This window comes from Haemorhous mexicanus, chromosome 17 (assembly GCF_027477595.1).
Source record: "Haemorhous mexicanus isolate bHaeMex1 chromosome 17, bHaeMex1.pri, whole genome shotgun sequence".
NCBI lineage: Eukaryota > Metazoa > Chordata > Aves > Passeriformes > Fringillidae > Haemorhous > Haemorhous mexicanus.
In genome coordinates, this window is record NC_082357.1 from 6324315 (window position 1) to 6382983 (window position 58669).

A 58669-nucleotide genomic window follows, 5' to 3' on the forward strand; every position below is an offset into this window, starting at 1 on the left:
CAATATTAAAAAGCCTTCATGGAAACCTAGCAGGAACCTTATGATTTGAAAAGTTACCATGTTGTCAGCCATACTAGAAGGCTGGAAAAGAGGATTTTCATTTTCTTCCTTGCAGATGGAAGTTCTCTGTCTGTTTAATTCCTGATGGTGTGTTGAGTTTTGTGGCCTTTTCCCACAAAGATAAACTGTTTTAAGTGAAAGCAAAATCCTGATGTAATCCTAGCAGCAGTTGTAGGGCTTGACTACTTTTAAGGATTTTGAAGGGAAAGTTCAAATAATGTATAGACATGAAGGTAGTAGAGCTAAATTGGAGTTGAGCTGAATCTTTGAGGCAGTGAGGGATTAAACAGGAACCTGTGAGGAGCTGGAACTTTGCCACAAGCAGTTTAAGCAGCAGTGTCTGAAAAGAGAGGTCATCCTTCCCAAGAAAGGGAATGGTTTAATTCTGACTACAAATGACGTAAAGCTGCAGGAAAATAAATTGCCTATGTCTGTTAAATCTGTACTTGAATATTTGACAAGCAGATCAGAATCTGATTTGTCATTTGTAAAAAACTTCCCCTCATTGTTGTCTGAAAATCAACACTTAGCAGAGCTGTTAATGCCCAAAAATTAAAGTGAATGGTCCTATGAGGCTTGACTCATGTATTGGTTTTATAATTTTATGAACTTACAGCTGTGCATTAATGTTATACGTGTTTCTCTTTCCCAAAAGTATATAAATAACTCTGTTCTGCTCTTGTCTGAGCCAGTTGTGTGCCTTTTGAAAATCTCACTCATAAACTCAGATATGCCAATTAAGGAATTAAAAGTTTTGACAGACTTCTCTTTGTTCCAGTTCAAATACTAAGGGAAGCAGTGAGAAAGCCAGTAGATCACACTGAGCCAGAAAGTAACTGCAATGTGTAGTCTCAGATTAATGCCCTGCTTAAAATCCTTGTGGTTTCCTGTATGAAACTGGGAAGGGGGATTTTCTGGAAGAAAAATGCTTGCTATTTAAAAATTCATTCTGCAAACAGCAGTTTTCTTTGTCTGAAAGTTCTACTGCATTTTGATGATGATAGAGGTGGTCATTGTTGTTCAGACCCTGCCATATCTTATCCTGTTGTAGTATAAAAAACTAAAGCTTCTCTAGTTGTTAATAAACTAGTATAGATACAAACCCCTTTGTATTTTATAAAGAACTTGGGGTTTCATATCAAATAAGGCTGGAAAATGTTTTAAGCTGAAAACCAGACTTTTGCTCTCCCACTTGTGAACAGCAGAAATACAATTGAAAAACTAGACTAACATGTTCAACAAAAGGCAAATCTTCCTTGCCTGTCACAGCAGAATTGGGCATAAACAAAAGGAGGCAGTGCCAGTACCTAGAATGCACCTCTTTTCTCTGACTACATTTGTTTTTTTTCCTCTGGCTGATGCTTTGATAAAAATGGTTATAATAAGACCTCATGCTGACTTCAGAGGGAGCTGCCACAATCCATGTCCTTGGCTGATCTCCTGTTGCCCCAGCTGGGCTGTGACCTGAACAGTTTGACAGTTTAATTTTTGCAAGTGAGCCCAGCTATGGTCTTGATGTTAGAACTGAACTTTTTTAGTTTTGTGTGTTGGCTCAAGCATCAGTATTGCCTCAACATCAACATAAAAGAGCAAAATGGGGTAGGGCAGTGGGTAATTCCTGCCTCTGAGTTGGCATTACTTGCTTTCTATGATATCACAGTCATCTTTACACTGCCTAACTTGGGGACAGCTGTGCTTTGATTTTTTTTCTTTATATATTTTCCTTATGGCATTACCATATCCTTAGTCACAGCATCTTAATTTGAAATGCTGCTATGCATTCCAGTTGGATGGAATTTCAACATTTAGATTTTTAGCTAAACTTATCATCCCTAGAGGCCTTAGAGTTTGAAGGCTTTTTTTTTTTTTTTTTTTTTTGTAGTTAAAGAATTGCAAAGCTAGTCAAGCAATACTTTCCCAGGCTGTCTGCTGCTGATGCAAAGTGGAATGCTCAGTTTGTTGATAGCATAGGGTACTACCTTGCTCAAGGAATTGCCCAATTCAATGGCAGAAACTGAGGAGCACCTTGATTACTAGTTAGCTATGTTATGGAAACTATTTAAAATCTTGGCTGCTGCTCCAAGGAACTACTCTATAAAAATAAGTATGAATCAAACAACAACACCCCCGTCAAACCCCCAGCACTCCCACCCAGAGAAACCCAGTTGTGATACTGAGAGTGTGGGCAGGGTGGATGTATTTTGACTGCTCTGTCCTGAATGGGTCACAGAACTGCACTTCCACTTCTTTTTAGTTAGACAAGCACAGTTGTGTTTATTATTCTGAGTGTAGAAGTCAACACACTTCAGATTTCTGGAAAACATTCAAGGATTCGTATTCCATGCAAAAGGGTTTAAAACAGAATGTGCTGCTTGTTAAAAACAGCCTATCCCAGTTCCCTCTGCAGCCAGCACTCCAGAGCAGAGAAAGCCAAGCCAGTTCTGCTGAGAGGGTAAAAAAGAGGGGCAGAAATCTAAATAACAGAAATGCATCTGCATGATTGTCCCATGATACCAGTGGGAAACATCTGTGAATAAAGCGGAGTTCAACAGAGAGTCTTAATGATTAGAAATCAATCCCTCTGCAAAGGAGGTTATTTTCCAGTGTGTCAGGCAATGATACAGAGAGTCCAGGCACTGAATAGTACAGTGGTGTACTGAATAGTACAGTGGTAACTCCCACTGTTTATTCTATTTCAGCCATAAGGCAGCCTTCTGTCAGCTGAAGTTTTTCTGAAAATGTTCAACTTTGTCCAAACAATCGTGAGTAAAAGGAGAAAAATGGCAAATAATGGGAGAAGTCATATAATCACATCATCCCATACAAGAATTTGTCTGTTTCACATGCTTTTGACAGTGTATTTATGCTACTAGAGGTGGGTAAGTGTAGCTGAATCTTATGAGACCTTCCATGGTTGGTGGGAAGCTGTGGCAGTTCTCCTTAGGTTTTACCCAGTTGCTTTCTGTTCTCTTACAAATAGAGAGTATTTTTGTGGGAAGTTAACTTGAATTTTGATAACTTTCTGCCACAGTGCCAGTGAGTCATGGAATCAATGTCATTTACAGGAAACATGAGCAAGTACAGGGGTAGAAGTATACTCGAGCATTGATGAAGGCAGCGATTTTCATATCTTTTGGGGTTTTATCTTACATTGTTAAAAACACTGGCAAGATATGTTGGGTGGGGGAGTTCTCTTTATAACATGTCAGAAATCATACAACAGGTGTCTAAGTTTGCTAAAGCAAGCAAGCCTGTGGAGAAATGTGTGTTATAAATGAGATTTCCATAAATCACAAATAAGACATGTATGTTTGTTAGCTATGAAAATTAATCAAGTAAAGGTGACTAATCTAGCAGCATGCTTTCCCAAGGTACTGAATGCTCTCATTTGCCTTTTTGAATGTCTCGTGGAGAGCAGCAGGAAGATCTTCTGAATGTTAGGTAAACATAGAATGGACTAGAGCAGAAAAGTAACTTAAGGGGGTTTTAATTTTTTTACCTTGCAATATATCTGGACAATGTGCCTAGGTAAGTTTGGGAATTTTCACAATTCTTCTGTTCTGAATTTTTAGTTAGTAAAGTTCCTATAACAAAAATTTCTTCAAGCTCTGCAGTTGAAAATGTAAGTAGCTCTTGCTTTTAAGAACACATGTGAAATGCTGTGATAAAATCTGTGTTCCTGTGTACTTAAGGAAATAAGAGCAAAGTAACTGAGGATTTGAACTTGGACTCCTGTTTCTGTTTATTGTTGTAAGTTGACCAGCCAGTGAATAGTTTAAGTTCATTATGCTGATGTATAGGATGTGTTGAGAAACTCTTGATGTTGTGTTTCAAACCAGGACCTGAGTAATTCTAAAATTTCATCATCATTTTTCAAGGGGGGATCAGTGCCAAAGAGTTATACAAAAATTATAGAACCTGTTGCAGAACCTGAATGCATTCAGGTTCCAACTGCACTGCTAGTGCTGGATCTCAATCCATATTCCTGTTTTATGACAATGCTGTAACCTGGGCTGGTTATTCAGAGTGCTCAGACTGGGCCAGTTGAGATCATTAACAGATTTCAGTAATTTAACATGAAACCAATTATCAATGTTCAGTATGGTCTAAGAAATGGAGGGAAATAAACGATAATTAGCAGTAACTAATCTCCATTGCAGAGCAGCCTTGAAAATCAAACTAGAATTTGGCTAAGGAGACTGTTTTTTTTATTGTTGTTTGGCTGTTTGTTGGGTTTTTGTGGGTTTTTTGGGGGGATGGTTTCATGGAATCCTGGAAACACAGGCAGGCATCCCCACTACAGAGGTTTCAGACAAGTCTTTCCTGCTTTCCAACCTGATGAAAGAAGTTTGTCTTTTTAGCATTATCTCCTGTTTGGACAGCCCTCGCTTTCCTGCACAAGCAGAAATATGGAAGCTTATCATACTCCCCATGGGAAATGTCTCCAGAAGTGCCATGGTAGCTACCAAAACATTTAAATTTTTTATCAGACTTAAACAGGAAATCTAAATATAAATAATTTTATATTCTTTAGTAGAAAGAGGCTGTGATGGAACTAAATGTAGTTTAAAGTGAATGCAGTTGCTCCCAAAAATTACCCAGATATTCTATTGTCTGTACAAATGCACAGTTCAGGTCCTGTGACAGCATCTTAGAATATATTACTTCTGTCACACCCACCATGCTTTCTTAAGATTTCTAAATTTCCCAAACTGCTTCCATATGTTATTGTTACTTTTAAACACTCAAATTAAAAATGTGGTCTTAACACAACACTGAAATCTAGGAACTAAGAAAGGAATGAGTGGATTTGCTTTCGTCAGTGTAGTAAATTACTTTTTCATTTCTGTATTTCTTTACTTATCTTGCAAATTTTACCATTTAAGTAGAATTTTATTATTTGATTCATGGAATCAAGTCAACGTATTTAGTATACAGTAACTTCTTCCATATGATATGTGGTTTAATGAACTACTTAACTTAGTGGTCACTCATTTCTCTGCCACATTCCTTTGCCACTGACTCTGTTGCTGTTGTTGAGCAAGAAAAAGAAGGTAGCAGTGGTTTGGATACCAAAGCCTTCAGGGAATAGCGAGTGAAGGATGTGCAAGGGTATCCAAGTAGGAACTGAGAGTGGAGGCCAGAGAAAAAGCTCCAAAAGCAACTGAACTTGTAATTGAGAACATAATAAACCCTTAAATAAATCACTGGGGGCTTGGTGCTTAAATGGGACTCTGAACTGCAATTTTGAGAAGTGTACTGCTTTAGACATAGATGTATCAATCTTTGTGACTGCATTGATAAAATAACTGAGACATTCATAAGCTGCATGTTGTAAAGGAAAAGTCAACCAGTTGCCAACGAAAATAAATTGCAGTGCAGTGAGATAAAACCCCTAAAGTCAGCACTCCCTCTCATGAAGATTAATTAGTTGCCATCAAAAACATCAGAGAACAATGTGCATGGGCTCACTTAGGTCTTCAGGGCATGTGGGAGGATGAGTGGCATACATTAAGTGTAATCATTTTCATTGAGCAAGCAAGAATGTTCTTTTCCTTATCAGAACAGTGATCCACCCTTTCTTTACACACTCTCCCCCCATGGACTCTTCAGCTGTTTCTTCCATCAGTCCTGTTCCACCTCCACTGAGGAAATGATGAGTCTTGCTGCTCTCTGTCTCCTGGCATGGAGTTGGAGCAGACAATTCTCATATTACAGCTGGTAGCTAAACTGCTTCTCAAATATAACTTTAAAATCCACCCACTAGTGTGTGCATCCAGTGCATTTGGACTATCCAAGGTGAAAACTGCTATATATCCACAAGAATCTGGTTAGATTTTTAGGTTTTTTTAATGGCTGTAAGATCAGTAGATCAAATTATTGATTAGTCTTTCTGTCTCTTGACAGGTTCATTCAGTATAAAACTGATGTATGCAGTTCAACCTGTTCATGCAGATACTTAGGTAAGGAAATTGAAAATATATGTACTTTAAAACTTCAGATTTATGTTCTCCTTCATTAATAAACTAATAAATAGCTTTAGATTTACTCTTCTGCCAAGTGATATGCCTCTTACCAAAGATTTATGGCTTTTCTGCACTCTACATCTGTATGGATACAAAACCAAGTTTTCATCATCAAATAGAAGCACTATGAAAGCTTAGGTAAAGTTTGTCTCCCATGAACTCATGATCCAAGGAACACTTGGATTCTGGTTAGTATTTTCTCTGTTGGCTCCCCTTGAATACAAATCCATCCCAGGCCAAAGACAGATGATAATCTGCTACAGGGATGGTCTGAATGCTTCAGTTTTCAAAGCTCCAGTGATGGCTGCATTCTACTGGAATTAGGGAAGTGCCAGGCATTGTGGGGAATGCTAACACAAGGAGGGAAGTGACTTTTCCAGGTACAGACTTAACCTGTGAATAAGGAAAAAGCAACTAGTTGTGTAGCTTTCAATGACAAATCAAAATTTATTTCTATCACTTTCAAATAGAAGCTTTTTTGTGCTAATTTTAAAAAGAAGATGCCATTTTGAAAAGCAGACCTATCTCCATATTCTAATAAAAGTTGATAGTGCTACTTTAGGTGACTGGAATATGCTGTCTTAAATTCCATTCATTTAATATAATATGTACCTTGAAGAATAGAATAGAATAATACACTTCAATATTATTTAGTGTTAGCAGGGAATAATAAATATTATGGCTGTGTATTGTTGAATTCTTAATGGCTTTACTTCCTTTTTAATTTTAATTTGTTCATGTTGTTCTTGACTTAGCTACTGTTATCTTTGTTCAGTAAAACAGTCCCTTATTATGAAAACATTACTAATGGCTTTTAGATGAATGGGGGGAAAAAACAGATGTACAAAATATTACCAAAGAGCTGTAAATATTTCATGAAAGGAAGACAAGGTTCAAGTGGAGTAGTTAATGAACCAAGCCATGATAGCATTAAAAATACAGATCTGTGAATGTTCCAGTGTGACAGCACCCAAAACATTCAGCTTGTGGCAGTGCCAGTAGTGGATGTAGAACTGCAAAGTGGGAGTGAAACCAGTGGCATAAGGCACTTGACAGCAGTGAGCTTTGACTTGCTGGATAGGGGGACTTTTTGATCAGGAGAAAAATAAAAATCTTTCACTGAATGAAGCACACTCATATTTATGGGATTAGAGCTATAGATGGAAAGTACTTCTGACCCAGCCTCTAATGTGAAGTAGGACTATTGCTGTTAGATCAGATCAGCCACAGCAGAGTCCTGAAAATTCCAAAGATTGAGATGTTTCTCCTTTCCCTCCAGAGAAGAGATGGCCCTGCTGGAGCAGGGGATTTGGAGCAGATAAACCAGATCTCCCTGCCAGCCGCAGCCATTCTGTGTTAGGGGAAAGTGGGACACACCTTATTTGAAGGCTCCTTCCTTAAATGTTAGGGAGGGAACACACATTCCCACCAAGTATATAATCTGTGTGACTTATGTTGTATAGTGACCTCTGAAGATAAAATGATTTATTAAAGTGTGTTCAGTTTAAAGAGCAGGAATAGAGATGTGACTTCAAGTGCAGTATGAGCCTGGAAGCATATTATCTCTCTGGAAGATTGCTTAAGCTAAAAGAATGTTCAAAAATACTCTATACAGTCAGAAAATCACCCAGGCAGAGAAAATGTTAATGTCATTCAAGATGGAACTGAAAATGAGGGGAGGAAATGGATGTTGTATGAAGTGAAGAGAGTGGCATCTTCAGCTCTGAGCCACCTCAGCCACCTCAAACTTAAGTTCCTGTCTTCACAGTAATGGCAAGTTATTTCTAAAAGTCAAAATTTGTCATGTAGTTGTACCAATTCTCATCTTCTCCCATATCTGCTCCAGGGACATTACTCAAAGAAGTCTTGAGACAGCTGGGAGAATTGAACTGTTTTAAATATGTTCTGTGTCTTACTTGTTTTGGTTTTGATAACTTTTAATTTCCTACTTTGTAATCAACAATGTAATCTTCTGCCTTGCTAGACTAAACTCAATTGCCTTTTTGGATTTGTCTAGCATTAATGATAGCCTCATGCAACAGTGCCAAGTACAAAGCATCTTGTCTTTTTCCCAAAATAGCTCTATTTGTTATCATGTCATGGAGAATTTGAAATCCAGAAAATGTTCAGGAAGGTGATTCAGGGTGACTTTCCCACCGAGCTGCAGAGGTTGATTTGGTAGCTAATAAAACCCAAGTTTGAATCTGAGGGAGAAATACCAACCAGTAATCATTCTCTGATAAGGACAGGCAGAATACAATTCCTGTGACTGCCACTTCATGGATCTTACACAACCCAGTTTATCCCACACTGTAAACTCCAGGCAAAGATGTGCAGAAGGGGAGTGGTTGTTTCTATTTCTTTTTTCCAAAGACTTTCCAATACCTTTGCCTGATCTTTTACAACAATGCAGATGGGTGAATTTTGCACATTTAAGACTAAATTAAGCAGCATACTCAGGTAAAGCCTTGTTGGGAGGTCTAGAGAAGCAAGAGGTACTGAATGATCCTATCACAGAGTGAAGCAGCCCAGGAAATAATCCTGCTCTTCCATCAGACCTGGATGTGTGTGAACAAGTGTTTATACCCTGTATGATGTTCTTCCATGTAATATCTGCAAGGAATACCTCAAGGCAAGATTGAACAGGAACAGTCTGGAGAGTGACAGAGAGGATGGTTAAAGAAAGTTGTTTTCAACTCCCTTCCTCTCTTTCCCCCTCATTAAGTATTTTGCTTACCCTTTAATTTCAAGCCATGTTTCAGTGGACAGAACCTGTGGGAAATAAGCAAGCATGCTTAGACTTTGCCTGCAGTTGTGCACTCAGTGGTGCTTATCAGATCAGTCTAAGCACCCAGGGTTTTATCACTCATTAGAATGATTGCATATGTCCAAAAATAAACATAGGCATTGAACAGGAATGCAAATATCTGCTAGGATGGGAGCTGAGGGAGGGATATATCTGTGGAGGGAACCAGCTAAATTAGACTGCACTGATTTTAAAGAATAGAGGAAGCCCATAAGAGCCAGAGATGTGTTTAGATACAATGAATCTTAATGTTTCTTTTTCTGGAACCCAACCCTTCTATAATAGAGGACTGAGTAAAATGCATCAACAGATGCAAGAATTTGTTCCTGGCTTTCTGCTAAGACTGTCTGTTGTTACTTTCTGTTGTTCCTTTAACCTGATGTTAAAGGTGACAGATTTCTTGGTTTCAAAGAAAAGCCCATGGGCTACAGATTGAAATCCTGAAAGACAGCCTGTCAAAAATGTTATGTGGAAAAACCCCAGCAGATTTTTTTCATGGTGCACTTCTGTGGGGATATTTACAACTGGAAAAGAACTCATACTTGTGATATCCTGCAGTATCACTAAATATATTGTAATATTGTTCACTGTAATATCTTGTGTGTCTTACTGCTGCTAATGCAAATTAAAGTTCCTGCTCTTTCCTTTTAAGAAGGAATGTAACCCATTGGATTGGAGAACCCTTGGATCAGGCCAGCCTTGCAGCTACAGCAATAGTGCAGATGTAGTCAGGTCAGAGGGTATTAAGGAGCTCACAATATAGGCTCCTGGGCTGCAAAACTGCCTTTCAAAACCACGAAACAAATCCTATATTAATAAAGCAAATGGCAAAACTACAGACAGCAGAAGAGGATGACATTTCCCACAAGTTCTTGAACCATTGCAATAATTGTGAAATCTGCTAAATAAAAATTTGGAATCATTCCAATTTCCTGTGCTAGAAAAGACATCTGTATGTCTGTCTCAAATCTCCTTAACTTCCAGATTTGTAACTACAGTGCAACTTCAGGGTTTTCTTGTAACTTCTGTGGCTTTTCTTTTAATTATTTCACAGGTAATTTCTTGACTTGCAAGTGACCTGCTGTATGTCAGGGGGTCTGTATAAATTTTGACTGCTTTTTCTTTTTTCAGCTGAGGAGAAAGAATTCAATCCTTAATATTTCTCTCACAGCACCTTAGTTTGTTTCCTGGAAACTTCCTGTATTTCCTGCCAATCATGCAACTATAACATCTCGGCAATCAGTAACAATACTTCTGTTGTTTGAAGCATGATGTTTTCAGACTGTTAGGAATCTGGTGGTGCTGCTTCTTTTAGTTATTTAACTTTTTCCAAAGCCAAGAAACAATTGATATCTAGAGTATACTAAAAAGGCAACTGAAACATAATCTTAGTCTCTGGTTTGAATATTGTCTTAGTCTGTGATTCTCCTATGAGTTTACAAAGACAGTAGTGCCACTCAATTTTAAATTTGCTCTTCACTGGATCACTGAGTGACACAGGTTTTTTTCTTAAGTACTGCATTTGTGATTTGTTAAATGCTTTTGGTTTGGGTGGGTGGAGCCTCTTTACTATCAGAAAGATACAGGACATAGTGGGCAGCTGGAGTCAGGCCCTGCTTCTCTGGGTGTCTCTTTAGATGTTTTCGGAGGTCCTGGCTCCGTGTTTATGTGTTTGCTCTTTTCTATTAAAACCAGTTGTCCTTGCACTTTCTCTACCAGATCCTGCCATACAGGGAGCAGCAGGCAGTAATTTAGTCGGCCCAGAGGGAGAAGTTAAGATTGTAGAAGCATTAGGTTATAGGATATGTCAATCTAAGAAGTAGGGCAGTCATCACAGCCTGTCAGTACAGACTGCTCAAGGGGTTTTATTTGATTCTCTAATGTGTGTATGCATAATTGTACCACTGACAGTGCTAATTTTGATGTAAGGTTCTTCCAGTGGAAAAATAATAGATCTAAGAGGTTGTTTTGCTTGACAGACTATGGTTAAGTGATGTGCTATTAGGATTTGCATAGGAATATATAGGTAATATGCCAATGGAGGTTGCTATGCCTGAAACCATCCAGTGGTATGTACTGACTCACTGCCTCACCATGCTGTTAGCAAGTGTGCAAGAATTGCAAGGATATGCCACGTTTCTCACCTCATTATGGCATATCTATCTCAGCTTGTAAGCAGTTTTATCAAAGGGAATATAGGTAGGAGTAAGTTTCTACTTAACAGGTAGACAGGAAGGAGAAAACCCTTGCTTAAGAAAGGATAACCAGGTATGTTGAGATCTGTGAGGAGTGAGATCTGGAAGACACAAATAGACCCCAAATAGTACAAGGAGTTGGATTCATGGTGTGGTTTGTATGTAAAAATCAGATTTGAGGCCCAATCTAGGGACTACCTCTAGTGATGCTTTGAAAACTGGACACCTCATTTTACAGTTAGCAGAAGCAAAAAGCAATTTAACTTAAAGCATATCCAAACTCAGTCTCACTGCTGTTCTGCAGGGTAATGATATCCCAGAGGCACAAATAAAAAATGAGTGAAGATTGACAGGCGTAATATTGCATTCTATGTTAGCTCTGTCTAAATCCTATAAATCCTGGTTTTGTTCTACTTAAAAAGATTTTTTTTAAAAAATGTGTCTGGCGGTTGTCTGTTCCCCTAGCCAACAGATGACAAACAGCTCTTGGAATTTCTCTGTGCAATGTTAGATATCTTTCTGTCACTAAAGTTTTTGTCCAGTTTACTTAACCTGAAAAAAGGTCCAAATCCCCCCATGCAAAAGTAATCTGGTAGCAATGCTGTTTTCCATTTGAAGCTAAACTCTAATCAGAATAGAGTGCAAATATGGGGAGATAAAATAGGTAGTGAGTAGAAGGAAATCAAAGAAAGTGAAAGAACATAGCACCCTTCTGCGTCAAGCCGTGACTGCTGGAGAGGCAGTGAGAGACTTCTGCTGTGTGAGTCACTTAGAAATTCAGAAGCACCAGCCTGGCATTACAATGGTAACTCAGTCTCACCTAATTACAGTCGCTACGAGAGATGAGTAGTCAGCCATTCAGGAAGAGGAAAACTGATTTCTGTTTGTAATTGCTTTTGTTTATAACTGATGGGAGCTGTTAACATCTGTATCCTCAGGCTCTGAGTCCATTAGAGAGCTCGCAGGAATGGCTAAAATGGAATTGCAGCAGGGAGGAGCATGTGGCAAGACAGCGAGGACTGCCAGGCATCCTGTAATGTCATCAGCACGGCAGCCTCCACGGATCTGCACTGCATTCCAAAACAGATCCTTCAAATCAAACTTTAGCTCTCGTTATAGATCAGAAATAAAAATGTGGACAAATCACCCCAGACATTCCGTGGCTCACAGTGTTTCAAGGACTGCTTTGTCTTCTCCTGTTTTCTCCAGCAGTGTGACCTTTCCTCTCAGTGAGTACACTGCTCGCTGTATTGCTGAGCCACCCAAGTTTCCAAGACATAAGGACACAGCATGACAACCTGTGAAATCCAGTTTGATAGTGCTAAAAACATGAAACTACCTGCAAAAAAGCCCCCTAATGCTTCCTCCCCCATCTCTTCTTAGTTCTGGATTGCAAGACAGCCAAGAAAGCATTCCCAAGAGCTCTGCTCAGTCTGAGTCATTTGGAAATCTGTTTCAACTTCTTTAACAGATTTAAAATAATGGTTAAGACTATGCATCTGCCAAAGAATATTGTGCAATGGTTCATATAATGTATTTTTTAAAGAAAGATTGATTTTTTTTTTTCTCATCTTGCATGTCATGTTTGAGGAAGAAGTGAGAAAGCAATACTGTGGTCACTTTGGAGGAAATGGCATTGAAGTCCTTGTATTTTTTATTGCAGGAAGCTGCAGGAAGCCAAATACTTAAAAGTCTAAAAATAGAAAATTGGGATTTTGATATATACACCATAGTAATTAGCCAGCTTATACTGGTTTAGGTTACATTTTCATTCTGAGGGGAATTTGATTCCTGAGGATACCTGTAAGCACAGAAGGGAATTAGGTCCTCAGAAGTTTGCTGAATGCTCAAATTCTGATAAACAGCCAGCTTCCAACTTTGCAATGCTCAGCTATTTGAAAATTAATTTTTTCCTAGCAAAGGACTGCCCTAAATGTTTCCCACTTAAACTGTTATATAAATATTTGCATTTCTTCGATGATGCATGTCCAAATTTGCATGCTGCTGGTTTGATTACTTGGTGTAATCATAGCATTTCCATAAATATGCATGAAAGGCACCATCATTTCCTCCCCTGTGTCTCACATGCTTTAGATTTATGTGCCAGGGGAGAGATGTACACTCTGCAATTCTGCTTCAGGAGGGTATGTTGCCTGCTCTGGCATCACTTACAGTATGGAGGCAGGAATTATATGCTGCCTTTCATCTGTGTTTGTCTGGACAACTCATTGTTAATGTAGCTGCCCCTCTCTCCTAGAAGATTTAGTAGCCTGGGTTTCATGCATCTTACCAGAGAAGGCTTTTGCTTTTGAAGTGTGTATTGTGTGCTGTACTCTCATCTTTTTAAAATTGCAATAGGATGTGCAAAGAGGATGTGCAATTAGTTCAGAATGTGTATGCTCTCCACTTTCCTTTTAAGTCTGGGAGGCAGATAAAAGACTTTTCTAAACTATCAATGGATTTTTTTTGCCAGATGCTCTCCAGATGAGTGCAGTGAGGGTGGAGAAAGCAGGACTTTTGGATCAACATAATTCCTTTGGTTCCTTTCATATTTCTTTCAAAACAAGCTTTTGTTTGTTTTTTAAGAAGCAGGAAAAAAAATCTTGGCAAGTACAAGGCATTTTAGATGGAAGATTAGTTTGTGTAGTACTGTATTGAAAAATTGGGCATCTTTAGCTCTAGAGAGATGGAGGAAATTGCTCAAGGCTTTGTCAAACTCTCTGAAGGATTTTATTTTTTCAATACATGGGTTATAGCTTTGCTACTGTTGCAGAATGTTCTGAATGTGAGAAGTCTGAAAATAACAGAATTGTCATTTTTATTGCTTGTATCACTTTTTTATCTTGTTCCCAACATGTAAGAGGGCACTTGTTCAGAGCACTCTGGTAAGCAAAACTGGAAACAAGCTACTACTTTGTTTTCTCTTTGCACCCCGACATTTCTAAACAAGAGAAGAATGCAGAACACTTGTAGAAGAGATTATTTTCTTCTAATTTTGCAAGAAATAGCAAATAAAAGTTTGATGATTTTGATTTGGTAATGATGTGTTACAGAGCAATTAGAAATGCCAAGAGAGTCAGGCATTTTAAACCTCCCTACCTGGTATAAATGCCAGACTGTGCTTCCTTCTGGAGAAAGAATTGCCACATTTTCTGTGTATGACAAACTACTTCAGCATTTGGACTGCTGATAACTATAGCACATAAATCACAAAGATTGAAGGCTCCAGTGGGTAAAGGAACAATTAAAGAAGCAATCGACTGATCATCACTGTCATTAGTGAAAGTGGAGGACAATTAAACAAACCAACCAAGCAAAAAACCCATCTCAATCCTGCATAGGCTTGTTCATATGTTTGGTGCTGAAGGCCTTTAACAAAACTAGAACAGGAATTTCCATCACAAAAATGTACCCATCATGGTACTCCAGCCTGTTGCACCCAGAATGAACATTCAGCAGCCAGAAAGAGAGGCTTGTGTGGTAGTGATTCTCACTAATGAGCCATCAGTGTCTTCTCCCTATGCCCACAAGGGAAGGATACATGTTCCTTTTTAAAATTTGTACTTTGTATGATTTACCCAGTATATTATCCAGATCTTCAGCTTGCCTTGGAAGTGCTTTAAATTCAGACAGACTGAACATAGAGGTTTGGTGCAGCCTGATTGCTTTGCTGTGAACAAGTTTGCAAAACCAAATCAAATGTTGGTTCCCCCCTCAATATATTTTTCATAAATCTTTCCAAAGGACAGATTAGCTCTTATGTAGGGCCTGGGAAAGAACTGTGAAGTACCTTAAGAGAAAGAATCATGGGCTAAGGCTGTGGTCTGCTGTTTGCTGTACAGAAACAGGCAAGTGAGGTCTCAGGGTGGACATCATAAAGCACATATGGGTTTGCAGTAAGCATGCTTAGCATATCTCTATACCACAAAGTGAACTGCAGGTCTGGAATATTTCACTGTCAGTGCCTAAGACTGAAAAATCAGTATATTTATGCTGTAACTAATGCTGTTCACTGTCATTCTTTCACCTCATTACTGAGACAATTTGAAAAGCAAAGGTCACAGTTTACTTCAGCTGCCATTGCTGAGTTCATCAGGCAGGAAGGAAATGCCTTCTGTAAGAAAGTATTTGGATGGTAACTATTGCATGACAAGGTTGGAACAGATGATCCTTGAGGTTCCCTTCCAACCTGGTATTCTATGATTCTCTGCTTCTCTCTAGTATATGATAAAATGATCCTGATTCCTGTATCTCCCCCGAGCATCTTTCCCTGTCCCTGCATTGCCACTGTGCTTCTTCCCCCCATCCTTGCAGCTTGTCCCAAATTACTCTTCCCACTTGGTAAGAATCTGTTTCTTTCCCACTACTTGTCCTTCAAAGGTAGCAGTGCACCCATTTCCTTCTCTCCTAAAAGTCTTCTCAGCACTTGCTATGCCCTGGCTGGCAGTCACTGCCAGCTTTGGCAGGTCCATATTCCAGGGTACTGCAAGGTCAATGCATGGCTGTGAGTCAGTAGTGGAAAAAAAGTGTGTTTTCATTGGGTGGTGAAACCATTTGATCCATGACTCCAAATATATTATCCCACTGTTAAATGAGTAGGTCTCAGTAGTCTGTCTTAGCACCAAAGATAAAGGGAGTGTGCAGGAAGATGCTGTGGAAAGCTTTGGGTGGACAGTGCAGAGTTTGAGTCCATTTAATGTCAGTAAGAAAACTGCAGCTACTAAAACTATGGGAGGCAGATACAAAGGCAGACTTGGCCCTCTCTCAGGCTACTCCAGGCTCCATGCTGCTCAATGAAAAACTTCCAGGTTTTGTTCTTCTAAATCAAAGACTCTGTCCCAGAAAAAGCAAAGTTGTAAGGATAATGTGTAGAGCAGTTTTAAGAAAGTTCCAGCATGTACTGGGGTGGTGCTGGTGCTGTGGGAAGAGGATAAAAAAGGGAAGTTTCCTCTAAAGCCCTGTATATTGCTCAGCTCAGAAAATCAAGTCTGCCACCATCTCATCAGTTGCTCCTTCTTCCCTTCTACCAGGGCAGAGAGAGCCCTGCCTCTGCTTTGCTCAAGAAATCAAACATCCTTGACAGCAGGCTCAGTGCCTTGTGCCAGAGGACTCTGCATGGCTGCAACAGCTCTAAATACAGGGAGGGCCTTAAGCAGGCAAATGTGGCTGCATAAACTCTCTTGTAAATGTTGTCATACTGAGAATAGTTCTTCTGCTGCTCTTGAAACATGGAAGATAAATGAACATTAACATGCTGGAGCTATCTACAACTACTAAATTGTAGTGCCTAAATGTTTATGTAGGGAACTTGTGCTGACCGATGCACAGCTCTGATTTATCTGTCCCTGGGGAAAACCAGGTAGCAGCTCTTTTGCTTAAGTGCTTCCAGTTGGGGTACAAAAAAAAAAATGTATCTGCTTAGCAAGACTATCAACTTTCCTGTACAAAATGCAGATGAGGAAAAAACTAATGTTTTCCCACCCATCTCTGGATGACCTGTTTAGCAGCAAAGCTTTGTAGCTCACTTGTAGGTTAACAAACGAGCCAAACCCACTCAGCAGTTTCCCCCTGACACAGCTTCTCTGCTAGACCCTGTTATTCCCAAGTTTTTCTTTTGTGTGCCTTTAGTAAAGTGCCATTGTTTGCTTATGCACTTCTTCTCTGTTCAGAACACAGGAAACCTCAGCTATGCCAAAAATCTTTAAGGAAGTATTCAGAGAACATTTTTAAAAGGCATTCCCCTATGTAGCTGTAAAACTGTAGTCTCTGCTCAGACTAACAGCCACGAGGACAAAAATATTTACTGATTATTTTATTCAGCAGATCAATTAATTTGTGCTCAGTCCAGGGCACAAAACTAATTCTGCAGTAATTACTTGTACAGGTGAACTCTTCCTTTTTTTCCAATTGACTCAAGGAATAAGCTCAGCTTTAAGGATCTGGAAGAGGTAATTTGGTACAGGGTATCCATTAGTCAAAAGCTCCCTTATTTTGAATGTGAGTTTTGTGTCAGTGAATTTCTGTAGCATCCCTGAGCCCACATAGCTTGGGGTGACACCTTCTAGTTACAAATTTCAGCTGGAAAGGCAAACACTCTTTGGGACTTTTCATAAAGTAGATCTGTGCAAGCCTCGAGAGGCTGTGTTGTGCAGACTGTTTGTGACACTGGCACGGGACAGCTTTATCCCCAAGTCTCTTTGGTATGTCTTTTCCTACCTGAAACTGAGGCATGATGCTGCCCTTTCTTTTGTGTCTGGGATGTCAGGAGGGAGGGGCCTGGCAAGGGCTGTGCTCACCCTTAAATGAGAAAGGTGAAGCAGGAACGCAGAGCCTGAGCAAGCAGGAAGGAGGAACTGCGGGATGAGGAGCGCTCCCCAGGAGAGGGGCCAGGGCAGGGTGCATGGAGAGTGGCACGGAGCAGAGCTTGCCAGAGGCGTGTTAGAACAAGCAATTGCCATTTCAACAGCCAGCTCAGCAACTGGCGAGGTAATGCAGCAACCACAGCAGCTTGGAGTTCAGCTCTGGCTGTAAAACGTGTACAGAATCCTTGGCTAACACTTAAGCAGCTCAGTCCACGGGCTGGAGTCGTAGCAGCATCTGCAGTGCAGGAGCATCTCCAAGTGCCGGAGGGCAGAGAGCATCACGGTCCTTTCCCCGGGACAGCGTGTTTGGATCCCTGCACCTCTGCAGTGCCCGCAGACGAGCACAGTGGATGCAAATCGTCCTCCCGAGCCCGTTTTCATGTTTACCTTGTTTTCCCGCATGGCGTGTTTGCAAATTCTTGCGAGTTAAACACGGCTCGGACTGCGTAGGAACACGAGGCATCACGTACACAGCCCTGGCAGCGTGTCAGGCTCCGGGAGAGGCAGAGCTGAGACAGTTCTAGGTGGAGCTGTCTGAGATAGTACAAGTTTCACAGACTCCGCTCAGAACATTGCCTGCAGGGCACAGATGTGATAGGAGGGGATGAACACACTCCTGTCTTTGTTGCATGTTTGTTTTTGAAGCTGAGCTTCTAAAACAATGTCACTCTTCCTCCTACGGTTCTTTAACTACACCACAGGACACCAGTGCCTGGGTGTTGAGCCTGAGCCTTGCCACATCAGCTGCCTGTTCAATCAATCTTTTCCTTCTTGCTAAAGCAAGGGACCAAGGCAGGATGCCCAGGCCACGAGGAGCACTGTGTAGGGGTGCTTGCAGGGTGCCTGTGCTCTCCTGACCATCAGTGAGGTCCTTGTGTTGGTCTGTGCTGCTCAGGGCTCCCAGCAGCACTGCAGCTCCCTGCTCCTGCCAGCCCAGCTCCTCCTTGTGACAGCTGTGATGGTCCTGTAGACCCTGCAGAGTAGGGACCCACTGGCACTCATGGTCCCACCACCTTCCTGACCACACTCTGCCTGTTGCCCTCTGTAGATTATTTTCACCACCATCTTTTGTTAGTGTAAAGCCTGGTTTTCTCAAGCTGAGTTCTCTTACGAATATTTGTTTCACAACACTAAGAAATTTCTCACAAGAAGACGGCCTCTGAATTGTTTATTTAGACATATTTCCTTTCAATCTTTTCCACTTTAAAAATTCCATTTGATACTGGAGGGTTTGGTGATAGTCCTACAGTAGAAAATGCTTTAAAAAAAATAAAAGTACCACACAACAAAAACCCTACAAACAACTGATGGGAAGTCTCTCTTGTACGCTATAGGTCTGCCTTATATTAAATACATCACATCACCATGGGTATTTTGTGTAAGTTTGAATTTCTTTGCATTGGCAGTCAATGATGGATTGCCTTGGTGTTTATAAATACTGAGAGAAAACCCAAACAAAGGTTCAGATCACTGTGCCATCTCCTTTACTTATTTGTCCAATATGGCTACAGAAATGTTATCTATGTTTTTAAAAATAGAAACTCCTAAGAGATCAGAGGACATCATAGGAAGTCTGGATAAACATTTATAGATTCCAGCTGAAAAAATCTAGAGCTATAAAGTCTAAATACTTAGGAGGGTCTTTCCTTCATCAAATAATACTTGGACCAGTCTGACCTGTATCTTATTCTCCTGACGAAGTTTTAATAGAAGGTTTGGTTTACAGCATGGTTACAGGAGCCCTCAGGCCAGGGAACAGATCTGAACTGGTAGTGCCAGCAGGTATTTTATGACTTGAGCAGGCATGTTCTTACACGATGTGGGATCATTATGCAGTGATACTGAAATTTCTCCCATTCTTTAATACTTTAGAGCAATTTGCATTGGGAAAAAGATTTTCTGTTTTATACCCTCTATAAATTCAAATTCTTTATTGCATAGTAAAGCATTGGTTATTTGTTATTGGTTATTTGGTTTTCATTGTTGGAATTGGTTGTGCCTTTAGTTTAATCCCTTCATTTAAAAAAGAAGCCTGTGATCCACTTAGGATGGGTCTCCTTCTTAAAAGAATTTGTGGCTGCAGAACTAAGCTGAAAATGTCACAGTACTTTGTAAACTACTACTTTGGTGCCAGCATCCAGGTTCAGAGTCATCTGATTTGCTGTCTTTGTCACTGGTGCATCTGCCTTTACTGTGTTGCAATTCTCCTGAGCCTCTTCTGCAGAATGGGTTGCCTGTACACTTTCCCTTGCAATGATGAGCAAAAATGTACCAAAGCACTTGTGTGCAGTGACAAGCAGTTATCAGAGCTGCTTGAGGTTAAAAACTCAACCATCAGACACACAGGTCTTCCATTAAAGAGTACAGGGATTTGAAATCTCATCTCTGCTGAATGTGGGTTAGATGCACTTTGCCATTGTTTCCAAGAGCTGCCAGGAGTTCTGTTGTATTGGGAAATGCATGATCATGAATTTAAAGCTTTAAATTCATGCCTGTGGTGTTGTGGGTGGGAGGAAAATCCCAGAAAATCCTTTTTGCTCAGTGGCTATGTTGTATTAACCATCCTATCCCCGGACTCACCCTGTCTGCAGTCATTAACTGCTCCAGGGGCTCATTGATACTTATTAAGGGGGAGAGAATCATTAGACCATGTTCTGATTAATGACAGTGACACTGTGTCCATGTAGAGTGTAGATCTCATTGGGCTTTTTGTGTGTTTCTTCTGCACAAAAATAAGTTTTGCTCATAGTCTGAGACAAAGATAGTGTCATGGACTGGGGATGTGTAAGAGTTCAGATTATCTCTAGATTCAAATTCAAATTTAAAAAGCCCAAGGACATGGGTTTGAAAAGGTTGGACTCAATGTGGTATCAGAAATTGGTCTTCTGAGAGATTATTTTCCAAGTAGCTAACACTTAGGTTTGCATACTAAGGAATGAGCAATATGTTCTGGTTAAAAACTTCCAAGCTGACACATGGGAGAAGGAAGGTCTTTGAAAAGCCCTGTCATACAAACACCCTCACATATATTGACTGACTGGCCACACCACCTGTGCAAATTCTGCTGCTTTGCTGTTAATTTAGGTTTTTTTTTTTAAATGCTGCTAGCAGAGTTGGGTAAAATAAACTGCCTTCACTTCAATCAGCAATGTTATTGCACCCAACTGCTGTTATCATTAGTGAAGATACTGAGAGCCATTGTTTTCTTACTCTATTTGGAATTTGAGTCCATAAACTTTTATGAGCTATAGTTTAGATAATGTTAGGAAATAGCTTGTCTGGAACTAAAATTATCTCATTGTATCAAACAGGCAGGGACAGGTTTTGGTCTATTCTACATTACTTTCTTTGCTATAAAACAGATCTTATCTTTCAAGAATTATGGAATTGCACATTAAATTTCTGGGTTTATACATGGAAATGCAGTAGATCTGGCTTCTTGATGTCTGTGGCTCCATATGAGTACAATAATTAATGATCTAGTTCACAAGGAGAGATATCTATGGAAAAAAATGTTCTGTTCTCTTGGGGCATTTTATAAGAGATTCTCAGGTTTATCTGCATGAGTATCTCTATGACTTTTAGAAACGTGTTTTCTTTGATTATTCCCATCACAGCTGGGATTAACTGCATTCTGGAGGCTGAGTGTAAATTTGTTTACTCAGTAAATCAGTGGCAGAACAAGATTTTTCTGCATTATCCATCTATCTTGGCTTCTAAGGAGCAAATAGCAAATTATTTGTAGTCTTTTGGGATTTATATAGCTTTATAGCCAAAGTCCCTGAAAGTCTTCTCCTTTTTGATAGCCTAAAGAAAACCATTTACTTTTTAAAAGCAGTTGTTTGCTATCAACAAACTGAGAAGTGCTGCATGTGTGGTTATGACTTAAAAAAGATAAGAGCACTTTTTCCACTCAAGGTTTGTTATCACTAGGATAATACACTTCAAATCTTTTGCTCAGTTATATTTAGGGAAGAAGATGATTTTTGTTGAGTGTTGTTTTTGCAGTGCTCAGTGAATATTTGTTCTTGCTGCTGGTAGGTGAGTCTCAAGGAATTCCTGTACTCCAAGTGGTGCTCTCCAAGAACAGCACAAGCTGTTGTGGCTCCCTGGGGTTAGGCAGCCACTCTGAGTAGGAATTCACACCATGAGCAAACACTTCAGTGTTGTTTGCACTGACAATGTACCAAGTGAGGTCCCCACCCAAAAGCAGAGTCAAGATCTTGGAGAGAACATTGCTGAACAAAGACACAATCAGGAAGGAGCTGGAATTTGCAAAGTTCAGAATTATTGTTCAGCCCTATGATCTCCATCCCAAAGTCCCCATATTTTCAAATTCAGGCTGGCTCTTCACTTATGTTGATTGTTTTCAGACAAAGATATTTTTTCCTTCTTTTTTCTTCTGTTAAGAATGGAAAAAAAAAAAAAAGTGAGGTCCCTTAGAGGTGCCTCCCTTCTGCTATATATTTCTTAATTGAGTTCTTGGCATAGGGAAGGGAGAAAATATGCCTAGCTATTAGAGTAGCTGTGTGAACTGGGAAAGCCTCCAACTTCCAGAAATATATTTAAAGGCTTCAAGAAGATCCAAATTTCCAAATAATTTTTAACTCCTTTGCTTGGTCAGCTGTCAGTATTTGATAAATAGGGTGGGACTATTGTCAATATTTAGCAGCTCAACACAAATATTATTCTTCGTACACTGTAAAAATAGTATATGAAATGCAAATAAAGTACTTTATTCCACAGTTTGGTAGTAACAGAAGCAAGTGAGAAAATCTCCCTTGCCTCCATACAAAGGCATAGAGAGGGAGAAAAATGTTACCAGTGGAAACAAAACAGTGAGATTCCTCACTCCTCCCTAAAGTCACGTCCCAAGGGGGTTCTGTGATAGAAGTTTGTTGTGAAGTGTTTCTGAGTAAGAAACAGCAAGGTAGGACTGGTGATTCAAAGCAGATCACTGTGCAGTCTGCACGAACACAGCTCCTCCTGTGTCCAGCCACACATCACCAGGACCCCTTGAATTGCTCTGCAGTCAAACACTGCAATACAAAACTCAGTAACTCAGTGTCTTCTGGAACTTTCCCTACATTCAGAAAACTTCATCCCAGAAAGCCACCCCTCAGCATTGCTGGATGGAGCAGACTGCCCTCTCCACAGCTACCTGCAACCTGACAGTGGCATCCTCCTGGGAAAAATCAAGATGCAGCATGGTTTGTGAGAGATGTGTTTAATGAGTACCAGAAGGAAGCCTGGATGTCACTTTCCAATTTTGCGTTCCAAAATGGTTTCCTATTATTTAAAATCTTTAGAAACATTGTTGCTGTGTGAATGGTTTGACCCAATAGCCAGGAGAAACTGCTTTTTTAGCTGAAGGGAGAATCTGCGTGTCAGCCATGCTGTAACAAGCTGGACTGGCTGGAGGGACATGTCACACCATGCACCCTGGCTGCCCCTGCTAGGGCTCTTGTGGTGGTAGCCTGATTAAGCCACCACCCACACAAAACAAAGGATAAGGAACAAAGCCAATTTATTCAGGATACTTTCAAATAATTGTTTTGGATTTGGCTTCTGCCCAGTGCAAAATACATTTTGTGTGTTCCTACAGCTGCCACGTAGAGTGGACACCAAGGTAGAAGGAAACTGCTCAAGTACTAGAACTGTAGTGTGCCACTTATTCTGTAAATGACTGAGTAAATCCAGGAAGAAATACAAATAATAGTAAAACTTTATTATTCTATTTTGTCCAAAACAGCCAGGATTCTTTACAGCTAGCTCTTCCTCTAATCCTTTACTATGATTACTGTTAATATGTTTCAGCTGCCATCCAGAAAAGTCACATCTCAAAGCCCATTCCATCCTTCTCCTGTCCCCCTCACAAGGTAGAGATCCACTGAAAACCAGAAAGCTGAGCAGTCTTGACTGACCGACTGAAGGACGATTTCAGGGCACTTTAGGAGCATCTGTTCCTGTATTTTGTCATGGTCTCTTTAAATAATTCTACTAATTCTTTTTTAATTAGTAGCATCTACAGCTGAGAATATGAGGTTATTTAAAGGAAAGAAACTTGATGCTAATTTTCAGTAGTTTATGGGACTTCATTATTTGAGAAAACAGAATCATTAATTATCTCCATCAGGAAATATTTGCAACTTTTGCAATTTTGTAGCATGCACTGAGGTATCAAAGTTACTGTTAAGTGTAGCTGGGTGCTACATAGGGTGCTGGGGAAGACTTGGCACACATTGACAGTTCTTGTCCATGAAGAGGGAATTTGCCTTCCCAGGAATCATCTTTCAGCGTTGATTTGGGGAAGATCAGCAGCTGCAGAGTATCAGAGCTTCTTGCAAACATCTTATTAAATGTTAATTATAGTGTCAACTTCAGTGGCCTGAGAAAAGGGGACAGGTTACTCCCATAACTTCAGCAGCCCCTCACCACATTTCTGTTTTTAAAGCAGACAGGTCACACTTTCAGGCAGGGTTTGTACAGCTGGCTTGGTCTGCATCAGTATGAAACCTCTGCCAGACTAGCAGAGCACTGTGAGAAGTGAGGACTTCTCTTCTTGTGCTGACTTCAAGAGTGGATTAAGCCACTCTGCTTTGAAAGATCTCCTTGCTGTCTCCACTTGCAGCCTCACTTGTGCAGCCTCCGTAGGAGCATCATGGCTGGTTGGAACACCTGTAGAATACATTTGGTATGGATGGCACCAGCCAGTGTTGGTGTAGTTCATGACAGCCTAAACTTGTGGGGCAGGAGGTGCTGATGGGTCCAGATTTGGCACAGAAACATGGTAACCACAATCACTTGTCAGAACCCCTCAATGTGGAGCTCTGAAATCAAGAGCAGATCTTGGCCACAATGCTTGCAGCAGTTTATCAGTGGAGATGTGGCAAATCCTCATGCATAGCTGCTGAGCTGTTAAACTCTTCATACTGACAGAACTGTGCTTCTGTTCATTTCTCTGTGCACTATGGACTGTAAGAAAGATTTATTTTTTTCCAAAAACCACTTTTAACTGATTTTGGGACAGTCACAGTTGTTTAACTACAGAAAAACTAGACTTTACTAATTTGTTTTCTGTCTAATCCCTTCAACTATAAAGCTGGCAACACACACAGGGAACAAGTGCCAACATCAGCACTTCCTTTAAAATAAACAGCAACTCAGATAACATTTACATGTTACAAAGAAGTGGTTCATTTGATATTTTCTTTCTCTATTGCAGCACAGCTAAAAGGCTGAATTCTTCTCCCTTTAAACCATGAGAGTAATAAATTATTCAAAAGAAAAAATCCCTAGAAAGTGAAGTAGCAAATGGTTTTACTTTCTCAGAATTTTATCTCTAAGAAAATACATTTTAAGCTGTGAGCTCAACCAAAAATTCTCATAGGATGAAAGTGTCCAAATTTCAAGTACCCTGTCAGGATTACAATTTCTAATTGGAGATCTGATGAACATAGCATTCAAGGATTTGGATCAGCAAAGCACCCAACAGAACCTGGTCTGGATTAGGGAGCTGTAGTACAGTAAAATTCATATGCATTTCAGAAAGGACAGGACATGCTAATTATCTGTCAAAATAACTTCTTTCTAGTAAACACTGTACTTACATAAACATTTGGGTTAAAATATTAGAAATTGTATTAGTCTGACAGAAAACTTGCACATATGTTAAGCCTAAAATACTTCTGAGTATCTGGGGAACATTTTATGAAGCTCTTACATAATCTAGGAGCTCACAGGAGTTAGACTGACTCAGAACCTCCAGGTACTTCTGAGTTTTAAGTATGTAATATTAATGTCCTTTCACACCACCTGAAGAAAAATTCAGAGATATTCTAATGTTCCAGTGACTTCAAATGAAGTTTCCTTTTTTTTATAGACAGGACCCTTTAAAATGTCAACAACATGACTGGCAGCTGTGGGAATAAAAAGGCATAAGTAACACTCTGCATTTTTGGTCCCAATTAAAACTTGTTTGGTATTTTGGATACATGAAATCCTGATGACCAGATTCATATCAATCCTAATTGAACTGATATTTTTGACAGTTTTGTGGAAGAGATTTTCAGCGAGGACATGGAAAACAAACCTCAGAGTGAGTATAAAACTGGAGTTGTGTATTAATATTTAAAGCCATCTTGTTCTGTTCTGATTGTTGGAGTTTTTTAAATAAAATGATTATACTGGCTAACTTGCCTACCTAATTGATTGTGGTGGTACCAGAAATGACAAATGATCGGCTCCCATGGTAAATGTAGCTGCTAAGTAGGGAAATGTAGCTGCTCCAGAAGGGGAAAAATGTTTATATTTCCTATTCTATTGGTAATTATATTACACTTACTGATCAGTATGCATTATAGCCAGGGTGGTAAATCCATTCAAGCTTTTCCTGTAGGTAGCTTTAGAGTGGAAGAGGTCAAATGGAACTAATGTAGTTTCCCAGCCAGTCTACTAAAATCAATGCAACTTGAATTTCAACAACCATTAAAAATGGCATAATGTGATTTAAATTATGCTGCTATTTAGATCTTGTCTACACACTAAGTTGTACCAGGTTTGCTAATGATGTGTGCGGTTTGAAAATTGAATTAGTTCCTGCTGCTGAAAGATTATTTATAGACAAAACCCAAAGAGTTAAGAATGCCAGGAGCCTGCATTCCAGTCCAAATCATTCTGGGCTTGTTGACACTGTACAGAGGAGCAGTGGGAAAGATCTCCTGGCTAGCACTGTCCAAACCACTCAGCCCTTACAGCAAAGCAGTTTTGCAGTAGGTGAATCACCTTGGGCCCTGGAGTGGCAGTCTGTGAACATGACTGAACATTTGAAGCCACATTTTCACATTGTACTGAGCCCTTTGTGTCCAGGGTAGGTTCTCACAGAGATGCTTGAGAGTGCCTTCACCCAAAAAGAAGCCTTTATAGATTATAGATTCAGGGAAAGAAATCTGGTTTGATATGGAGAGAACACAGAATGGAAGAAAGTGAAGATAATGGCAGTAAATTTCTCCTTATAATTTAATTCTGCAGTGGTTCCTTCTCAATTAGATGAACACTGTAAGCTAGCTGTGATTTAGAGGAAATATTTATGTTGGTAATTTAGTGTACTTTGGTAGCTACTTGCTTTGTAGAGGAACTGCTTATGATAAAAGAGCGTTGCAGGAAACATTGTTTTATATCTTGTCTACAATATTACTGGTTACAGGAAGAGGCTTAATGACATACTGATTATTGATATATGATAAGAGGCTCAATTATATATTGATTATATACCAAGCCCACATCCTTCCTTTTCCCTGAGAGCACCGAGGATTTGGGTCTTCTGCTGCTCAGAAGTAGAGTTTGAGTAACCTGTGCTTTGTCAGGACTTGATTATTTTATATTGTGTGTTCACCCATCCATTGCAAAGGTGAGGTGCAGCTCCCAGACAGCACTGGTGAGCAGATGTGTGTCAGGGAGAGGTTTACAAGCATGTCAATCCTAGCCATTGCTCCCACTGTCCCCCTGCATTGCTAACCAAAGCCAGCAGCCTGCAGGAATGCACCAGGGCTTTGAGGGAAAGGATACCCTGTGCTTCCAGAGGCCACCTGCTGCTCAGCAGGGTCCTCCTTTCCTGTGTTTATGTTACACCCCCTGCCAGCACAGCCCTGTTTCCCATGCTACGCCTTGATGCCTGCAAAGGAGCCAAAGCCTGCTCTGGATCTGTTGTGGGGACTGGTGAGGATGTTGGCCTCTTACATTAATGTTACTTAAAACTGGGAGCACATTGTAAGCACATTCATTTCTTTTCAATAAAAAAGTATAATTCAAAGGAAAAACAATGCAGCACGTTTCTCAGCCAAGTAGGAACTGAGCAGTTATGTTTCAGTTTCAGAAAGTATTGAGTGGGTTATCTGTTTTCTACTTCTAGAGGAACAGAAGACTTCTTGTGGTTCAGATTCTGGGTAGAACCTTTGTGGTTCAGCCTTTGGTCTGTATTGGCAGTAACACTTTCTCTCTTGGGTAACAGTTGGAAATGGTGATTCATCTTCATGGAGCAAACCTCACAATGAAGCAGTGCAATTAAAACAGTCCAGAGCACGTGGTTAGCAATGAGCCAGGACACTGAAACCAACTCCCAGAGTGATGCTGCAGATCCCACACGTGCTTGTGTTGTGGCACCATGCTGATACTGCCTGGCCCGTCATCATGGGTCCATGAATTTAATTGATTTGGTGACTAGGGATAGGTTACAGGCTCTCTTACACTGAATTGTTTCTAATGAAGTTAGAGAAGAGGATGAAATTAATGTTTTCTGCAAGAAAATGTCTGCAAGTACATTATACACAACCAAGGAAACTGGTTAGTGCTACAGAGCAAACTCTTCATTCATTCATTCACAAAAAAAAATATTGTTTAAGGCTGTGAACTCAAAATTGAAGCATGTAAAGATGCACCCACCTTTAAGCCTTGCCTGGTTGCATGTAGTGGATGTGGGTTGGGTTCATTGTGTGTTCCTGAATTTTTATTTTATTTTTTTTTAAAAGCGATGACATTTAAGACATACAAAGAAAAATGGCCTCAGGGGAACCACCTCCAATGCATCACAGGAGCTTTGTTCAAACAGTTTTTAATTACTCACTCTGACCACACATTGGCTGAAGTGGTTTAGATAATCTGCTGTACAGGAAGGGATTGGTGGTAAGGATCACCAGACAGCTTTGCACCAGCCCACGTCATTTCTGGATGGCCTCCAGAGGCAGGAAGCAAACACAACAACTGCAGAGCAGCGAGTTCCTGCGGGAGCACAGGAGGCACCGGCCCAGCAGCTGCCCAGCCAGAAACTTTCCCTTCCAGGACATGAGGAAAGTTCTGTGCTGGAACTTGGGAGCATGGAGAAAACTGCTCCTACTGCTCTCTCATTCCACCAGGCTGTGATTTTTGATGGTTGGATACAGTTAGACTGAGAGCAGTCACTCAAGTTCCATCATGAACTCAGGGTAGGCTTAGGTACAACATAAGCACTTCTAAAATGCTGCAGCCTGGCTTTGCTTGTTTGTTGGTTCTGAGGTCAGCTCACTGTTTGTTATCTGAATGCAAAAGGCAGCAACCAGGTAATGTGGTGGGAAGAGCATAATTGTGACTTCTCATTTTTAAATTCCTTTAATATCTTGCTTCTCAGTCAGTTTTGCTAAATATTTTCCACCCATGTTTCCATATTTTGCCTAAATTATTTTGTAAAATTTAACCTTTGTTGATATTATACTTGACTGAATAAATTGTGTACTCATGACTGATTTCACAATTAATTTTAGGATATATGCCACTTTATTTCAAAGTACTATGATAACTTGCAATATTTAGACTGAAAGCATAATCCAAATCTGGACTCTGAAATTAATTTTAACCTGGCCAGTTTTACTGTCATGTAATAGACACATTCTGAGGAGTAAGCTACTAAAACAAAATACTGTAGGCTCTTCTGGTAGAGAGTAAAAATATAGGCAAAAAAGAAAGTGAGAGTCAAATTGCCTCCTATATTGGTATAATAAATTGCCTTTTCACAGTGCAGGAATAATAAATTGCCTTTTCACAACACAGGAATAACAAATCCCCAGCACAATAAGCTGTTTCTAAAAGTATTCTCAGTGAGCTGAGTGAAAATACTCAGAATCCTGATTACTTGTTTGTTGGAGTGGGTGGTTATTTTTTCATTATTTTATTTAACATGTACATGTTTTTCTAGCATCTTTCTGATCCCTGTGCTCCCAGCCTTGGAACAGCAAGGCCTGCAGGAAAGGCGGTGCTGGGCATGGGGACAGCCCTGAGCACAGCACAGGTGCTGGAGCTGGAAGAATTAATCCTCTGTTTAGACATGGCACCAATACTGGACCAGGTAAACAAGGCACTTGCTGCCTGCTCTGACTGATTCCCAGAGCTCGTGTCCATAAACATCCTGGCCTATTGTTACTTCCAGGAGACTGAAGCCAAGGTAAGTATTCATGCTAATATTAACTTTGTGGAAAGCAGATGCAAACCTATCAATGAGGGCTGGCACTATGATTAAAGGCTTTCCTTCTTTTCCCAAAGATTTGTGTACTTTTACACCAACTCTGAAATACATTTACCACAACAGCTTTTGGCATAAACTGAGTGTTTTTTTGGGGCATATTGATGGCAAGCAATGTACCACCCCCCCTCTTCTACAGTGACTTGTGCACACACTGTTTTCTGTTCACCAGTCTGAGGATGTGCTCTGAGAGCAGCTCTGAGTCTGAGCAGAGTGCCAGGCTGTGCTTGAACTCCTCAGAATGTTTGCATCCGCAAATGAGCACCTGCTCTGAGCCCAGTGATGATGAAATGCAGAGGAGCTGTGATGCCTTCTTGGGTTTGTGACCTAACCCTTGCCAAATACCTCACTAGGACTTCCATGCTTCTACCTCCAGCACCTCCAGGGTTCCACTAATCCAAATTCTGGATGGATCTCACATTGCTATGACCAAGAGAATCAAGTAAGATAAATTAATCACAGACTTTTATGTGCAAGGCATATAAACAGAGGAAAATGTGCCATTTCATTTTTAGATCAGCACCACATTCAGATTGTTTACTCTCTTATGTGGTTTTTGATTCTTTCCTTTTTCAGGGTACTGATTTTAGAAGCAAATGGTTGCAGGAGGGTCCCAGTTTTGGGGTTGGTGTTTGGTTGGCTTTTTTTTGATCTGGGAAAGATTTTGCTGTTTCACAAATCAGAAAAATATTTTTCATTCCAAAATGGGCTCCAGACCTCATTAAAACAGCAGGCTTTTTCGCTTCCAAGATAGAAAATCATTACTATGTTGATTTTGCTCTCATTTTATGGAGCTAGCCTGCTTAGGTAGGAAAATTTGTCAGAAAGAAGGATGTCTCTGTGAGCGGCATTCATTGCTTGAGAACTCAGTACAAGAACAGCCTTTGAAAGATTGATATTTTTAAATACAAGTCCTGCACTTGTAGCACCCTTTGTCTAATTGCTATTGGAGGAGAAGGGAACAGGAACTGTAGTAGCTGCCTTGACTATAATCACTCCCAGTGGAAGAACAGAACTGTGATAGAATTGAAGAACTAAGCCAATGGCTGTCCTATTGAAGCAATCCTAGCAATGCGTCTTTCTCTAATTATTATGGAGTGGAGAAAGGAGAAAGAGTGCTCCAGGATGCTTGCTGATGCTTGCCTTCTGCTTCCTCTTGTTCCTCTGATGTATGGTCAGGAGCAAAAGAATTACCAGGACTTCTACCATGTAACTTCACCCAGAACTTAACCAGCACTGGTTTTGCTCAGTGAACCTATTGCATTTTCCTTTTATTTTGACAATGCTGATCAGCCTGAATTCCTCCTCACCAGCATAAGCTGTTTCCTCCCACTCTAGCCTTTTGTAATTCTGATGTAACTCCATTACTGTGGAGTTTGTGAGGAGTAAAGTGTCTCTGCTATATATGTGCTAACCAGTAACTCAGCAGAAACAGCCTCAATAGACTTCATTCTTCTCTGATGTGTTTGATCCACGTATACTATACAAACAAATTATTCTTTACACAAATACAAATACTCAAGTTTCCCCAGGTAGTTGATTATTGCTATTTAATAATGTAACAGTATAGGGATACAGCTCCTGGTTTTTCCATTATAATCCAGTTGTTAGCTGGACTCCAGGACAAAATTCCTCCTTGCAAGTCAATATCTCACAATGCACTTGTGCTCCCTCCTGCCAGAAATTATTTTATAAAGGGGCACTTAAAACAATAGACAACACCAATGGAAAATGTGATGCAAATGTTCACACATTTAAATCCATGAGAAATTTAGATGGATAGCTAATTCAGGCCTGAAGTGCTATAGCTGGCCAGATCATATAAAAGCTAAAGTACACAAAAAAACTACATATTTTTTTTTCCCTCCCCTTTGTAGACAGGGGAGGGAAAGAAAAAGAAAATGTATTTATGTGCTGTGAGCTTACACATATTTAGCTGGTTATTTGAACTTTCCTAAGAGTCCCTAAAAATAAACTGAAAACATCTTAAGCTACTTATGACAAATAGAATTGCAGGAAAACTCTATTGTTTCCAAATGTGCATTTAAAAAAATGAGTGAACGTGAGGCTGCTCTGTAAGAGAAAGAATCTTAATGGAAAAACTTATAGAACTTTAAGTGGAACTGTATGAAAGCAGCAGATGAGTCTTGCTGCTTAACAAAATTTTATCTGTCCGTACAAAGGTTAACTTCAGGTTAACTTCAGAATATATGTTTCAAACTTCAATTAATATACTTCCAACACATTACTTATTTTAGTAAAAACTTACTGCAGAGGCAATACAGACAGAGATTAATACAGGTATGACTTCTTCTGTGCCATTTCTGCTTTGTATAATAGGAAGACAAGGGCAGAACAAGTGTTTGAAAAGTTCACTGTGACCCACTTTGAAATATCAGACTGTTTCTGACCAGAACCAGACGAGCATTTGGACTAAAGATATGGAAATGTATTTATCGAAAGGCAAGGAAAACTTGGAACTTGGATGTTAAGTTCCATTAGTCATAGACTAATGACATTCTGTATGTAAATACTTCTAAATTTTAGTTGATAGAGCTCTTCCCAGGCTGCTACAAAATAAAAGTGCAAAAGCTTAGTTATCTTCTTCCTCTAAAACAGATAAATGTGCTGTTTGTGGGCCTCTTTATTTGCACACTTTCCAAAGTTTGTTCACTGTTTAAGAGAAAAAAAAATTAATGTACTATTTCTGCATCAGGAAATGGCCAGGGAGTATTGTCAATTAATGTACAATAGAAAAAAAAAAAACCTTCTAAGATGTCTTTCTCCACTTTAAACATGTAAGACATAATCAGTGTGTGATTCTGGGCAGATGCTGCAGGGTTCCTGGTAAAACCCTGACATCTGTCTGTGAGCAGGCTCCTCTCAGTCTGGCTGTGAGCCACAGGCAGTTCCAGGGAAGGGAATACAGGAGTATCTTGTGAGGAGGTGCTTTTTCAGGAAGTATGTAAGTGCTACAGAACATTCCTATGCCCTTTGGGTATTATAAGGTAATATGCAGCGGCCAACCTCAGTGAATCTTACCTCAGTTGTCTTTGGAGTTTGTTCTTTGCATCTGCTACTTCAGCAACACAATTATTAAAGCTCAAGTTAAAACAGATTAAATTATTCCACCTCTCCCCAGCTGCGCACTCCAGTCCAAGTCTGCATCCTTTCAGAGCATGTCAGAGTTGGCCCCTGCATGTTGAGAGCACCTGATACTGTCTCCATTGAATTCAGCCCATGATGCAGGAGCTGAAGCACTCAGCAGGAATTTCGAACAACTTGCAGCCTGAGCCCCTGGCTTCAAAACTGCTGGAGTGGAGTAAGCTACTGTCTTTGGACTTAAATTCACCATTTCTTTAATGCCCTGCTTTGCCTGCTAGATCACCCCTTTCTTCACCCAAGTGTTTAATGTATTCTATGAAAAGTACGTGTATTTTACTCACCAAATTGAAAGGCTGAGACAAATATCTGTCTGCATTTAGTCTTCGTTCTCCACACAAAACTTTATGCTAAGAATTAGGCCTGCACATTAAACTTTGCAGGGATAAGTCACTATTTTTTGAGTTCACATTTACTCTAGATTTTAATTGAACACTGACAGTAAGTATTAAAGAATGCAAAAAGAAAAGGTTACTTTTGGTTTTGTCAGTGGTGTTTTCTTGGTAGCCTTTTTTTCAGTAATTTATAGAGTCTCCAAACTGAAATGCTGACCTTCCTTAGTGATTTGGAATTCCTTAGTTCTGCACACTTATTTAGGCAGCTGCTCTGAAAAGCTTCAGGTAACCAGCCTGATACAATAGTAAAGTGCATAAATCAGTGTACTGAATCTGAGCTGGCACTGCTCACATCTACTGACCCAGACAATCTCAATCTATTTCCCGCAGGATATTTGGGGTTGGGCTTCTTTCCCCTTCTCTATGATCTGATGGATTATATTTATTTTTTCATCAGAAAATTAAATTTCTAAGTAGGATTCCATCTTGACTATCTGAAATACTTAGTACTTAATCTGTTCTTTAACTGTTCTTTTCAGACTGCAATTTACTGATATGGGTCTGTTGAAGCAGAAGGCACTTGCTCTGCTCCTGAGTGCTGCAGGTATGTCTCAGACTGCCAAAGGCTTTCAGGAAAACTTTAATGAATAATGTTGGGGTTTTTTGGATAATAGATGGTGAAAAAGGAAAAGGTCTGCAAAATTTATCCACATGAATCTGCTTTTTACTAGAACTGACAAGAATAATTTTATTCATGGCTAATCTTAAAAGTAGGTAGTGGTACTAGAGTCAGCAGAATGCTTGCCAAGTTTCCTTTGGATATGCCCTTGTTTCAGTAGTGAATGAAAAACAGAACACAAGTAAACAAATAATACAGATTATTTTCTCCTCCTTCCAACAAGACGGAGTCGTTATCATTTGAGATTGTGAAGTGTAGGGGGATACAGTATGGGTAAATGAAGGTGGTATAGAAGGTAATCTTATCCCCCAATGAGTTGCAGCTGGACCAATTACTAAAGATTAGAAGCAGGCCTGATCTTAACGGGCCACACCTGTAGCCAATAAGAACAAGTGGTATAAAAGAGTGGATTGAGGGGAGGGAAAGGAGTCAGATGATTGCTGCAAGGATCAGGGACAGTCCGTGCTTAGAGGAGCTGCCTGTGAGAAACATCGAGGAGGTATGGAGCTCTGGGGATATGAAATATTTGCACTATGAAGACATTATGAACTCGTGCTAGCTAAGACAACAGTGAAGTGCATTCACCGCTGGATTTCTGCTGTGTTAGTGCTAAGGGAGCTGACAAGGCATTAGCGCAGAGACACTGCCCTCTATTGCAAACTGCTCTGCTACTGCTCTTGCATTGATGAGATCAATGCGAATCAACAGTTTTAAAACCACATACAAATGGGGCATTTTAGTTCAGTAATTTTCTGTCTGTAAATTAGGGCTGTGCCAAATGCACAAAGGTCCCAACAACCCAAGCTCTTTTACAGACAGTACATGAAGTCTGTGGCAGACACTGATGTGCTGTTTGCTGCATTGCCCTTACCTGCACCTCAGCTGGATTTTGATTTGATTTGGTGCGGGTTTGTAACCTGGAAGGCACAGAACAGTGTAAATCAAAACCAGAGGGGGACACTGTGCAGTGGATCTTCGGGGTGAGGACAGCACAGCTGTCTCTGAGAAACCAGCTCAGAGCACAGCTCTGCTCAGGTGCCACTGCTGCCCTCCACCAGCGGCCACTGGCAGCAGGCAGGGAATAACTGGTGGGGGAGGCTCTCACACCGAGGCAAAGCAGGGCCTTGGGACAGAGCAGCCACTTCTTCCCACATCACTCTCAGATGTAAGGAGAGGGCCTATGCTCAGCAGGGAGGACTCAAAGGAAAGGCTACAGCACCCACTCAGTCTCAGCTCCTTTTTCCACTCCAGGGTAACAGCTGATGCTGTCCAATATGTTCCTTGGGTTAAAGCACTTCTCATTAATAAAATGGACCTGAGTTTTGTCAGAAAGGTCCTGCTCTAGGTCATCTGTGCATCTCTTTTGATGCTGAGAAGGGGGAAGACCTTAATCTAAACAGCATTTAATGCTGTTGTGTTAAATAATGAATTGTTTTCATTAGCTTTCTATAATGCCTCATGTTAGAGTTTGCTGGCATTTACAGTGACTTGAGAAAGCTCAGTGCTGTAATTTTGGCTAGAGGGAGCTGCTCTACCATCATCTCCACTGGCCTCCAGTGTGAGTTCACTGAACTCACAGCTTTTAATGTTTGTCATTTTAAGGATAAACAACCGCAAGGGTGAAAAACACCAGGTAGCTGGGTGGTGTGAGAGAGAGCCTCAATGCAAAAAGGAGGAGGTGTTCAGGGGGAGCCTTCATGCCAGCACTGTTGTAAGTGAGAAAGAAAAGGGCAGACCAGAGTTGTGGTTTCCCATCTCTTGTGTTTTGGGGGACAGATTCACTTAGCATAATTCAAATTGTACATCACTGGAAAATATGTTTAAGCATTTCTGCTCACCTTGATCACAAAGAGGGAAATCTGTTGTTCCATCTCTGCTTTCTTACTCTCAAGGAATTTTTGGTGTAACTTCGTCTCCTTTGGCTCTTCCAAAAGCAAGAAAGGCCTGGCAAGCCTTTGGCTGGAATAGAGTAGTAAGGATAAAGAAAGAAAAACCTTGCTTTCCAAAGCATCAGGACGACAGCAGACTCATCGATATTTTTGGTAAATATTGCCATATGGACTCCTCAACTGTTATTACCATCAGTCTGCCTGATGTGGAGATAGAGCTGGATCAAAGGTGAGCAGAAATGCCACCGTAAAACACTCTAAAGCCTGTTGTTCACCCAGAGAGCCCTGCACGAGGAGCCCTCGCTGGCTCAGAGAAGGAGGGGTGCTAAGGAATTCATTTTTCCTTTTGGTGCTTTTTGTAGGGAATGTTCTATATAATCTTGGGAACAGGGAATGATCTGTAAAAGAAAAGTATTTGGACATGTACCTCAGTTTAAAATGTGGAAAGTCTTGCTGACCTCAGTGAATCTAATCCATATGTTGGACAGGAAGCACGGATCTGAAGTGCTGTACTGTGCTGTGGTCTCACACCAAGCCATCATTTTCAAGGGCGAGGTAGAGTATAAACTTCTCAGATATGTCTTACTGGCCAATTCCTCCTACCACAGACATCTGAATTTGCTTAAACATTTGACTCCACTTCCAAACAGCATTTTGTTCATTAGTTTCCTATGGAAGGTAATTATAGAGCAGTAAGTGCAGGAGCTGTACAAATATCCAGTGGTCTTGAGCTTTTACCTGAGGTAACTATGCCTGAAAGCTCCTCAAAGACCTTAAATAAACATGTTTTCAGATTTTTTTCTAGGCTTTTGTTTTGTTTTGGTGGGTTTTTTTGTTTTGCTTGGTTTGGGGATTCATTTTGTTGTGTTTCTTTGGTAGTGGACAGCTACTGGTTTTGTGTTTGGCTTGTTTTTTTATTTAATTCCTAGAGTGTTCATTCTAAAAAGCTTGCAGTTGTTGAAGTGCTGAGCCCCAAAAAAGATAACTTTGCAGCATAATTCTCTCAAAAAGATTTTATACCAAGTTGTGATGGTACCTTTCCAAATATTACCAGATACTATTTTCTATTTCCAAGGTGACACCATCTCAAATAATAACTTACACACTTGTATATTAAAACAAACAAGTTTTGGGACTAATTGGTCTGAAATGGGAGTATTTGAAACTTCCAACTGTGCTTGGATCAGGAAAATATCCTTTTTACAACAGCTAGGCTGTGGTGTTAGGAGCAGAAGAGAGGACAAGGCTGTGCTCAGGTGGCTATGGGAGAAAGAGGGAGGCAGCAGTGACTGGGATAAGGTGGCCAGGAATAGGATCCAGATTGCATCACCAGCTGGTGCATGCTTCCTTGGTTTGGAAACTTTTTTATTATTTTTTACATACCAAGCACAGCGACCTTCTAAATTGCTCAGAAGTTGATTGGCCAAGACAGTGTAATATTAAATTAAATTAATGGAGATGGTCTATCAGCAAGATATTGAATTAATATACTCAGAATTACCATTTTACCGAAATGATACATAATCTGAGAATGAAGCGAATTGCTGTGTAACGCTTCCCTCGGCAGCGGGCCAGCGCCGTGCCGGGAGCGCGTCTCCTTCAGCGGCCGAGCGGGCACGGCCCCGGGAGCACCCGGCCTGCGGTACCGGCCCGGTTCCGCGCTGTTCCCCGGCCATCGCCGCTGCCTCGGGCAGCTCCAGTGCGCGGGCTGTCCGCAGCGCCGGGTGAGCCGGGCGGAGCCCGCCGCGACACAGCTCCGGGGGAGTACGGGGGCCCTGGGGTGTCACCGGGGCCCCGGGATGTCGCCGGTCCCTCACTGGTGTCACGGGGGCTCTCGTGGTGTCGCCGGTCCCTCACTGGTGCCCCGGTCACCTCAGCCCTCAGCAACAGCGCCCCCAGGCGGTTGGGCACTGCGGGCGCGAGGCCCCGCCCCCGGCGGCGGCGGCGGAAGTGATGCAGCGCTATGGCGGAGGCGCCGGGCGCGCCTGAGGGTGAGCGGCGGGGCCGGGCGGGACGGGCCCCCCGCCCGCGGCACTCCCGGCCCAGCTCTCACTGTCCTTTGCAGAGTGCCCCGGGACCGACAGCGCCCAGGCGGGCAGGGCGGCCGCCTGCCAAGGATGCCCCAACCAGGGGCTGTGCGCGGCCGGCGCGGCTGGGCCGGACCCGGGTGAGTGCAGTGGCCGTGAGGCGGCGGCTCGGGGGGGCGCGGTGTGGGCGCACTGACGGCGCGGTGCCGGCTCGGGGGGCGCGGAGTGGGCGCGCTGACGGCGCGGTGCCGGCTCGGGGGGCGCGGAGTGGGCGCGCTGACGGCGCGGTGTCTCCGCAGCGGAGGCGGCGGAACTGCGGGCGCGGCTGCGGGCCGTGCGGCACACGGTGCTGGTGCTCTCCGGGAAGGGCGGCGTGGGCAAGAGCACCTTCAGCGCCCTCCTGGCGCACGGGCTGGCGGCGGACGAGACCAAGCAGGTGGGCAGAGGGCGCGGACAGTATGGGGGGCAGGTACTGATCGGGTGTCCCTGCTCGTAAAAGTCTGACTTTCCTGGATGAGTCCTGCTGGAGGGATTTCATTGCATGAGATCACCTTTAGATACAGCCCTGTGCTACCTTGTTTCCAGTGGGGCAGGTTGGCTGGTTTGTTTTTCAGGTTGCTCTGCTCGACATAGATATCTGTGGGCCATCAATTCCTAAAATTATGGGTCTAGAAGGAGAACAGGTGAGTGAATGTTCAAACATCTTGTTCAAGGGAATTTTTTTTCTCAGTTTTTCATTAGCATATTCAGGCTTTTTCGATGTAGAGCTTGTAAAAGGAGTGTATAATGGGAGATGTGGTGCAGTGATAGGGAAATGAGGTGAGATGTAGAAGTTCAGCATAACATGTTTTGCAGAAGAGTCATCTGCTTTCAGGATGAGCAGTTCTGCAAACCAACTTTCATTGCATGTCAGCCACATAATGCTGACTACTTGAAACTTGAGTAGTATTGCATAATGCACTTTATCAGCCCTTGGATATTTCTTACAAATGCATCAAGTAATGAGTAAACTTGCATAAGGGTTGAACAGTTGTTGTTCACTTATTAATAGAAATCTGGTCCTCTTTCATTTTTACCTTAGCTACCCCACAAAAGCAGGATTGCTCCTGCAGGCAGGAGAACTCTTTGCCCAGATTTGACTTATGTTCATGTTTTCTGTAACATTTGTTGCTATTGCAACTTTTGTGTTTCACTTCAATTTTCAGGTTCATCAGAGTGGATCTGGATGGTCTCCAGTGGTGAGTTGGTGCAGCTGTTTCAGAAAGTTCATTGGGTGTGTTTAGGTTGGGTACCATCTTCTACAGTGAAAAATGAGTGAGGGAGGAGCAGGGAGTACTCTTGTGAATTCTTCTTCTAATGACTTAAGTAGCCGGATTCTGTAGAATCTACAGATATAGCACGTAGAATCTACAGAGTCTGTATGTCCAGATCTATATAACCTGTATCCATGTTCTATGGAATATCTAGAGAACACTACAGAATGTATATCCAGATTTTATAGAATATAGAATAGATCTATAAAATTGAGGTACATATCATATAGAATCAGGATATAGGCTGTAGATCAGAGTGTTAAATTTCTCAATAATAGTAGTACCGTATCTCTAGAATTGTTTTATTACCTTGTGTTTACTGACTTTGTTAATATGGGCAATAAATATAAATTACTCAGGTTTGTTATTTTGGGGTAACATGCAGCTGTTGTGTGTCATGTCCTCTGTGACAGCCAAGAAGTATCTTGCACCCAAGACAAACCTTACTAATCTCTGGAATATGCAGAAAAGGTTTTGCAGTACTGTTGGTTGTCTAAAGATGCCCTGTAGTGTGCATGCTGTTAGAAAGGCAGCTGGTGTTGAAAGGGAAGGCTGTTTTTATCCTTCTGTTGTCTCCAGTGTGTCCATAAACTGCCATAACAATTTCATTTTTTCAGTCTTAGTGTAGTTGGTGAGTGTTGCACAGGATGCAGTTTTTAATGCCCTGTGATAAAAGATAAAGTTCTCTGCCTTTATGTAATTAATGTCTTGCCCTCATTTGCTTTTTCTGTAAAATAGGGGTTCAGAATTGGTTTCTCTACTCTTTCTTCAATGTTATGTTTCTCTACTTCTCTTCCAGTATGTTGAAGAAAACTTAGGTGTCATGTCAGTGGGGTTCTTGCTTAGTAGTCCTGATGATGCTGTCATCTGGAGAGGACCAAAAAAGAATGGTATGTGTTGAGTATTTTCAACAGTAATTTACATACTTGAAAGGTGTCAAGTGTGGAAATACCATGAACTTGTTTAGTAATGTGGATAGGGTAGTTAGCTAAGACCCAGATATTTAAAATACAGGAAGATACCTTTATCTCTTCCACATTCTTATTCTTTCCTTAGGGCTGATCAAGCAGTTTCTTCGCGATGTGGACTGGGGTGAAGTGGATTACCTGATCGTGGACACGCCCCCAGGAACTTCAGATGAGCACCTGTCCATTGTGCAGTACCTCAGTGCCACCCACATCGACGGCGCTGTCATTGTCACCACCCCCCAGGTATGAGCCCAAATCCACCAGGGAAGCATCATGGCACTTAAAGGCAGTCCTTGGGTTCCAGGCTGTTGATTTCACAGAAATCTATGGGTACAGAATCTCAGGGAAATGACTTTGTTGTGTTGCCCCTGCAGCTGGCTGGTCTGTGGGTTAGGTGGATGGCTCAGGGGAGCTGGATGGGGATCCACATGGGTCACTAAACCACAGCAGCTCACAATCAAAAGCTGTTGAGACCGGTGTGGTGAAAGGAAATGCAGTGTTTCATTTCCTTCTTCAGAATCAGACTTAACATCATTCTGGAGCTGTAATTTACTCACCGATAGCTTAATGTTCAGAAGAATGTTTGTAAGAAGCTTTGTTTTTAAGTGATAAGCTGTGCACTCCTTGACACCTGTGAAGTAGCCTGTCACCTCCAGGTGACCCACCAAAGTAGGCAGCTTTGTCATGTGCATTTTTAAAAGAGAAATCAGCCCCTGGAAAGCTGAAACTAAAAACACACCCAGTTCAAACAGAGGTTTTCATGTCTGGTTTGGAACAGAACAGGAGATCAAACTAGCATGTGACATGAAGTATTTCTACAACAGCAGAAAGGATAACACATAAAGGAAGCAAAGTGTTGAGGACAATACCAGAGAGGTGGTGAAGGAGGAAGGGAACAGGAGAATGTATGAGGTGAGTCATATACATAAAAACTCTGAGGAGAGAATAAGATATTTTAAATTTAATTGGAAAAAAGGTAACTAGTGTAAGCCTGGTGGTTCTTGTCCTCACTCTGGAGAAAACCAAGGGTTCCTTCTGTAAGATGAAAATGTGAAAAAGTTGTATGAGATGAACATAGGAGATAAAAAACATAAATATGGGTGAATCTTGGCTAGAGTCAGTTTTCAAAACAGAACCACATCCAGTAGGCTTGAAGTGTTGTACCTGCTCTGTTGATAGAGCTCATAGCACAGGTTTGCGTTCCTAAAAATATTAAGGCAGCAGTAATAATTCATTATAAAGTAGCTCTAAGGAGGTAACTGAATGGATTCAGCATGAAACAGTTGAAATACAAGTGTTTGCTATTATTTGTAGGAAGTATCACTTCAGGATGTTCGGAAGGAGATCAACTTCTGCCGCAAAGTGAAGCTGCCCATCATAGGTGTTGTGGAGAACATGAGTGGCTTTGTGTGTCCCAAGTGTAAGGTAAGGCTGGCTGTGTATCACAGAGTTCTTTCCTTGGCATTGGATAGCAAACATTGCTCCAAAAATGCCTTTTTCTCAGAATTGCAGTATTTCAACTGATTTTCATGTTGTCCCAGAATGAATCTCAGATCTTTCCCCCAACTACTGGTGGTGCAGAGAAGATGTGCCAGAACCTGAGTGTTTCTTTCCTGGGTAAAGTGCCTCTGGATCCACAGATAGGTAAAGTCACTTATTACACTACACTTAAAGCAAGTTGTTCCTCCTGTACTGATGTTACTGCTGCAAAACCCTGATATGGGCACTGATGTCTCTTAGCACTTTTAGATAGAATGATTTTTTGAATCAAAAGTCACAGGAACTATGACTATAGCTTGGTGTGGAATGTGGGAAGTGCTGGGGTAATTTCCTTAACTTTTCTTTAATCAATTAAGATTACATGCTGCATCTTTTCAGCTCTGTAATCATATTTGAAATACAACATATTTTTCTCTTTGGTGTACTCACCTCGAAATGCAAACTGAATGAAATCATAATCACTTCAAAGAAGAGTATTTTGTAGATGTTAAGCATTAAAACCAGTGCTTTAACCTCACTGTTACTGGCACTGCCCAAATTCTCTTGTGGGTCATGAGGAGGTGTGGTTCTTTGCTCGCTAACTGCTGCCAATTAATACATACAATTAATGAATTAATGACATAAAGGAACAGCTCAGTACTCCCAACTGAAGGTTTCTGCTAGTACTATCCCTCTGTCAAACTGTACACTGTATTTCTAGTTACAGACTTCAGGGCTTCCTAAAAGGAATAGATGCAGGTGGCTGTTTGAAAACTATAAAGGCTAAAAAAAAAAAAAAGCTCATCATTTCCTGTTGCTTTGTTTTTTTTTTTTTTCTGTCCTTTAAGGAAAAAGTTGTGACAGAGGCCAGTCTTTCTTGGCTGAAGCACCTGAGTCTCCAGCTACATTGTCTTACAGGAATATCATTCAAAGTGAGTCTGAGAATCACTGTGCAAATGAATCCCCTCGGTTCTGAGCACCTCTGCACTACACAAAGGTGTTACACAGGCTTCTGTTACTGTACCACAAATAATAAAATCAGGAGAGGAGCACAGCAATTCTGAAAGTAGCAGGTGCAAACACCTGTGTGCTACTGGGCATCACTTCTGACTGGCTGCTAAAGTGATAATGAAATTGTATGTGATAACTGGTTTCAACATTTGACTTCAGAGAAGTCAGACTTTCATTTTCTGAGATGGGCTGTCCTTGTGCTCAAAGAAATCTTCTGAGGCTTTCAAGCAGGTGTGTGGACGGGTGCTCACCATAACCCAGTGGGAGGCAACTGACTGACCAATGCCTCCACTTCTAACTGTAATTACACAAAACCCCCTTGCAAAAACTCCCTAAACAGCTGGTGCTGTGCTGTTTAAAATAATCCTAAAACCACTGTCAGTGTAAGGAAGGCCCAGCTTCAGATACTTGTACCCTCAGGGGAGAGAAGTAGCAACAACAAACTCCTGATATACAACTGAAATAGTACTTATATTACTTTTTCTTCATCTTTGCAGGAATTCAGGAATACTGTGAACAACACCATTTGCAAGAAGAAAAGATAGTGTAATCTGTAAGTGGAACAAAAATGTAGCTCAAGTTTAATTATAGAAAAGTAACTTATGCCTTGATTTATTAAATGAATGTATTCTTTTTGTATATTGCAAATAAATTCTTAATATAAAGGCTCTTGCCTGTGTTTTTTACAAAAGTTCAAGATTCTTGTAGTTCTTCCCTCACTAGAAAGCTGTGAAAATGAGTGCATCTGGATTGTCATGTGCATTCTGCCTCCACTGTCATGGTACCAATAACCTGTGAAGGTAGCAGTTGAAGAGGTGAGAATACAACTCACATTTTACTTAGGAGACTGAATATAAAATATGCTGGGTTGACACTGGGGAATGTGCAGTGACCTTTGTTCTGCCTGCTGCACAAGGGTGAGCTGTAATGCCCCTTCCCTCTCCCTGAATAACATCATTTAAATGTCTCCTTTCAGTGGAAAAGATCTGTATGTAGTGTGAAAGCTGGGGTAGTATTATAGTACAAGTGCACTGCTTTATTTATTTTTTTACAAGTATCAAAACAAGATTAATATTTTTGCTATACATAACCGTGTAGTTATATATATCTTCACATAAGTAGTGGGTGTACATGGTTCATGACTTCTGTTTTCTTCTATTTGACCCTAAGCTTGAACATTAAGAAAATAAACATTCAGTATTTTTAATAACGAAGAGGCCCTTTGTGTTTGTAGTTTGAAAGCTCTGAAAATTCAGTATTGTGTACAAGAGGGAAAGGCAGTTTGGTTTTGTTTATTGTAGTTCCATAGTTAAACAAATCAGCATCATATTTTCATTACATGTAATTTCTGGTTAAAATAATCCAACAGTTTGAGGTTAGTTGACAACTTTTCTGAAAGCGGCGTGCTCCTTGTAAACCACGAGCACTGTCTGTGCTCACACAAACAACTTTTTGGTGAAGCTTTTAAGTAACAAAGCCTTTATACCTTCCACGATCCAAAGACTCAAACACAAATGACTTTATTTCATGCAGGCATAATTCTAGAAGAGTTTTTTCTAAATATCTTCCCATGAAGAACAACTTTCATGAATTACTTTTTTTACTGCTCATCCTTTAGCTCCTCCTTATTTGGTTACCTAGTGCCTGTCTTCCCATGTTCTTCAGGGCCATCTTCTGAAATTGTCCTGCTGTGTCCTGTTGAGGGAACAGAGCACACATGGCTGTAAGCATAACCCAGGACACAGGGATCTCTTACAAAAGCAGGGAGCTGCCAGCTGGAAGCCTGAAGGTTGAAGATGGCTCTTCCAGCTCTGCTTAAACAGAGGAATTAGAATTATAGCAACTCCAAGGATTTAACTTAAGAACATTCTTTTGGAGCTTGGAAGCAGCTCAGTTGTGGAGCTCAGCAGGCTTCCAAACATGGAGGAAAGTGACCTGGGGTAATGGCTCTTCCATGTGACACTGCCAGAGAGGCTTGGTGGAGAATCAGAATTATCCTGGACTCACTGCAGGAACTGGGACCCAGGAAAAGGCAGCACTAGCCCTGAGAGGCAGGTTGGCTGTTCTACCCCATGGGCTGAAGCTCAGTACTCTTGGGAACATCTGTGGTGCCAAACAACCTTGAGGTTACTCTGCTGATGGTTTTTTGTCCCCCTAACTTGCAGTGGATGTAGCCATATAAATTAGCAGTCTGGAGGGAGATCCCAGCAATCACGAGAGCCTGTGGACAAACAAGAGTTCAGCAGGAACAAACCCATGGCTGTGCATTGACTGTAGTATATACACGTGTGTGTGTGTGTGTGTGTGTACACCCTAGCCAGATAAGCATGCTGTAACAGGGAGGCATTACTCCCAATCATAAATGGCCTTCAAAGACATCCAATCATATCAAACACAATAGTTCCTTTCTACAAATAGTTGTTTTTATCAAAACACCAATACCAGTTGTGTCATTCTGTATCTTGAAAGGCTTCATTACTTTCCTAAAAGCATTTACTCAGAAAAGGACCTACTCAACAGATTCCAGAAACATTTCACTTTTTTAAGCCCTATTCCTAGCTAAAAGTTTTTACATCCAGATACATGGCACACCTGCAGGCCTGTTCAGCTGACAAACAACTTATTATAAACAAATAAGATCTGTAATTTATGAATTTATAAAGAGCATCCATAGATGGATTTCCTATCTAGCCTTGACGGACAGTGAAAATAATCAGTTCCTTTTGTGGTACTTTAGGTTTAGCAGAAGGTGGAACCAATCTGACTAATGCAGTAATTTATAAAAATGTTTCTCTTAGCCTTTAGAACCAGTTTCCCAGAAGTGATTTTATTTTTGTTTGAATAATTTGCCTTTTACAACCACCTGGGCAACCTGTCTCCTGTGCCAGTTAGAGTTCTGTCTCCAAGCAGCTCTTGGCTTAGCAAACAATCTCTGCTTTTCAAAAATAAAGGTGGAGCCATGAGCAAAGAGTGCTGGTTTAATTTTAACTATTGCTTGTTTAGAGACACCAGAAAGCAGTTAATGATTTGCAATTAATTCATGCCCATAGCTGAATTTCTTGTTTAATTGAATAATGAATATGCAATCTTGGCTATTACTGGTTATGTAGCTGCACATCTCTGAGGTGCTTTTTATCTTTTCAAACTGAATTAGGAAATGGTACTGAGCATGGCTGGGAACTTGACAGAATGAATAGCATGCCAATTAGCCAAGCATTTAATGTTTACAGGGGAAAATGTGAAGATTTCATAGACAAAAATATCTTAATATAATGCAATATATGGGGTAAATTTCCTCTCGTATTTAGAAAAAAAGTGTTGGGTTTTTTTAAAGTAGATTACTTAAAAGTAGAGCAATTACAAAATACTTACTTATAGCTCAGTTTATCAAGGTTTTATGAGCTAATGATGCTGGTTCTTTCAAAAGGGAATGGTACCAGAGATCTAAATTCCTTACTTTTAAAAGTAAATTTAAGCTCCCAGGAGACCTAAAAACCTGAAAACCAACATCACTGGTTCATTTTTTGTCCTCTCCTGTTAGTTTTATTTGACTGAAATAAGTTGGGGCAGAATAAGTTGCTATAGTTAAACAGAAGCTCATAATTTTGCCTACCACTTGAGGTTCTCTAGAGGAAGGAGTTGACATCTGATGACCCAGTGGAAGTGCAGCTAAAAATTACCAATCCATTTCAGAATGCAAGCCTTGACTGCAGAAAGCTCCTCAGGATTCTCTGAAACTGCTGGTGGAATTTTTCAGCTGTTGAAAGATTTGGTTCAAAACTACCAGATCTGGGTTTTCCTTCTACCAAGAATGCTTTGAGTACCCCCTAACTCACCAGCCATTTCAGCTTCAAGGAGAACAAGATGCTAAAGAAAAACATTGTCCAAATCACTGGGCAGATGATGAGACCGAGCCAGAAGATTTGGGCTTCAACTTCAGTTGAGGCAGCTATTGTAGGCACCTGGAAGAAAAAATTGAGACTATTAGTCACAAAGTCAAAACCCACAATAAATGACAAATTAACAGAGGAAGATTAACTAAGAAGAACAGTAGCTCATGCCCAGTTTCCTTCCTGATGCCCTACTATATTTTCCATGTATTCTGTCCTGCAGGGTTTCCTCTATTCTGTCTTCAGGCCTCCCTCAGACCCACAGGAAGCACATTAATTAATTTGTGTTCCGTGCTTGGGGCACCCCGGAGCCGCAGCCGAGGCTGCAGAGGGCACTGCAGAGGGCACTGCGGTCCCGCACACCGGGACAGCACCGGCACAGCCGGCCGGGCTGGGGACACAGTTGGATGGCTCCAGCACCGGGGTACTGCTCTGCCAGGCCCAGTGGGGCTGCACAGAGAATGTCAGCAAGTGAAAGCAAAACCCTGAGTGTGGACTCTGGCAGTGATGCCAAATGCCATTCTATTGTGCTTCTTTCCCCCTCCTCGGTGTGTTTGGGGGACACTGGCAGAATCAGAATGCTCTGTGATCCAGGTTCTCTTTCCCACTATATTCCATGAAGGTAAATAAAATATTAACTTCAAAATACTGAATCTGAACTATTCAGCATTGCTTTTCACGTAGATCTTTCCTGAAGAAGATTCTGTATTGGGATTATCTATGGAAAGATGTGTTTATTACAAGATATTCTCACTAGAAAATAAAATAGAACTACCAGAAATATTTCATACCTATAGCACCATGCTGTGAATATTTATTTTGCTGATCCATATGCTAACAATGTTATGAGACCTGTTTTGTCTTGAATGCTTCCATGATGTGACAAACAGCGCTTGCAACTGAATACTGACATTGTTTTCTATGGAAGCTGGATAAAAAGTAACTGTTACAAAGGTGCTCTATTTGTTACTTTGACTTGGTATCAGCATTACAAATTTCCTATGGATTCTGTTTGCCTTGTGCCTGCTTCTATTAATATATTTACCCTTTTTGCTTCAAACACCCAGTGACTTTTTCCATCTTCATCAATCTGGTTCCACCAACGCAAACCAACCAAGAGTCTTCCTGTCACATTCTAGTGATGAAACCATTATTTGCATTAATCAGTAGGACAAGTGGCTTGTCAATATAACAGTTAAAAATAGAAAAAATTAAAAAGACAAGCATGTTCAAAAATCATCTTTTATCTAATACAAAAATTACTTCTAAAAGCTGTTCCAGCTTGAGTACAACAGCCATTATCGATGGGTGAAGTTACAAATTTAGAGGCCTCTTCTCTTTCAATATGATACTAAGCACAATAGCACTGACTTAGACAAGAAATTATAGGTTGTAACTTTTTGAAGTCAATTAGTTGGACAAGCACCCAATAAACAAATTTCTTCAGTAAATGAGGAATACTAATAACAGAAAGACACTGGAAAATGGGAGATTATGACAAGCAAGTAAGATCTGTAGGATCAGGGAAACAAACCAAGAAAATATTTCAGCACCTGGATGAACCAGAAGCTTTCAGAATACTGGAGGTGTATCAATGCTTCACTTCTACAAAACAAAAGCCTTGCTCAACACGTGGAACCCCTGGAATCTTGGGCTGGCCTGACCCACCTGCCTGCATGGGATTAGGGCACCAGAGCTATAGCTGGGCTTTCAGGAGACTTCTGCAGCCCCTACTGTGGGGTCTGGGCACAAAGTTGCAGATCCTAACATTCTTGGGCATCCATTGCTGAAAGCCAGTATTACTTTAATTTTTTAATTTATTTTTTTTATGGGGGGAAGCATACAAATAAATTACCTATGGCAAAGCAATTTTCTCACCATATTAGTAGACCTTAGCAGTCAGCCATAGAAAACATGGTGCTAAATAACTAACATATGTGAACATCTTCATTAAAATGGGCTAGACATTTAATAAAACAACAGATTGCAATATTTGTGTCATTTCTGTCATTAACATATTTCTTTTTTTTTTTTTTTGTTTTAATTAATAACAAAATACTTCCCAAGGTAATTACTATTCAGGGTCATCTTACCTTGACAGACCAAAAGTCAAAGGATAGAAGGAGGAGAATAGTGACAAAACAGGCAACAAAGCTGTTGCTGAACCAGTCACAGAACAAGTAGGTAACAATAGCACTCACTCGGAAAAACAGGTGGAAAAAGGTGGCCAGTGGGTGCCTAGAAAAAACCCAGAGCATAAATGAGGTTATGGGATAGGAGGGAATGTCACAGTGCTGGCTGACAATGCAGCACAGTGCAGGTATCTCAAGTTTATAATGGTATTTTGGTTTGCAGCTGCTATTATTTCAGTGTTAGTGTGTATCTTCATTATCAAACAATGGTATTTTCAATAGCCAAAGCAACACCTCTAGCTAAATCTAAGACAAATGTGGTGTTCCTGTCAAAACTTTCTCAAAGACAGAACAAATATGGAACCTTTCACCAGATTTTTTGGTCCACTGTAAAGGAATTTACTGTGTACAACACAATACCATAAAATCCTTGTTGTTTCATTAAAAGAATCAGCATTGCAAAGCACAAAAGAATTGAGAGAGCTCTTATGCCTTTCAGAACAGCTTTGAAAACAAAATAGGAACTCTAAAAAAAATTGTAGCTGTTTGCTATAAGACAAAATGAACTTTCATAATTAATGTCTAAACCCAACACTTCCTTTTAGGCAGAATGATTTGGGAATCTAACAGTTCTTCTGAATCACTGCTTATTAATTCCACTAGTATTTACGCTTTGCTCATTGAACAAATTTTTGTCTGTAACAAAATAATAGAGAAATTTCACTGAAAGAAATAAGTATGTGACATGGAATACTGGCCTGCACAGTAGGGTGGGGGGGCTGGAGAATGCTGTAATGAGTACAGTACAATTTTCAGGGCAATATGCCAAGTAAAAATTTTACTCTGTGCAATTGTTTGTGTTAATTAGTTGAAAGTGAGAATTAACTACAGGCTCTTGCAGTTAAGAAACTTCTTCCTTGAAGCTTAGAGAATAAAATATCTGAATAAGACATTTAAGTCAACAATTGTCTCCTTAAGCTCCCATGCCTCTGTGACCAATTAACAGTAGAATAGCCAATTAACAAAAGTATGGCCTAGGGTGTAATCAACTATTTAACTATTAAATGTTATTCTGTTATTGTGTTTAATAAAATGAGACATGTAATATATACATAATTGCTTACTATAAACTTAAGTTATAGCGATATAACAGCTTTTATAACTTCAATATCCTCGTTATATTATTTCTCTATAGCTGTTTAACTGTTCTGGTGTTTATCTTTCTCCAGTGGTAATATACACATATGACTGGGGAGAGAAGGAGGATGCACAGGTGAAGTTTATATTTACTCCTGGTCATGCCCATGTGAACTTCAAACTTTCCAAAAACTTCTTCTGACTTAGAACTGAACATGTGACATTTTAAGCAAAGGGGCTTTTTCTGCCATAAGCAGCCAGGTGGGTGGAGTGTATATTGTGAACTGGCTAAAACAGACAGGGCCTTGCTGCTTCCAGCCTTGATCTTGGTCAAAAGGATGCAAGAGTCAATTATGGAAGTGGTGCCCTTATGTCCAGAGCAGCTTTCATAGATCACAACCCCAAAGCACACCATGGTTGCCTGAGCTTTTCTAATGGATCAGTGCCTCAAATGTGGCAGTAACTTTGGAGAATTTCATTTTGGAAGGCAGATTCACCAGTATTACTGGATTACAACAGGATTACTGTTTGGATGCTGAATTTGTTCCCAAGTCAAACACTGAAGGGTATTTACTAAAAAACAAACAAAACAAAACCCATGAGCAAGAAGCTGTCATTTATTACAGTGCTGAGCACTTACTGAGACTCTGGAAAGGATAAAGGAAACTGCAACTCTACAATGGCTCAAGTTGGCATAAATTTGCTCCTGAAAGGACAGGAACCCACTTCCTTGGCCTTCTTGTTTTCCTGTTGCATCTAAACATCCATGTGATGCACAGCTGGAGCCTCCAGGCTCAGTGATTGCCATGTACCTTGTTACAATAATCTCTGTTCAGTTTGGGATCATGATGCCTGTTAGGACAGGAATGAGCTGTAATCAATTTAGTTGCATCCCTTGTTAAAGAATCAAATTTGGGTCAGGCCTAAGCTGTGCCAGTGAACTACAGGAGAATCATTCCAGGTGCCTGCTCAAAGTGCCACAGCAGCACTCTACATGCTGCCTTTTTTTTTTTTTCCCTCCTGTCTGATACTTCAAAATGTATTGAGGAAAATGAAAATTTTGAATAAATGAGCTCTCTTTTCTCCTTGATCACTGTGTTTCCTGGCTGATTTGTAAAAGAAGTAATCATATGCTCTTTACTTCCAGACCCAAAGTCCTGGTACTGCAATCTTTTTCCAATTTCTTAGGAAAGAGGAAGAATTTTCCAATTTCCAGAACTTATCTTTTCCCAATTTCTCAGGAAAGTAATCACTAACCTTTTGCTTTTAAGGAGCCCCTTTTGCACATACCTCAGAGAATCACAAAAGCACAATTTATCATAGCCTATGCAAATTATAACCAAGTTCAAGATATATGAAATTGGAATAAAGACAAATGACTGGAACACCTTGTTATGCCCTCTAATATGATAACAAAATTTTGCAGCACCTAGGTGACTTCCAGGCTCATTTGCACAAGATTCTTCAGAAATATAAAAACAAACACATGTGAGCAGTGTAAGCAGTTTCATTTCTGCATTCTATAGCAGATGAATTTTCAATACTGCATCATCTTTTAATATTGTCTTGAGGGCCAGAAACAAGAGCTGTCACTAATGAAGCCACTGTCTACACCAAGTGGATCACAGAACAGTACAGTCTGCTAATACTTTACCTCTGCTGTACTACTGAGTAGCATGAATCAGGAGGAATCTCTAAGATCTCCAGAGTAAAGTGCTACATGCTGTGACCTCCTAAAACATTCCAGGGTGGTTTCACTTCATGCTACATGTAGTCTGGTCCCTCAGAACCTGTGGCTCATGTGATCAAGGTACTTCTAAGCTGTATTTCCCAGCTTAGTTGAATCCTTGAAGCTATGTTGTCCAAGACTGCACCAAAATAGACTTTATTTAAAATGTGTGCTGCTGCTAAGGTGTAAAACCAAGCCAGTTCTGGGAAGGTTAATCTTATGTCAGGGCTGACTCAAGTAGTGACAAAGTCCAAAGTAATGCTTCACCAGACACTTGTAAAAGAGGAATTATATTGTAAAGCTATATGATTGCTTTTTATCTCAGATAATGTAGGGTCAGGTTTAACATCTACTATATTTCTTTGTTTACACCGACAAGAAATATTATCATTGGAATGGACCAGACCAAACTAGGGCAAGGCAGAGAAAGCAATCTTTGCTTCAAAGCATTATTAATCAGTGCATGCCTAATTCCTTTTGACATAAAATTTTTCCTTTCACAATCTTTGATTGGACATTCTTCAAAAGCCACCGACTGAACAGCTCTGTCACCCAGGACCTCTGTGTGGCCAGAGCTGCAGAGTGACACTTCTGGTGAGGAAACCAAGCTTAGCCTGACACATGAGATGGGTTAATGGGCTGGGTTTTCTCAGGTAATGTCTACAAGCATAAGATATTTTATATTCCACACAGCATCACATCCCGTGGTAGGAAATCATGACAGTTTTATTGCAGCTATCTGGCTGTTCAGCCAGGCGTCCACTGCAGCGCCTGAGCACGGCTGCACAGCGCCTTTGCTGGAGCTGAGAGTCGTCTCCACTGCTCCAGCTCTAACTAAAGCACTGTTTGCTTGGGGTTTGGGATGTTGGGTGTGTCAGGTTTTCGCTTCCAGTGACCGGGTGATGCCGGGCAGCGGGGCCCGGGCTCGCCTGCTCCAGCCCAAGCATCTCCCAGACAGAGGCCCCCCAGCCTCCCCGGGCAACTTGTTCCAGCGCTTGACCACCCTCCCTGTAAAAAATGGGAATGAAGTGTTTAAATTGAGTTTTCTGTACACCGGAACAGCCAGGACCGCCCGGGCCCGGGTGCCGCGATGCTGCGACCTCCGCGCCGTTACCTGATCCGCGCTTTCCGCAGCGCCAGCTCCTCCTCGCTCCCGAAATCCAGGGACACATCCTCGGTGTCGTCCACCAGCGCCTGCGGCGGGAGCCCGTCAGCGCGCAGGGCCCGGGGGAGTCGCGCCCCGCCCGCAGCGCCCGCCGCCCCTACCTGCTTCATCCCGGCCCTCGGCTCCAGAACGCAGCTGGCCCCGGGAAAAGGGGCCGGGCTCCGGCCGGCCCTGCGCGGCTGGAGCGGAGCTGCCCCTCGCCACAGCCCGCGGCGGCTGCGCCTCACCGGGCACCGCCCGGGAGAGCCGGGGGACACCCGCCTCTGCCTGCGGCCCTGCTGAGGGGTTGCCTGTGGCCGGGGCCAGAGCGGCCGGGCGGGCTTTAGCAGCGTGAGGGGCCCCGGGAGCCGCGGCCGGGCAGGCTTTAGCAGCGTGAGGGGCCCCGGGAGCCCCGGACGGGCAGGCTTCAGCAGCGTCAGGGGCCCCGGGAGCCGCGGCCTGCGGCCCCCGGCCCTCAGCGCGGTCAGCTTTCCGCCCCGCGGGCTCGCCACATGCACCGGCCGGGTCAGGGCCGCTGCGGTCTCGTGCTGAGTACAAACCCTGAAAGGAAGAAGGAGTTGAGGGAAACGTGAACGAAGGTGTATAAATATGAGAGCACAGCTGCTTGTCACGTTTGGCGCATACCCCCAGCCGGCTAGTGCTGTCCCCGCTGCCAGCGGCCCTGTGCCTGTGTGGGGGCCCGCTCTGAGGGCAGGGGCAGCACCACAACACCGTGCGGGTGCCACTGGCTCAGGGCAGGTAACGCGGCCCCTGAGGGCGACTGAGGTCACTCAGCCTGGAAGAGGCTCAGGGAACACCGCAGTGTGGTCTTCAGCATCCTCACAAGGGGAAGTAGACGGGCAGACACTGATCCCTTCTCTGTATTGATCAGCGACAGGACCTGAGGGAATGGCCTGAACTTGTGTCAGGGGAGATTTAGGTCGGATATTAGGAAAAGGTTCTTCCTCCAGAGGGTGGTTGGGCACTGAACAGGCTCCCCAGGGCAGTGGTCGCAGCACCAAGCCTGACAGAGCTCAAGAAGTGTTTGGACAAAACTCTCAGGGTGTGACCTTGGGCTGTCCTGCGCAGGGCCAAGAATTTGACTCAATGATCCTTGTGGGTCTCTTCTAACTCAGGATATTCTATGATTCCATGATAAATATTTTTCGTGCCTTAATTTAAAATGCACGTGGATTATGCAGCAGAGTTAAAGAAGTGAAACAAGACAACCAAACTTCAGGATAGGGGTAAGGGTTTCACAATAATGGGGGAAAATAGTCTGGATAGCTTAGTATGAAGTGGAGGGTCAAGGAAGATCTGATTAATCACAGCCATGTGTAGATCTGACCAGCTACTAGCATTAAATAAGCCTGCAAAACAATAACTTTCTAGTCTTTTCTAAAACATCTAACTAAATCAGACTGTTGAGTAAGTACAGAAGCTACTGAGGTGAACTTTTCAAAAATATCAACTGGAAAGCAGCTTGGTACAAGACTTACTGGAACCAAGCAATACCTAAAGGGTGAGAAAAACTGATACACTGTTCTTAGTCAGATTATAATTGTAAGACAGGAAAGTACTGACAAATGATGTTAATATTTTGATTGTCGTATTTTGGCCTTGGTAGTGTTAAAACCACTTGTACAGTGTGCTAGTAAGACTGCCATTAAAAAACTGAATAGGCACGTGCAATTTGATGAGATGGCTCACAACAGCCTACAATATTAAAATACTGAAGTGGGCTTTCACTCTCCAAGGAGATATAAAGAGAGAGCTCTCTTTGAGAACTCTCATGAGATACAGTTATTAAATTATTCTCTGCATACCTGAAGCTGCCCCTGACTTAATTTCCTGTGTCAATGTGCAATTCTGCTTCCAAGCCATGAATTAACAGTAACTCAAACTAGAGCTGGCTTCTGACTCAGAAGCAGCTCCCAGAACTCACTGACAGAGTCCTCAGCAGCACTGGGAGGTCTCACATCCTCCTGCCTGCCAGATCATTGACCTCAGCTCCTGCAGCAGCTCCTCTTGCACCTCTCAGGGCAGTTCTGCCAGCAAAACTGATGGTTTGAGTTTATTAATTCTGTAATGTTGCTGTATTGTCCAAGCCATTGCATTTTCATTCTAAGGCACAGAAAATAACTGTGTCCTGTGTCCCTTATCACATAAAACATCACCTCTATGGGAGAGGGGACAATTAGCCTATCACAGCATTAGATATCTGATTTACTTCACTGATTTCATGAGTGATGAAATAACTGGGAAAAAAGCAAAACCTGTGTTTTGTGTTTTGATTTTAAAACAGATAAATGTTTCCTTAGTTTTCCCTCCTTCCAGTGCCTATCTCCCCTGGCTCACTGTAGGGATTATCTGTTTTCCTAACAAACTCTACTAGATAATCCCACAGGAGACTGTCACTGTACCATGCAAGTAGTTTTGGTAAATTCTCAAAGAAGCTATATGAAATTATGTTGTGTGATTATTCAAGGTATTGTATGGCTCATCATTTTCTTTTAGAGAAAATTGAGAGCTAGAAAGAATCCTTTTTCTCTAGAGGAATCATTGGTCAAATTAATTTCTTCCTTTAGGGTTTGCTAGAAAAGAATTCTTCCTTGTTTTAAAATTAATGCATCCAATTGAAACCTCATTTCAGTGTTTTTTAGGACTTTACAGAACAAACTGTCCTATTTTCAATGCTTTTTCTGAGTTGTAGCTTAGCTGCAAATTGTTTGAACATTGGAAAGATTAGCAACACCCTAAAGATGATGTAAGTCCTCAAATACTGCTTCAGCAGCCCCAGATGAAGAGATCATTACACTGAATTTATGAGTTGTAGTTTGGTTTTCAGGTTTTTGCACAGGAAAACCTAGACCATTATGAAATATATTAAGCTTTCACTTAATTGCTGACTGAAGTATATAGCATAAAACAGTTCAAAAATACATCACATGCTGCTGTGTCCTTGCCATTACCTTACAGGGAATTCCCTCCCCACAATAAATAGTGATGTTTCTATTGTAGATCACGATCAGAGGCTTGATATGAATATCTGAAAAATCTCACCCATTCTCTGATTCAACAATAAATAGAGCTTCCTCTAAAATTAATATGGTGCTTTATTCACACAATTACCAAGAAGTCAGCTGACTTCTCTTTCTCCTTGGCACACTCCCTAGAATCTTGCAGAGACTTACCAGAGACTTCCCCTGTAAACTGCCTAAGGATGTTGTGAATAACTTGATTGGTTTTGCTCTGGTTTAGGCCTTTCAGTGGAGTTTGTAGTTTAGTATTCTGTTCCTTTGAATGTTGGAAAGTGTTGTTAATCCAGTAATAACTCTTACCTCACTTTCATTCATCAGAGATACACTTAAAAGGTTTGTTGGTGCTTCAGTAAAATGTTTATATTAGGGTGTGATAGGGCAAATCAGAAAAGGTACTAAATAGATAAATTTCTAATAGCATCACTTTCTAATTCATTCATCAAAGATTATTTCCTGCTTTGGCCCAGAGCCAATTTCTGTAGATTTTTTTGGCTGTGCATACATGAATTGTTGAAATTGGCAGCTCACTGTTAACAGGGGAGAAACCAAAGGATTTACTTGAGGGATCAGGACAATTTCTTTTTTATATAACAATACACTCTCAGTAGAGATCAAGTTCTGCCATTGGTAAGAAATGGGTAACAGAAAAATATGTCAGATGAGGAAGTTTGGGCCCTAAATATAAATGGGGATTTTAAAAAAAGTATTGGTCCTTCCTTTAGCTATGCCCAAAAAGGTGAAAAATAATTTTTGAGTATGTGAAGAAAGGCGTATAAATTCCCATTATTGCACAGTAACTGGTTTTGATTCTAAGAAGTGCAGTAGCAGTTGTATTCCTTCCAGTTAGGGAAAAACCAAGGAAACATTACATATTTATTAAGCTTGTTTGGCTTTAAGGCCTTATTTATCTCATGCTCTAGGAATCTCTAGTCACCCAGGAAACAAAAGGCTTTGAAATTATTAAGGAATTTACTTCAGTGTCATTTTCCAGCTTAGACTGTGTGGTGGTCACTTAGAAACATCCAAAACAAGGACGCACCAAGGCAAAGTCACTGGCTCTCTTCCAGCCTGGGGTGCATTCCCAGCATTTGGATGCAGATTTTTCAATGTGTTTAGCTTAATATACCTCCTGATGTGTTCAAAGCTTCAGTCACTTTCAGCTGCAGTTCTTGGTATTTGTTAATTTTGCAAGTCATCTTTCATTTCTCATATTGGAAACTCCAAAAATAAGGAACTCAGACTGTCTAAAGTTTGGTTTAAACAACTTCATAGATCTACTGCAGTAAGCAGAGCTTATCCACTTCCATTTCCCAGATCCATTTCCCGGAGTGGAAGTGATTTCATCAGAAAAGGTGCTTAGAGTCCCTTCCCTCCTTTGCTGCATGAACTTAAAATACCTGTACACTCTCACACAAGTATCCAGTAGCTCTCCTGCCTTAAGTCTCTATAGTCTTACTGAGAAAAAAATAATAATATTAATCTTAATCTATTAAATAAAAGACCCTAATGGTTATCAAAAAGTTGAGAAGCTTAGTACAATAGGAAGTTGATAAGAAATTGAGCACTGTTTCTTCTACTGGTTTATCTGCAGAAATAAAACTTAAATTTGCTTATGAAAGCTCTAAGTTGCTTATTCATTAGATTTTTTATATGTTTCCTTTTTCTTTTGTTCCATGTGGCTGCTAGTAGTACCTACACAGCCTCACTCAGCTCCCTGAGAATCTTGCTGGACAGTTCTTCAACCACTCTGACTGGCAATTTCAGCTCCATCTTTTGTTGTGGAGGCTGTGGCTAAGCAGCTCTTGCCATACTTGCTTGCATTGCTTGCACATGTTTTTTCTTGTTTATTCTAAACTGAGATGAATAAAGGGAATCACTTTAACAGAAAAAATTCAAAGAGAATCTAGACAAAACACAAAGTAAGAAAGGGTTTCTAATGTGGTGATGCAATGAAATGAAAAACCTGTACCTACCATTCTTAATTCTGTGAATTTTTCTGTGAACCTGTGAATTTTTCTGAAGCAGCCTGTGATACCTACTTCTATAGCATTATTATTTAAGAGTATATTTCCTAATTTATTAATACTTCTTTTTCTAGTTCACCAAATTGCTTCAGCTTCCTGGTATTCCTTGTACTCCTCAGTACATGGAGAACTTGAGGGGATATCCAAGGTATTAAAATTCACAAAATCCATACTGTTTTAGTAGGTTTGAATGGTACAAAGAGGAGGACGTGCTCTGGACTGATCTGTAGGTCCCTAGATCCCCCAGATAAGTTGTAGGGACATTAAGTGCTTTGGATGGGGTCTGCCACATTGACTGGTTAATCTTTACAAGATGCACCAGGTGCTGCTGGACAGAACTCTGAACCTCTCCTAGAGGCAGGGGCCTGATCTTTTGGCAAAACTGAAAGCAAGGTTCATGTCTGTGGCCTATGACCCCCTTTTACACCCAAGGCCATGATTTAAGAGACCACAATTTCCTCTATGGCCTGAAAGGTGACAAGCCTCAACCTCACAGCCTCGAAGAGGAGGAAGTTCCAGGCTGTGCTGGACATCTCCACAGCTATTCCCATGGAAACTGTTCTGCCTGACTTCCCAACTGGAGGGTGTTTCTCCTGTGACTGGACCTAAATTCATGAGGCACACACCTTTAAAATCTATAAATAGTCATGAATTAAAAATACTGAAATAAAGCTTGGATGAAGGGCAAGAACCAAACCTGTTGGTTTCTCAAAGAATGCACTGTCTGATTTTCATTCTTCATGCAGGGCAGAGCAGCTTCAGCAGAAGAGTGGAGGAGCTATCCTTCTCCATGTCAGAGCAGCCCAGAGACCACACTGCAGAACTGTGGTAACATGGACCTGAAGCTCCTGAAAAAGAAGATGGTGTGACCTTTCTATGATACCACAATCACTGTGTGCAGTTACAGTAACAGCACAACCACCAGTATGGGGCTCATGGTAAGTGCTCCTTCATTCAACTGTGTGATGGCAGATCTGCTGTGTCTGGTGTGGATTCTGAAAACTTTTGTGTCTGGTGTGTGTTTTAGTTGACAAAGATCAGAAATGCTCTAGGGAAGCCCCTAAAATATGTGGTTTCTTCAACTGTCAGTTTATTATTTTTGCCCAGTGTTTTTGCTTCAATCTGAAACTTGACACAGGCTGTGTTTTTTTGCACACATCCTTTTCCTTGTTAGCTGGAGTTTGCATTTGTATGCTGTTTCCCATTCTTGC

At 41.2% G+C, this 58669-nt stretch overlaps 2 protein-coding genes across 4 annotated transcripts; one reads left to right on the forward strand and one right to left on the reverse strand.

Moving 5' to 3' along the window:
* Positions 1-33535: 33535 nt before the first annotated feature.
* On the forward strand, positions 33536-43026 carry NUBP1 (NUBP iron-sulfur cluster assembly factor 1, cytosolic). Of its 2 annotated transcripts, none has more exons than XM_059861859.1 (11): positions 33536-33599; positions 37629-37730; positions 37890-38026; positions 38205-38273; positions 38796-38828; positions 39703-39793; positions 39960-40114; positions 41186-41296; positions 41413-41515; positions 42199-42282; positions 42859-43026. In XM_059861859.1, exons 1-11 carry the CDS (start codon positions 33551-33553, stop codon positions 42909-42911), a joined length of 987 nt encoding a protein of 328 aa, XP_059717842.1. In that variant the 5' UTR covers positions 33536-33550; the 3' UTR covers positions 42912-43026. The 2 variants fall into 2 exon arrangements, with proteins under 2 accessions (XP_059717842.1, XP_059717843.1); XM_059861860.1 differs by lacking the exon at positions 33536-33599 and adding an exon at positions 37488-37554.
* Positions 43027-43637: 611 nt separating this feature from the next.
* Positions 43638-52659, reverse strand: TVP23A (trans-golgi network vesicle protein 23 homolog A). 2 transcript variants are annotated; one of them, XM_059861862.1, is made up of 6 exons: positions 52516-52659; positions 52364-52443; positions 48345-48489; positions 47297-47386; positions 46198-46323; positions 43638-44056 (listed from the first exon to the last, which is right to left on the reverse strand). In XM_059861862.1, the coding sequence occupies exons 1-6, from the start codon at positions 52522-52524 to the stop codon at positions 43976-43978; spliced, it is 531 nt and encodes a 176-aa protein (XP_059717845.1). In that variant the 5' UTR covers positions 52525-52659; the 3' UTR covers positions 43638-43975. The 2 variants fall into 2 exon arrangements, with proteins under 2 accessions (XP_059717845.1, XP_059717844.1); XM_059861861.1 differs by having other exon boundaries at positions 43987-44582.
* Positions 52660-58669: the final 6010 nt, after the last annotated feature.

Bases quoted from the DNA above. Each gene is read 5' to 3' on its own strand.
- NUBP1 (XM_059861859.1), top strand. From the start codon at position 33,551: ATGGGTCTGTTGAAGCAGAAGGCACTTGCTCTGCTCCTGAGTGCTGCA. The intron at 38,027-38,204 runs GTGGGCAGAGGG...TTTGTTTTTCAG, and splicing joins CGGCGGACGAGACCAAGCAG to GTTGCTCTGCTCGACATAGA. The intron at 38,274-38,795 runs GTGAGTGAATGT...TTCAATTTTCAG, and splicing joins TGGGTCTAGAAGGAGAACAG to GTTCATCAGAGTGGATCTGG.
- TVP23A (XM_059861861.1), bottom strand. The intron at 47,387-48,344 runs GTAAGATGACCC...TTTCATCACTAG, and splicing joins TTGACTTTTGGTCTGTCAAG to AATGTGACAGGAAGACTCTT. The intron at 46,324-47,296 runs GTAAATATATTA...TTTTTCTTCCAG, and splicing joins GGGTGTTTGAAGCAAAAAGG to GTGCCTACAATAGCTGCCTC.